Source organism: Plecotus auritus (genome assembly GCF_963455305.1).
Source record: "Plecotus auritus genome assembly, chromosome: 11".
NCBI classification, from domain to species: Eukaryota; Metazoa; Chordata; class Mammalia; order Chiroptera; family Vespertilionidae; genus Plecotus; species Plecotus auritus.
The window spans coordinates 46,380,504-46,437,770 of record NC_137777.1 but is presented as its reverse complement, the minus strand read 5'-3'; the positions used below and the strand labels follow the sequence as shown (position 1 = coordinate 46,437,770).

General features: G+C 49.5%; 3 protein-coding genes across 3 annotated transcripts in view; 1 reads left to right on the top strand and 2 right to left on the bottom strand.

The window, feature by feature from the left end:
* Window positions 1-6,319: 6,319 nt before the first annotated feature.
* LOC308236974 (uncharacterized protein C8orf76) lies at window positions 6,320-18,486 on the top strand. Its single transcript, XM_080647271.1, has 6 exons — window positions 6,320-6,489; window positions 7,640-7,735; window positions 9,100-9,243; window positions 12,947-13,383; window positions 14,715-14,847; window positions 18,074-18,486. Exons 1-6 carry the CDS (start codon window positions 6,373-6,375, stop codon window positions 18,269-18,271), a joined length of 1,125 nt encoding a protein of 374 aa, XP_080503397.1. The 5' UTR covers window positions 6,320-6,372; the 3' UTR covers window positions 18,272-18,486.
* Window positions 18,487-19,220: 734 nt separating this feature from the next.
* FAM83A (family with sequence similarity 83 member A) lies at window positions 19,221-32,141 on the bottom strand. Its single transcript, XM_080646652.1, has 4 exons — window positions 31,434-32,141; window positions 26,295-26,462; window positions 24,200-24,324; window positions 19,221-20,806 (listed from the first exon to the last, which is right to left on the bottom strand). The coding sequence occupies exons 1-4, from the start codon at window positions 31,911-31,913 to the stop codon at window positions 20,272-20,274; spliced, it is 1,308 nt and encodes a 435-aa protein (XP_080502778.1). The 5' UTR covers window positions 31,914-32,141; the 3' UTR covers window positions 19,221-20,271.
* Window positions 32,142-57,266: 25,125 nt separating this feature from the next.
* Window position 57,267, bottom strand: part of NPBWR1 (neuropeptides B and W receptor 1) — a gene marked incomplete at its 5' end in the record, with an annotated part of 993 nt that continues 992 nt past the window's right edge. The window contains one exon of the mRNA XM_080646353.1: window position 57,267. This exon is cut by the window's right edge and continues 992 nt beyond it.

The window sequence follows — 57,267 nt, the reverse complement described above, 5'->3', positions numbered from 1 at the left end:
AAACATCGATGAGAGAGAAACATTGACCAGCTGCCTCCTGCACACCTCCCACTGGGGATATGCCCGCAACCAAGGTATATGCCCTTGACCGGAATCGAACCTGGGACCTCTCAGTCCGCAGGCCGACGCTCTATCCATTGAGCCAAACCAGTCAGGGCTATATCTGTTTTTAAGTGTAAAATTCAACTGCATTAATTATATTCATAATGTTGGGCAATCATCACCACTATTTCCAAAACTTACTCATCATTCCAAACAGAAACTGTAACAGTTAAGCAATAACTCTCGATTCCCCTCCCCCCAGCCCTTGATAACTTTTACTCTACTTTCTGTTTCTATGAATTTGCCTGTTCTTGATATTTCAAATAAGTGGAATCATAACAATACTTGTCCTTTTGTGTTTGGCTTATTTCATTTAGCATAATGTTTTTAAGGTTCATTCATGTAGCATATATCAGAATCTCATTCCTTTTTATGGCTGAATAAATAATCCTCTGTGTGTGTACCACACTTTGTTTATTCATCTGTGATGGATGGACCTTGGGTTATTTCTACATTTTGGCTAGAAAAATGTTGCGTTGAACATGGCAAACAATTATCTGATTGATTCACTATTTTCATTTATTTTGTGTATATACTTAAAGTGGAATTGCTGAGTTACAGCATAATTCGATGTTTAAATTTTAAAGAACCATTAAACTCATGCATAGCCTCCTCCGTTATTAATGTTCCCCACCAGAGTGGTACATGTGTTACAATTGATGAACCTATGTTGACACATTATCACCCGAAGTCCATAGTTTAGGGTTCACTCTTGGTGTTGTACATTCTCTGAGTTTGGACAAATGTATAATGATATGTGCCTGCCATTACAATATCATACAGACACAAGCAGAGCAGCAGAAGGTATATTTCCATAGAATAGGGGAGCTGCAAAGCTGCAAAGGTACATTTCCATAGAATGAGGGAGCTGGGAACAGCAAAAGGTCTATAGTTACAAAATAAAGAGAAGGAAGCCCTTCATCCAGGAGAAGAAGAAAGCCCAAAGGGAATAGGAAAACAATAAGGAAGGAGGGGGGAGAACTTCACATGTCCCCTTTGAGCCTAGGGGTTACTATAGTAACCAGTCTAAGGGAATAGTGACCAAGCAGAGGGATTATCAAGGCACCAGGATCTGCAGCCTTTATAAGCCATAGGGAAAAGGCACTCAGTGGGACCCTTTCCCCCTCCCCATGTGGGAGTCTGTACCTGTTCTTCAATAAATCTCCACCTTTGCTATATATATATAATACAGAGGAGTTTCACTGCCTGAAAAATCCTCTGTGCTCCTATTCATCTTTCTCTTCCCCAAACCCCTGGTAACCACTAATCTTTTACTATCTTCTTAGTTTTGCCTTTTCTAGAATGTCATATAGTTGGAAGCATATAGAGTGTAGCCTTTTTAAATTGGCCTCTTTCACTTAGTAATACTCATTTAAGGTTCCTCCATGTCTCTTCATGGCTTAGTAGCTCTTTTTTTTTTCTCTCAATCCCTCCACCTCCTTCCCCAGCTCATTTCATTTTAGTGCTAAATATTCCATTGTCTGAATGTACCAGTTTATCCACTCATCTACTGTGGAAGGACATCTTGGTTGCTTCTAGGTTTGGGCAATTATGAATAAAGCTGCTATAAAAATTCATGTTTGGGTTTTTATGTAGGCATAAGTTTAAATCCTTTGGGTAAATACCAAGGAGCATGATTGCTGGATCATATGATAAAAGTATGTATAGTGTGTTATAACATTTTTCATTCCCACCAGCAGTAAATGAGAGTTCCTATTGTTCCACATTCTTGGCCAGCATTTGGTGGTTTCATTCTGGATTTGAACATTATTATTTTAATCTCAATGTTTTAATTTTCATTTCCTTGATGACGTATGATGTTGAGCATCTTTTCTTGTGCTTATTTGCCATCTGTATATCTTCTTTTGGTGAGGTGTCTGTTAAGGTATTTGGCCCATTTTTCAAATCAGGTTGTTTTTTTTTTTCTTATTGTTGAGTTTTAAGAGTTCTTTGTATATTTTAGATAATAGTCCTTTACCAAATGTGACTTGCAAATATTTTCACCTGGGCTGTGGCTTGTCTTCTCACCCTTTTGAAATTGTCTTTCACAAACAAATTTTGTGAAACAGTATTTTATTTTTAGGAAGTCCAGCTTGTCAATTATTTCTTTCATGGATCATGCCTTTGGTATTGTATCTAAAAGGTCACTGCCATACCTGAGGTCATCTAGGTTTTCTCCTATGTTATTTTCTAGAGGGTTTTATAGTTTTCCATTTACATTTAGATATATGATCTACTTTGAGTTAATTTTTGTGAATGTTGTAAGGTCATTTTTTTGCATGTGGATGGCCAGTTGTTAAGTACCACTTGTTGAAAAGACTTTCCTTAAATTCAAAGTACTTAGTTGAATTAAGCTTTCTTTTTTCTAGACTTTCTTTGTACTCTATATACCTCTTAAGGTGGTTTTACTTTCTATTTTATATTACCACTAGAGGTCCAATGCACAAAATTCGTGCATGGGTAGGATCCCTAGGCCTGGCAGGAGATCAGGGCCGATCTGCAGTGTGACTGGCAGGACGATCGGGAGGGGGGGCGGGGCCCCCGCTAGCACCCGCCTTGGCCAGCCTGGCGCCACCTGCTTGCCGGCCCCGCCCCCTGCTGCTGTCCACTCACTGGCCGGCCCTGCCCCCCACTGCCACAGCCAGTCACCTCCCTTTGCAGGGCAACTGACGGGGCTATCTGGGGGGCCCCCAGTGGCACCCACCTTGGCTGGACTGGGGCCTGCGGGCTGCGGGCAGCGCCTGTATTGAGCATCTGCCCCCTGGTGGTCAATGTGCATCACAGCAACCAGTCATTCTGCCGTTCAGTCTATTTGCATATTAGGCTTTTATTATATAGGATTTTCAAACCCTTGATCATTAACTGCTTTTTACACAGTAGGTAGACAGTTGCTTTGATTGAAGTAACAATGAATTTTATTCCTTCAGTCTGCCTTGTCCTTATTCTGATGTCACCATCACAGTAGTTGCCTCCCCTAGAGGCCTCCGGCATCTCTTCCTGATCTGGTCAGTACTAATTGCTTCCCCTATGTCTACCTAACAGGTCTTGGTTTATACTTTATTCAGTACCTGTCAAATTGGCTTTGTAAGTACATCTATTCCACTAGCTTAGAGCACTTTCAAGGCAGAAACTACATTTTTAAAATCTTTTTTTAAGCTAGCATTAACTGAACACTTACTATGTGCCAAGCACTAGGTTGAGAGGGTTACTTGATTAATCTCAATCCCAATGCACAGTCCATGAGGTGGATGCTGTTATTATCCCCATTGTATTGTTGGTGAAACTGAAGGTCACAAAGGATCAGATTCACACACACAGTGTCAAACCTGAACTGTCTCCAGAGCTCTCACCCTTAACCATTGCCTACCAGTGTCTTCACAATACTGTTACTCAATAAATGTTCATCAAACTGAACTAGAGGTTGTGAGTTTGGGAGTCAGGAGAGAAGAAAAGCAATGCCAGACTGGTTGTGCACATACCTGGTGTTGGCAGACAGTGTTTGCCTTTGGACAACAGCCTGTGATACTGGAATGAAATGAACTGAGCTATCCCTGAGAAAATTTCGTCTGGCTCAAGACTTGCCAGCCTGAATAAAAGGGCATTAAATTGAGATTTGGAGTGGGATGGGGGAGACGTAGAGAGGCTAAAACTCAGCTACATACATCATATGACAGTCAAGGGAGTGACAGGAAAATAACCTGACACCATGGGCACCATGCACAGTCAATGCAAGAAAGTACAGCCCAGATAGTAGTAAGATACACGTGGAGTTTTATATCATTAGATCATTCATTCATTCAATAAATGCGTACTGAGCACACAATATACTCTGCCTCGCTCTCCTGTCTCAGGCCATGCAGCTAGCTCTCCTTTTTGCTTGCTCAGCCTCAGCACCACAGCTTGCTTTCTGCCCCTCATTCTTGCAGCTTTTCAGAAGTTCTTGCAGCTTTTCAGAAGTTCTTGCTTCCACCTGCAAGGCTACCTCCAGATGACCTCTTGGCCAGCTCCTCTTCACTGCGGTCTCAGCTCAAAGATCACCTCTTCAGAGGTGCCTTCTCTGGCCACCCTCCCTGGCACAGTAATACTGTGCTGTGCAACATCAGGTGGTACTTTGTCAACACTCTCTGCTTCCTAGGAAGAGTGATGTGAGAAAGAGACTGCTTCAGGGAGGGTGGCCAGAGAAGGCACCTCTGAAGAGGTGATCTTTGAGCTGAGGCAGCAGCAGGTGCAGCGGGGCCGGGATAAGTGTGAGTGGCGCCGGACCTGGGCTCGGGCTCCTCCCTGGCCACCTGCTGCTTTGTGCACTACTACATCCCTTGGGGGATGTCGGACTGCCAGTTTCAGCCTGATCCCCGCAGGCTGTGGGGATTGGGCTGAAACTGGCAGTCTGACATCCCCTGAGGGGTCCTGGATTGCGAGAGGGTGCAGGCCAGGCTGAGGGACCCCACCGGTGCACAAATCCATGCACCAAGCCTCTAGTAAGTTAATAAATACCCAGGAGAATTAGTGGATGATGCATGCCAATAATTGAAGGGTATGCTTTGCTAAAATAAAAAAAAAACAAACAGAAAAATGGAAAAGGAGAAAAAAAGCAATATTTACAAATATCTGAGCAAGCAGAGAAAGGGGGCTCAGAGGAAAACAGCCTTGGTAAGAAAAGGAGGGGAAGAGATGGGATTTCATTCTGAAGGTGTTCTACTGGTTGCCAAGCCCCATTATTCTCTATCCTACCACTTTGCCACAATCTGTAATTAAGTAATTTGCTTGCTCACATGTGTGTCATATGTCTTCTCCACCTTAATTTAGGCTCCTTGAGAGGAAGGACCATGAGTGATAGGTATATCCTCATCACCTGGCACAGAGTAGGCCCTCAAGAATACATTGGGTTATGCACAGAATGCTTAATGAATACTGTGTACCAAGTGCTGCCCTAGAGGAGCATAGGGTGTAGAGGGGAGAGGATTCACATGCAAACAGTGTAACAACCCATTCAATAAGGAGTGAAGGCCTGCTGGGTGCCAGAGACTATGTTTGGTGCTAGACAGAGAGATGTCCCTGCCTAGAATGAGGTCATGGTCTCCTGGGAGTGAGGGACAAGAAAATATGGACAAGAGCTGTATGAAATGAGAAATGCCTTGTCTGAGAGAATCACATGGTGTTATGTGAACCCAGACAAGGAACATGTAACCAGACTTGGGAATCAGGAAAGGTTGATGGGAGACAGCAAGATGGAGCATACTGGGAGGGGTCCTCTTGACAAAAAAAATGGTGAGGTGGCACCTGTAAGGGCAGGGAAGGTTGCAGGATGCGGGAAAAACTCAGGGAGGTCAATTCCAGAGAGGATCAACTTGGCTGGAGAGCACTAATTCAGTTAGGGGGTGGATAGTGGATTAGGTTCCCTAGGGTGAGTGTGTGGAATAGAAAACTGTTGAAGAAAGAACCCTGGAAGACAAATGGTGGAAGAGGAACTGGCGAGATGAGGACCAATAGGAGAAAACTAGAGAAAAGCTCTAGCCTGTTACCTGCTGTGTAATATGGCACAGTAATACTGTGCTGTGCAACATCGGGTGGTGCTTTGTCAACACTCTCTGCTTCCTGGTCTCAAGGAACACCTTGAAAGTATAAAAATTCTAGTAAATATTAGTCTTAGAATTCTGGGATTTAGTATTTTCTCCAGGCAGAATGAGTGCTCCCGAATGGAGCCCCAGAGTAAATCTCTATATCCTCTGGTTTTTATTCTGGTCTTTGTTATTGGTGGTGTCTCTTCTCTGGAGACTTGGGGAATACTGACTCATTTATTTCCCAGCTCTTAGCCACTTGATAATTGATCCTGAGCAAGTTACTTAACCTCTATAAGCCCAATATCTTCATTTGCAAAATAGGAATCACTGTGTCTTTCATAAGGAAAGGATATAAAGTGCAAAAAAAAGTGCTTAACACAGTCAAGAATATCGTCAGTGGTGAAAAAATGGTACCTACCGATTTTACACAGCTACCCTGGGGCTGGTGCTTTTTGATGCAAACATATAAGGAACGCTCTTCCCATCTCCTGAAACCGAGAAGTCAAACTCTGCCCCCGAGTTCGGTCAGTTTGTGAGTCAGATAAAAATCTCAGCTCAACAGACTCCCAACCTGCAGTGGGCTTCCAGAGACTACAAATCCCAGGATGCTGCGCTCTGGGCCTTGGCGGCACCGCCCCTTCGCGTTAGCCCGCACTTGGGCGCCGCTCTAGGCACCGCCTCCTCTCGATGCCCCCACCGTGGGCGCGCGATGGAGACCGGGTGCTGGTTGCTGGGCGGCGAGTTCGAGGACTCGGTGTTCGAAGAGAGGCGGGAGCGGCGCCCGGGACCGCCCGCGTCCTACCGCGCCAAGCTCTGCGAGCCGCAGGTAAGAGGGCGGGGCCTCTTCACCACGTCCCGGCCCCCAGTCCTCGCCTGGGCCCCCGGGCCCTGGCTTCCGCGGGTCCCGGCACCAGTGCCCACCGCCTCCCCGGTTGCCCCTGTGCCCACCTGGCCTCCCGTTATCTCTAACCACCGCGAGGATCGGAGGGCGCAAGGAAACCCCCGCGCGTCGCGATGAACTGGCAGCAGGCGTTTGGCGGGTCTCGCTGTGACGTCCTGGTCTTCCCTACCCAGCTCAACTCTGCAGAACCCCGCGGGCCATGCCTTCACTGACTGCAGCCGGGCGTCAGCCCCCCCAGAAATCCAGGCGCCGCCCACTTCCCAAACCTTCGTGTTGTCCGCCCCCCAGACGGCGGCGTCCTTCACCCCACAACGAGCCTGTCCTCGTTCAGTGATTTCCCCTTCCTTGCCCGCGTTAACATCGCTCTGATGGTCTTAAATGCTGCTTCCCCCAAGAAGTGTTTTCTCATTTTTTAAAAATTATTTTAGAGAGGGAGAGAGAGAGAGAGAGAAACATCAATGATGAGAGAGAATCATTGGTCGGCTGCCTCCTGCACGCCCCACACTGGGGATCAGCCCACAACCGGGGCACGTGCCCTGACCAGGACTGGAACCCTGACCAGGACTGGAACCCTGACCTCCTGGTTCATAGGTCAACGCCCAACCACTGAGCCACGCAGGCCCGGCCAAGGAGTGTTTTCTGATTTCCCTTTCCAACCCAAAATTTTTATCTTTGACTCCTTCCACCACCACCCCGCCCCTTTTAGCTTCTGTTAAAACACAAAACACCAGCCAGTATCCCATAAAGCTCTTTTAGACCCTGAATGCTAAATGATCACCTGGCAGTGGGCGCTTCATTAATGCCTTTCAAATTTGAGAGGCATCATATTATTGGTATGTTTATTAATTATGATCATTTTCATAAAAACTGGGGCGGGGGGGGGTCTGTGGGGGAGAAAAGGAGACATCATAAAAATCGTCACTCTTCTATGCCAGGATGTCTTCCTCTGAGTCTCATCCTAAAGAAGTATGTCTTTTTTGAGACTTAATCGTTTATTTATGGAAAATTGCTTTTGAGTATGAGTTGGAAAAGCACAGCTTCGTTCTCTGTAATACGCACTTTTCACAATTTCTAGTGGTTTTATGGGGAAACGGAGAGCAGTGATGATGTGGAAGCTCTAACGGTCAAGAAATTCAGAGGGGACCTGGCCTACCGGCGGCAGGAGTATCAGGTAGAATTCCACATGTATAAGGTCGCACTACTTGAAATGGCCTCTTGTTCCATAAGTTCGGGCATAGTTCAATTACAGGCTAAATTAGGAGTGTTGTTTGTCAAGATGAATTTAATCTTTTGCTATATGTGTTTGTAATCTTAGAACCCCAAGTCTCTGTCCTTTTCTTTTTTTTTTTTTTTAAATATATATATATTTTATTGATTTTTTACAGAGAGGAAAGGAGAAGGAGAGAGAGTTAGAAACATCGATGAGAGAGAAACATCGATCAGCTGCCTCCTGCACACCCCCTACTGGGGATGTGCCCGCAACCAAGGTACATGCCCTTGACCGGAATCGAACCTGGGACCCTTCAGTCCGCAGGCCGACGCTCAATCCACTGAGCCAAACCGGTTAGGGCTGTCCTTTTCTTTTTTTAATAATTCTTTATTGTTGAAAGTATTACATATGTACCTTTCCCCCCACCCGCATTAACCACCCCCCTCAATCTGCCACTCCCCACCCCAGGCCTTCAGCACCCTATTGTCTGTGTCCATGGTCTGTCCTTTTCTTTTTTCTTTTTTTAATATATTTTTATTGATTTCACATAGAAAGGGAGAGGGAGAGAGAGAGATAGAAACATCAGTGATGAGGGAGAATCATTGATGGGCTGCCTCCTGCACACCCCCTACTGGTGGGGATCAAGCCCACAACTGGGCATGTGCCCTTGACTTGAATCGAACCCAAGACCCTTCAGTCCACAGGCCGGCACTGAGCCAAACCGGCTAGGGCTGGTCTGTCCTTTTCTATGAGGTTCTATATAATTTGTTTTGTTTCTTGTAACTCCAGTATAGTAATCTTTTGGGGATCCTTGTAATTCTGATTCCCCAGGCTCTGTATCTCCTCATTATGTGGGAGCCTCTATCACAGACACCTCTTAGTGCCCCAGAGGCAAAGCACCCCAAAGTGTGTAAGAAAAGGGAGAAACTAACAGCTAGGTACCAGCTTTACATGTAGATCTCATTTCATCTTCATAAGAGTCCTGTTGTTATTTTGCCGATGAAAAGGTTATATAGCAAGTTAGTGGCAGAACCAACATTCAAACCCTGGTCTATTTGGCTCCAGAATGTTCTTCCTACTATACTACGATGTTTTCCATGGTAGTAGTGATTTTATTCTCCAGCCATTTATTTTCTGCCTTTTAATAGAATACTACTGACTGAAATCCTCAAGTCTTCCTTAGTTCATTGTTGGGGTCAGTTATGACATTACCTTCTGCCTCGGAAAAAAATCATCCCTATAACTGAGTCCTTTCTTCTCCTGTGTTTTCCGCCTTTCTTTTCATCCCTTCTCTTCATTTCCTCAACTGAACAAATAATTGCCAGAGAGCACTGCAGGAATATTCCAGTATCTCTGAGAAGTTACCACCTACAAATGTTGCCATGAAAAGGGATGTCCAGGAAGGCCAGGCCCGGTGTCTCGCTCGCCTCGGAAAGCATGCAGAAGCACTGGCCATTGCTACGAACTTGGTGAGTGGCTTCATTGCTGATTTTCATTTGTTTTCCTAAGATGGTTGAATATTTTCTGAAACAAAACAAAAACCAGCTTCTTGCTCACAGCAAGATCTGTGGATTTGGAGGAGCAGAAAAAAATTGCCAATGATGTGAGAACTTGATGATGATGAACATTTTGGAGCTCTGGACATAATCATTTTCTTGTCATGTTTTTTCTTGATTATGATAAAAATTCTTCATTGCCTGAAAATCTCATTTGCAAAGGTTTTACTCTTGTTGGGAGTAAATACTGATGGAAGGATTATCAGTGATCTGTTTCCTTCTTTAGGTTTTATTTTTCAAAATTTCTACAATGAACATGTATTACTTTTGTAAAGGGGGGGTGGTTTACCAAAAAATGACTAAAGATCATACTACGCCAAGCTTTAATAATCCCTTTTTTTAGCTTTGTGCAGTGGCAATATTGTAGCCAATGAGGTTTATCTGAGGTGTGATTATTGCTAATTGGGAAAAAAATATCCTTTTTTTCTTAAATGGAATTTGCAGAATTTTTTTAAGGGATAAAGAAAAGCAACCGTTTGCAATTCTACATTCTGCTTGTTTTTGTTTTCAGATTAAGGCATCTATGGTTTACTTCTGGTTATTTGTGTAAATTTTATAGGGGGTTGATCTCAAGTAAACAGCCCTAGTTTATAGATGGCCAGTGTTCCTCAAAGGGAACTAATGAGGCGCATGTCACTGACCTTGACTCCTGTGGACCTAGTCGACCAAGGTCAGCCTTGGTGTGCGTGCATCTGAACTGTCCTCTTTCTGGTTAACTAAGGGGAATCCCTGAATTTGCTTGCTGAGGGGTTCATCGCATAGGATCTCCACCTCTTGCAGTGAGAGGAAACCTTGGGGTAATTGTCTTCAGAACATGGAAAATAGCTGCATTTTTTCCTTTCTTTTTCTCCCCTCTAGTGATTGTGGGTTAATTGGATGCATATTGTTGCAAGAACCTATTTCTTAAATACGTTAAACATTTCATAGTGGTGTGTGATGAACTGTGTAAAGAAATTGCTTTCTGACAGTAAAGGACTCTCTTTTTCATTTATGTTCTCCACCGACATGTCAATCCCACGTGTGCCCAGTTCTGGGGTTAGTGCTGAGGAGACAGATAAGGATGTCTATCCCCTGCGCATACATTGCTCATCGGGAGTCCAGTGGGAGAACCCTAAGCCTGCTAACGTGTCAGCTCTTCTGTGACTTTATTCTTTATTCCTAGTATGACTGCCTGGCTCTGCTACTTCCTCGCTGTGTGAGGTCATGCAGGTTATCTAACTTCTTTTTTGTGACTCATTGGCCTCATCTATAAAATGGGGATAAAAATAGAATCTGTTCTAAGGGATTGTCATGAGGATTAAGTGAGTAAAGCACTTAAATGAGCTACACCTGGCACATGGTAAGCACTCAGTAAATAATAACTGGTCATCATCGCATCACAGAGGAGGTGCAGTATTCTGGAAAAATCACACCAAGTCATCTACATGGAATTCAACATCCACAGAGTTATTTACTAGTGATGCTATCAGAACCCTCCCATCAAAATCGTAGTTTGTATGTAACAACCTCTACCCCAACACACACTTGCTTTCGCAATATGAAATGTTTTTACACAGAGTAAAGGCCCACAGAGTGGTTGTAGGATGGTAGTATTTGGTTTAGGTGGTCCAGTCACAGTACCTTCCTTATTGTACTTGAAGGGCACGAGGAAGTATGACTCAGCAGTTATTAAGCATCTGTTGTGTCCAAAGTGCTGTGCTCTGTGCTCGGGTTTCAGCCTTGAACGGAAACCTCTAGGACTTCCTGGACTGTCGGGAAGGACAGACTACTCAACAAGAGTAATAGTAACACCAGGCAGGTTCTGTTGCTTGGAAGATACAGTATGACCAGGTCGGTTGTGTGGGCTTCCTTTCCATCTTTTCACTCGGTACGTGAGTGCTGAGAGGCCTCCCAAGCTTCCGCTCACTGGAGTGCCAGGTCTGCGGGCGGCAGCCTGGGTAGTTTTACTCAGTGCAGTTTTCTGTGGCCGCTCGATTTGCATACTAGACAGCCAGGTTTTCCTGTGACTTAAAATCAACTGAAAGGCCATTTAGTCTGCTGTCTGCTCTCCAGGCTTGAACTTAGAAAAGAAGGTTTGTTTTCTGTAACCCACAGGGCTTTTGCCATATGGCAAGTTAGGCAAGAGGTAGTGGCTCTGCTAAGGAGACTGCAAAGGATTTTCTGATCAGAAGGAAACCAAGCAACCCCCTGGAGCCAGAAACACTGGCCTTGGTCAGAGCAGGGAAGGCATTTGGACTCAATTACGATGCAGCATGAGCTTCAGGGCTGTCCTGCTTAAGATCTAAGCCAAGGAACATTGGACATAGAGTTCATTCGAATTCTCAAGGAAATGACCATTTGGATTTTTAGAAAGTCTGGAATCTTACTGTTAAAATGGAACTGTTAGCCTAGGTCAGCAAAATGAGTTTGCCGACCACTGGACTAGACTAAATGTTACCGTGTAGTTGGAAGCTGTGAGGATTAGGCAATTGTGGCATATTGTGTGCAAAGAGGTAAAGGGTAGTATATGACAGTGGTCGGCAAACTCATTAGTCAACAGAGCAGCAAACCGCGGCCCGCGAGCCACACCGGTTTGCCGACCACTGGCCTAGGGTATCAAAAAGTTGGCTTGGGTCTCTCAGCTGTGTGGCTGAAGGCAATAAAGATTATAATAGCCCTAACCCAGTGGTCAGCAAACTGCAGCTCGCGAGCCACATGCGGCTCTTTGGCCCCTTGAGTGTGGCTCTTCCACAAAATACCACGGCCTGGGCGAGTCTATTTTGAAGAAGTGGCGTTAGAAGAAGTTTAAGTTTAAAAAATTTGGCTCTCAAAAGAAATTTCAATCGTTGTACTGTTGATATTTGGCTCTGTTGACTAATGAGTTTGCCCACCACTGCCCTAACCGGTTTGGCACAGTGGATAGATCATCGGCCTGTGGACTGAAGGGTCCCAGGTTCGATTTCGGTCAAAGGCATGTACCTTGGTTGCAGGCATATCCCCAGTAGGGAGTGTGCAGGAGGCAGCTGATTGATGTTTCTCCCTCATCGATGTTTCTAATTCTCTATCCTTCTCCCTTCCTCTCTGTAAAAAATCAATAAAATATATTTAAAAAAAAGATTATAATAAACTTGAAGATAAACTGGCAGTGATGTCTTTGATGCTGAACTTTGTGTTATTGTTATGACATTAGGATCTTGGGAGTGATTGGTGGTTACTTTACTGAGTAGCATATATTTTGCAGGGGTCCTCAAACTACGGCCCGCGGGCCACATGCGGCCCGCTGAGGACATTTATCCGGCCTGCCAGGTGCCGCTGCCTATCCTGCTTAGCAGCTGACTCGTCCCGGGCCTGCAGTGCGCATAGGAATTTGTTCATAGTTTTGTTTTTTTTTTTAACTATAGTCCGGCCCTCCAACGGTCTGAGGGACAGTGAACTGGCCCCCTGTTTAAAAAGTTTGAGGACCCCTGGTTTAGGGTTTCAAACAGATCTGTTGAAAAATACTTCGTTCACTCTACTTGTGTAGCTGCTGAAAGATACTTCTGGTTTATAACATATACAGCTGGGTGGTTAGGAACCTCCATTTGTCCATAGAAAACGTTCTGCAGTGTAATGTTTTTGACCTTTCTTTTCTCCTTAGGAAATGAAAGCAACGAACACAGACCAGTTAACCACTGTGCTCTGCCTCCAGCTTGCCATTTGTTCAAGCTCGCAGGACGTGCAGCACACCACCTTCTGCCTTCAGAAACTGGTCTCTCTGCATCCTTTCAGTCCTTGGAGCTGGGGCCGGCTGGCAGAGGCCTACCTGGCCGCGGGGCCAGCGCTGTCCGCATCGTCCTCGTCATCTCACAGACAGAACCATTCCACCCCCAGTGACAAAACTGTCACCTCCTCTTGTCCACACTCAGGAAAAGACTGTTGTGTGTGTTTCCCTGAGACGTTGCCTGAGAGCTCCGTGTTTTCTGTGGAAACGAGCAGCAGTAACAGCCGGAAGAAGGAGGAAGCTCTGAAGAACTTTCGGGACTCTTTGTCGCTGGAGGCTCAGATGAAAGCGTGCGCCTCCTTTATACGGACCAGGTAAACGGCCAGTGCATTAAGCAATGTGCAGGATGCTAAGCTCAGAGTAAAGGTGTCCTTTTTCTAATTTTAAGTTTCAAAAAGTTCCAGGCTAGACTTGGTATATGTTTTTGAGATATTTCCTGTGGTCTAGATGTAAGTGCTTCCAGAGGCCAGGTAGGTCATGCAGACAGGTCAGAATGAAAACAGGTGGAGGTGTGCATTGGGTCAGGTTCTGTCATGAACTCCCCAGGGACTTCCCCTCACACTTACACAAACTCCACGTTTCTTTCCACCGCCTGCAAGGGCTGACGTGAGCTACCCTCCCTCTCCTTTTCTCCTTGTTTACTACAGTCTCTCTTCCTGGCTGTGTTCTGCCTACAGGGATCTTCGCGATTTGCACACACATCAACTTACCTCGGCAACCCTCTTTCCCCAGATGGTCCTCATCCTGGGTCTTGGCTTGGGGTGTCTCAGAGGAGCCTCCTCCGCTGTCCCATCAAAGTAGACACTGCATCCACCCTCTCTTGGATTCCTTTTCATAGCACTCATCACTACCTGAGATTGTCCTGGTTGTGATCTCTCTTCTTCCATCCCATGAAGCTGGAGCCTGTCTCCCAGGGCCTACAGTAGTGTGTGGTGTCTGCACAGTCAGTATTTCATAAACAACGAAGGGGCCACATGAGGGGGACAGGAAGGAGGGGGAGCCAGGAGACCAGGCTTTATCATGATGCGGGAGTTCGTGGGGAGGCACTTGCAAAGTGGTCATCAGGGAGTCCTCAACGATTTGGGCCTGCTTCGGGAAATGGAAGTGAGCTGGGGAGTCTAATTAGTCCTTGAGGTCGGGCTGCTGTGGGCTCAGGGACCTGGAGGGTCACAGAGCACTGACCGCAGAGGAACACATCCCAGGATTCTGGGGGCGGAGCCTTTGACGGGAGGCCTGTCCTTTTCACTCCATGGCGCGTGTGCTTTTGATCACGTGCTTCTGCAGGACGCCCTCTGAGAGCTTGCTGTCTAAGAGTTTCTTTGAGAAGCTTGGCCCATGCGTTTTCTAGAAGACGACTCTCCAGTAGAGCTGGGCCCTTTGTTCAGGGTAAGAAGCTTTAGGGATTCGGATGAGGTGAGCGCCTGCGGTTGAGCCCAGCGGGACTCTCATCCAGCCGAACCCTGTGCTATGTGTGTACACCTTGGGTAAGCCCAGCGGGACTCTCATCCAGCCGAACCCTGTGCTATGTGTGTACACCTTGGGTAAGCCCAGCGGGACTCTCATCCAGCCGAACCCTGTGCTATGTGTGTACACCTCATTGCTTTCTTTCTGGGAGCCTGCATGTCCGGACGTTTGTGTTTTTCAGGCTTTTGCTTCAGCTCACCCAGTCTCAGCAGACATCGTTTGCTTTGGAGAGGAACCTCAGGACCCAGCAGGAAACTGAAGATAAAATAAAAGGCTTTGGCTTCAAAGAAGACACTCTGCAGCTGATCACCGAGGTGAGTGACCCCCTGGGATTTATGTGAAGCGAGGCACCATGGATATTTTTCCTGGCGCCCACGCCCTTTTTTCAAAAACGAGGTCATATCTCATCCTCCAAAGGACTTCCGTGTCCTGCCTTTACGTGCCTTGGGTCACTTCATCCCGAAAATGCCGCTTCCTCGTCCTCCCGCTGCAGCAGGAGGAGGGGCTCTGTTCATTCCAGGTTGCTGCTTGGGCGTGCCTGCTGCCTGGGCACCAGCATGCCCAGCAGCTGGCTGCTGAGTGCTGAGTGGGGGAGGAATGAATGTTGACATTTGTGCAGGACTCTGTGTGTTCCCTCCTTCATTCATCCTCAGAACAGCCTGGGGCAGGTGGGGCTGAGTGAGGTGCAGAGACGCTGTGACTTGCCAAGGTCAGGATTTAAGGGGCAGAGCCGCGCTGGAACCCGTCCAGTTGCAAGTCCATTGTCTGTCTGCCCCACCCGTTACTGCTTTGATGTTATGGAGACGTTCAGATGACAATCTTTTGAAACCTTTATTAGCTTTTTAAAAATAGGCTGGCCCTAGGCGGTTTGGCTCAGTGGATGGAGTGTCAGCCCATGGACTGAAGGGTCCCGAGTTCAATTCCGGTCAAGGGCACTTACTTTGGTTGCAGGCTCACAACCAATCGATGTGTCTCTCTCTGTCTCTCCCCCTCCCTTCTATTCTCTCTAAAAATCAATGGAAAAATATCCTCGGGTGAGGATTAACAAATAAACAAAATTATATGCTGTTGAAATGTCTTCAGATGGCATTTGGAGATTACCCATGTACTTATGTGACTCCTCTGTATATAATTGATACTTGACAGCCCAGGGACTTTTCCCATGAGAATAACCCTGTCCGTATACATCCTAACGTCATGCTTTCAAGAAATGTTTACTGCATGCCCTGGCTGGGTTGCTCAGTGGGTAGAGCATTGGCCTGTGGACTGAAGGGTCCTGGGTTTGATTCCCATCAAGGGCACATGCCTGGGTTGTGGGCTTGATCCTCAGTGGGGGCATGCAGGAGGCAGCCAATCAATGATTCTCTCTCATTATTGATGTTTCTATTTCTCTCTCCCTCTCTCTTCCTCTCTGAAATCAATAAAAATATATATTTTTAAAAATGCTTACTGCAAATCTATGATTGCCTGGTTCCTTCCTCCCTTCCCCAAACTAAGCTCTCACTTGACTCCTTTTCCCTGTTCTGGGATCACACCCTCCTGTCTTATGCCTGAGCCTTTTCAACCTCCCCCTTCTCTGGGCTCTTTCCCTTGAGCCCACAGATGTGCCCAGACACCCTGTCTCTCTGAGCCGACCGGAGCCGTTCCTTCGTCTGATTTCCATAGATGTGTACGTAGCAGTGGACCAGCCACTTCTTGTTTCCTCTTCCCTTTGCTCTGAGAGGCTACACTAGTCCGCTCTTCTGTATTTCTTACTGTCCCTCTGCCTCTTGAGACACCACTGGCTTCCTCCAAGGCCTAAGTAATTCATTCTCCGAGGTTCTCCGTTCCCTCTGCCTTCCTCCCCAGCAGTCATAACCTCATAACCACAGCTCAGTGGTCACCTCTGGGCTGCTGACCCTCCAGTCTGGGTCTCTGCTCCCTGCTCTGGAACGCTTGTCTCACGTCTCAGGGTAATTACCTACTGAGCGGTTAATCGGAGATGACTATTGATTATTCTGCTGTTACTTCAGCTACAGAATGTCTAAAATGGAACTGCTCACCAAAACACTTCCCACCTTTTACCAGGGCCTAGCATACGGAGTACCAGTGCCTGCCATACGGAGAGGAAGCACAGGGGAGTTGGAGAGAACCATCTCTTCCTTAGACTTAATTTTTCCATCAATCCTGTCTGTCATTCTTTGTTTATCCAGACCTGGAACCTCACAACCTCACCCTCTGTTCTCACCTTAGCCAGGCACCAAGCCCACCCTTTCTTCAGGGTCCACCTTTCATTTCTCCTCACCACTAGCCGCAGTCCTTACCAACTCACGGTTGACTCTCACCGCGTCCTCCGGGCTCATCTCTCCTTGCTTCCTTACCTTCTCCCCTCAGATCTGTCTTGAACGTTGCTGCTGAGTTCATGAGAAGTACGGAATGGTAGTTATAGAATAGTCACTGGTTTGTGGAGTACAGCACAGGAAATATAGTCAATAATATAGCAAGAACTACGTAGGGTGCCAGGTGGGTACTAGACTTATTGGGGGGACACTTCATAAATTACGTAATTGTCTAACCACTATGCTGTACACCCGGCACGAGTATAAAATAATATTGAATGTCAAGTATAATTGGAAAAAACAAATATTGCTTTGACCATATTACCTGCTTGCTTAAAACGAAAATGTATCAGGTCTAGTTTACCGCCTTGATAATGATGTCCAAGGCCTTCCAGAGAGTAACCCCAAACTTCTGACCTAATAATTCCTTACACAAGTCTTTGCCTCCACTAGACTGATCTGCCTGTATCTAATAAACCTGCCATGGGTTTCCCATCTCCACCTCCTTGCTGCTCCTGTCCTCAAAGACCCAGCCGGAATCCACATCCTAGGCACCTTTTGCAGCGTGTCCTGTTCTGTGGCAGCTTCTCCCTCATCTGAGCTCAGATGGAATGATGTCTTGGATAGCTCTTTATTCCCCCTTAACCAGTCCTGCCTCCCCATTCCACCCCCCCAAGCAAGAACATGTCTTAATCTTCCTGGTGTTTTATCAGAGAAACTAATACAGAATCTGAACCTGATTCTGACCAGTAGGGAGCAGTATTGTGCCTTCAGAGGGCCAGCCTGCTTCTTAAATCTCGGAGGTTGCTGTGGTACCATTTCTGGAAGGATTGAGTTATATCCTGCCCAAGCCCTGCTCTTCAGCCATTTTACAAGGAGGGAGGGTCCCTCGCAGTTGCATTGGTGCCAAGAGAAGATGCTCTCAGCTCTGAGGAGGTGACTCGGCTTCCTGTGTCTTGACCAGTTCCGCTGCCACATGAGCACTTCTGCGACTGTTCACTCGGGGAAGGATGAGACCGGAAACACGGGGTGATATTTTACCCATGGGTCCTCAGATCGCTACTTCTGATCAGACATCTTTTCGATATGTTGGAACGGTTGGAATCGTCCCTGCGCTGCTGAAGGAGTCCTGCTTGTATGAAATCCTTTACGCCACAGACTGGCGTGGTCCTGCATGCCACAGCGAGTGCCCCTTTTATTGTGTTTTTTTCCCCTCCTGCAGGTTATGGGAGAAGATATCGTTCCAGAAAAAATAAAAGACGAGGTTCACAGCGAGGTGAAGTGTGTGGGCCCTGCAGCCCTGGCCGCCTTGGTGATTGCATCTTCGGAAGAATTTGAAGACAAGTGGTTCGGAAAGATCAAAGACCACTTCTACTCCTTTGAAAACCAGTTCCATACACAGATGCAAATCTCTGCTTAAAAACAAAACATCTGGCCCTAGCCGGTTTGGCTCAGCGGATGGAGCGTCAGCCTGCAGACTGAAGGGTCTCGGGTTTGATTCCAGTCAGGGGCGCGTGCCTGGGTTGCAGGCTTGATCCCCAGGGTGGGGTGTGCAGGAGGCAGCTGATCAGTGATTCTCTTTCATCATTGATGTTTCTATCTCTCCCTCTCTGAAATCAATAAAAATATTTTTTAAAAAGACATCTGGCCCCTTGTTAACTGTCTTTTACTTCAGAGAGAATCCACTGCTAACCATGAAATAGAGTGAATCAAACATGGTGCGTTGTTTTATAAAAATGGCTTATCTCCCAGGTTCTTCCTATTGTGTTCCGTTTCTTGGATTTTTGCCATGCACCTTTCTTAGCCTCCTTCCCCTTTAGAAGTCATCTGTTGGGAGAGTGTGTAAAAGAGGCTTTCAGTTTTTTAAAATATATTTTTATTGATTTAGGCGATCACAGATTTCTTTCCTCAGGTTGCATGGTGCTGGTTCACGTGGGTGTCACCTGCAGCTGACTTTGGAATTCTCCAGGACACACGTGAGTCTGGGTCTCCGCCTGTTGTGAGCCTGGAACACGGTGGGCAGCCCATTGCTGTTGTTTAATTTCACTCGCAGTAGAGACTGTGTGTGTCTCAGGATGGCCCCAGCGAGCAGGCTGCCAGGGCAGGTGCAGCGGAGACTCTAGCCCGAGCGGAACTACAGGTGGGTTTGGGAGGACTGGCAGCTTGGAAAAGGACGTGCTCTGGCCTTCAGCCACCTCCTCGCCTGGTGAGTAAAGCCCTCCTGGTCTGGTGAGCAAACTGTCGGGACGAGGGCTCAAGGCTGAGGACCCTTGGGAATCCAGTCCCACCAGGGAATGCCCAGCCTCGGTGCCCAAGGCCGGATCTGTCAGGCGAAGCTGGGTCATGGTGCAGTAACAAACAACCCGTCTCAGTGCTTGAACTACAAAGGTTTATTTCTTGCTCATATTGCTTATCCACTGCGAGTGGGTGGGGAGGAGTGGGGGGCTGCTCACCACACTCTCCTAGGAACCCGGCCGGCGGAGGGGCCTCCACCTTGAGGCCAACTGCACCTGCTCTGGACGCTCTGGGAGCGTCAGCCTGGCAGCGACTCAGCACGGAACTGCCTTGGTCACCTTGATCCCCGGGACGCCCCGGCCTGCCCCATCTCTGCTGGCTACAGTCTCCTCCGGCCCCACACGGCTTGCAGTGGCAGTTGTGGGGCCTCATCCCCAAGTCCTCGGGCCAAGGGGTACCCAGTCTTCCGCCTTCCAGGGAGCAGGAGTTGTCCCCCTCCCAGAAACACCCAGAATGCTCCCAGGCCTTCTCCTGGATCTCTCTCGCGAGTCTCTGGGGAGAAGACTGTTCTGCGAACTGGGAGACGGGCATACCTTAGTCACATGCGCTCTCTGCTGCTCAGTGCCTGCGATAACCCACATACAAAACGTGGGCTGCGTCTTCCCCATCTTACATCCCAGCGGTCAAGGAGTGGTCATGTGGAAGCACTGGGCTCTTTGGAAGAAAGGGCCCTACTTTCACCATTTTGTCCTCTAGTTCCCCACCCCTGTCACCCTGGAACCTTCTGGAATGTGCTGCGTAGCCCAAACTAGAGAGGGGAACCGAGGGACTGGTGGGGTTGGCAAGTGAACGCTCTCAGGCCTGGGAACATTCGAACAGGCAACAGTGTTGTCCAGATGCCTTTAATTCTAGCGCCATGGTCGGCAAACTGCGGCTCGCGAGCCACATGCGGCTCTTTGGCCCCTTGAGTGTGGCTCTTCCACAAAATACCATGGCCTGGGCGAGTCTATTTTGAAGAAGTGGCGTTAGAAGAAGTTTAAGTTTAAAAATTTTGGCTCTCAAAAGAAATTTCAATCGTACTGTTGATATTTGGCTCTGTTGACTAATGAGTTTGCCGACCACTGTTCTAGGAGAAGCAAAGCTGCCCCAGGGGTCCTGGGAGGGCAGCTGGGGGGGGGGGACCCTTCAGAAATGAGGGGAGGCCTGTAGGAACGGCCTCCAGACATGGGCCGCCCTGGGCAGCAGGCCCAGCTGTTCCAGCTGCAGCCGCGGGGGCCTGCAGGCGCTGAGTTTGCTGTAGAGAGCGAGCGGGCTGTCCTGGGGCCTCAGGGAGAAGTGGGCCTGCGGGGCCAGGGCCCCCCAAAGGCCATGGTAGGGCTGAAACCTGGGGGGCGGAGGTGGGTTTGGGGCCGGCGGGGTGCTCGGCCCTGAGGACACGGACAGACTCCGCTTCTGGGGGTTGCTCCCCGTCGAGGGGCTGCTGAAGGGGTTGGAGGACAGGCGGCCACTGGCAGAGCAGCTGCTGCTGCTGAGGCGGCCGGGCGGGGGGCTGCGACCCGCTCTGGGCGGGAGGGGTGCAACCAGCCTGGGGGACTTCAGGCCCATCACGTGCTGGGAGGCGATGTAGAGGTGGCGGAACTCCTGGTCAAACAGCGCCACGGCCTGGCCCGTGAACTTGGAGAGGATGTTCCGGTGGACGTGTCCGCTGAGCCAGGTGAAGCTGTGGGGAGGAGAGAGGGGGAGGGTGGGAATGGGGCCACCGGGTCCTTCCTCAGGGGAATGTGGGGGCAACAGCAGGACTGGAAGGAGGGGACTCCGCCCTCCGCCCCCTGTGCTGCCTCATGTCATCCTGTGTGTCCCCTTTCACAAAAGGCAGAACTGGAGCTCCCAGTCCAGCCAATGTCGGCTGGCTAGTGAGGAAGTTGCCAGAGTGACTTTTTGGCCTCGGGTCAGGGTTCCTCCTGCTGCTCAGATTATGGCGCCTTAGCCGATCCCCGCAGAGGGCGTGTGGGGGCTGAGAAGGCAGCTCCTTGGAAGGCAGGGGCTCTATGATCATGAAAATCTAGAGGGTGTAGGTCCATTTTCAGGCATGTGGACCCAGAGGGGCGGGAGGGGAGGGAGAATCCTGGGCCCCTTGGCAGGTGGAAAGGGGAACACAGGGCGAGCTCGCAGGAACCGGGCGTCCGGGGTTTGCTGGGACACCCAGGACGGACACCCAGGACGGGACACCCAGGACGGACACCCAGGACGGGACACCCAGGACGGACATCCTCAAGCAGAGGTCTTGGCCCTCCGTCCATCACAGGTTTTAGGAGAAAACAAAATGTTCAAGGCATTTAGGTATGACTTTCCATGATTCCCTGATTTAACCAAATTCCTTTCTATTTTTTAAAATATCTTTTTTATTGATTTCAGAGAGGAAGGGAGAGGGAGAGAGAGATAGAAACATCAGTGATGAGAGGGAATCATTGATTGGCTGCCTCCTGCACACACCACACTGGGGATCAAGCCCACAACCTGGGCATGAGCCCTGACTGGGAATTGAACCGTGACCTCCTGGTTCATAGGTCAATGCTCAACCGCTGAGCCATATAGGCCAGGCGAAATTTCTTTCTATTTTTGATGAAAACTCCCCTCATCATGCCCTTCCCCCTTTAACCCCCTCCCCCCACAAAGAAAACCCAACCCTTGAAAATGTCTGGTGACAGCACAGAAGACCCACCAAGAGCATCAGGTCAGAGATCCCTGTGTCCCTAATCATGTGAACCTGGTGTGGGCGCTATGGGGGCTGGGTGGTCAGAGGGCAGGGCATCCGAGAGGCGGCACCCACCAAGGGCCTCAGCCTCCAGCCCCAGATTGAGGAGCAGCTGAGGCTGAGCCTGGGGCCAGCCAGGTGGCAGGGGAGGTGCGAGGACAGGCACAGTGGGGCTCCTGGCTACACTAAGAAGTCTAACGCCCTGTGTTTGGGATCAGGCTGGATGAGGTCAACAACTACATGCTTTGCTCAGTAAAACAAGTCCACAGGTGCCCTGGCAACTGATGAGGTCCCCACGCACCCAGAGGCCCCTGGGCTGCCACCTGAGCCTTTGTGCTGGTCCCCCACCCCTCGGCCAAAGAGGCAGCCAGCTCTTCAGTTTGGCAGAACTAGAGACAACCAGGGAGGAGGGCCAGACTACTGGAAGCCCAGGGAGAGCCAGGCTGAAAACGGGGTGAGGGCTTTTCTCTTTGTTGCTTTGTTTCCATTGGCTACAGCTCTAAGGGTCCCAGAGGAAAGGATCCTGATAGGCTAACAGATGAGCCTGAATGCTGAGGGCAAAAACATCGTCCTGCCCTCTCTCCAGGAGCTGGGTTTTCCAGTTTTCAGGGATGGCCCTGCATCTTGAAGCCCTCTGCCCCCTCCTCCTGGCACCTCCTGGGTCAGGATGGCACGCCCAGCTGGGCCTCGGTGGGCACCGGGGAGCTGGAGATGCTAGTCAAGGGCACTGGGGACTGTGGGCCAATCACCTGCCCCTCTGCTCCTTAGGGCCCCATCTGTCAATGAGAGGAGCATCACCTCCCTCGGGGGTGTGAGGAGGATTAAATCCTTTCTGAATCCTTACAGGTCTGACTGCACCTGGCCCGGGGCCTGGCACAAAGCTCGCCAGGGTTAACTCTTCCTACTGGCCCCAGGGGCAGGGGCCACCCCGTGATGAACTCTGTAAGGACAATGAAATGAGAACTAAGAGCTAATTCTCCCTGCTGCAAGTAAGGTTCCCTCTTCCTTTTCTCTCCCCGAATTCCTTCCTCTGTCCTTTGTCACTGTCTGGAAAGCTTTTTAATGGCTAAATAAGCCTCTGGCCAGTCTCATAGCTGGTTGCTAGGGGCTGAGAGGGAGGCATGGGAGGACTACCTAATGGTGAAGGGGTGTGGACACGCCATCTCTGACATAAGAAACAGCTTACGCTGAGGGAACCTGAGAAACAGAGCTGGGAACCGAACTTCAACTGTCTGACTCCCGGCTGGGCCCTGCCACTTCCAGTCCCTGGTGCCCGCCATAGGTCCCGGGGGATTTGGAGATGCTCCCGCACGGAGGGGAGAAGGGGCCGGAAGCTGGTGGTTGGGGGCCACAGAGGGTGGCGCTTGTCGTTTATTGAGGACACTGTGGCGTTCAGCAAGCCCTGGCAATTCTGAAGTGAGAGGGGGGCTGTCTTGGTGCCCCCCAGTCTTTTCCGGACCACATCCCCCCGCCAGCCAATGTGGTATCCTCCAGGGGTCTGGCAGCCCTCAGGACCAGCCTCCTCTCAGTCCCCACCCTTTCAGATCTTGCCTATTCCATGTCCCCCTCCCCCGGGGCCTTGCCAGTGTGCTGGCAGGCTAATAGCAATCATTTATTGAGCACCTACTATGTGCTAGGAGCTATGCTACATGTTTTGCAAACTTTATCTGCAAGGGAAGATACTGTTATCCCTCATTTTACAAGTGAGGAAAGCAATAACAAAAAGAATAGAATTGCATACTCTAAATGGGTGAATTATATAGCATATTAATTATATATCAAAATGTTTAATATATATATATTTATTGATTTCAGAGAGGAAGGGAGAGGGAGAGAGAGATTGAAACATCAATGATGAGAGAGAAAATCATTGATTGGCTGCCTCCTGCACGCCCCCTACTGGAGATCGGCCCACAACCGGGGCATGTGCCCTTGACGGAAATCGAACCTGAGACCTTTCAGTCTGCAGGCCAATGCTCTATCCACTGAGCAACTGGCTAGGGCCTCAATACATTGTTTATAAAATAAAAAAATTTTGAAAATAGGAACACACACATGCTAAAACAAATTGCATGGGTTTATAATCATATCTGAGACAGCTGAGGAGGAAATACAAGGATTCTATATCCTGTTGCAATATCAAGGGAAACTCAGGCACCAGAAAGTGACTCTCTACCCTGAAGTCCTCCCAGGAATAGCCCATTTCCTTTCCTCCCCCATTTGTTCAGGCCTGTCCTCCCTCCTGGGAACTGCTGATGGGGGGATGGGGCAGGGGTGTGCCTGAGCGCCTGAGGCTGGTGGGCACCACACTCAGCCTTGGCCTCCACAAAGCCACCACAGGTGAGACCCAGCGCTCACCTGTATGATCCAGAAAGGACGTATCTCCAGTCTGAGATGATGAACTTCTCCTGGACTTGGCCGGCGAACTTCCTGCCTGATTTGGCGCAGTACACCTCTGCTTCCACACTCCGGATGGAAATGTTCTGTTGGAAGGGAGGTTGAGGTGTTGCTCGCCAATCACGTATTTATAGATACACGCCTGCCCAGGACAAAGTCTGGAAGGATGCTCACCAACACGGAACAGGGTTATCTCTAGCTGGTGGGATTATAGGCCATTTTTACTTTATCCTTGGCTGAATTCTCTAAATGGCCTTCATTGTCCTGACAATACTCAAAGTAACCGAAGAAAAAAAAGGGAGGGGGGATGGTAGAAAGCAGAAAATAGAAGCCAAGGTCAGTGCCCCTGGAGCCGTCAGTCTCGGCTCCCATGGACCACGGAGGTCTGGCAGGGCCAGCCTTGCCTTGTGAGTGACCTTAGTGACACGAGTGCCTGACCCCAAGCTGGTCAGCGGGAAGGCTCAGTGCAGCCAGAGGGGTCAGCTGTGTGGAGACCTCACTGGACCCTTCATTGTTTTGTCTAAAAAAAGGCATGTGGCCCTGGCTAGTTTGGCTCAAAGGATAGAGAATCGGCCTGCGGACTGAAGGGTCCCGGGTGTGATTCCGGTCAAGGGCACAAACCCAGGTTGTGGGCTTGGTCCCTATTGGGGGCTGTGCAGGAGGCAGCCGATCAATGATTCTCTCTCTTTGTTGATGTTTCTATCTCTCTCTCCCTTCTCTGAAATCAATACAAATATATTTAAAATTTTTTTTAAATAAATAAAAGTAAGTTTAAAAAGGTGTGTCCACGTCCAAATCCTGGTCCTGTTTGCCCCCTTCCTCCCCAGCAGCGTCTGCTGCCAGCCGGCATGGAAGCCTGGGGAGGCTGGAGAGATGAAGGCGGGCAGGCAGGCGAAGCTCGGGAATCGCAGAGGAAGGCGGAGCACTGCTGAGCTCTGAGATGGCGGGAGGAGGGCCACCTCCCACTGTCCCTTGGTGGGCAGCGAGCTGTTGAGTGTGGCCTGTGTGAGCCGTGAAGACAAGGCCGGCACTGACTCTCCCGTTCTGTGGCCTCATGCTGAGCAGGTGGGATCCAGGTAAGATCAAGCAGACCCAGTAATCAGAGGCCCGGGGCCTGTGACACCAGGGGTGCCTGAACTCAGCTGCCTGCCGGTCAGCGTGGAGGGGACAGGCAGGGGGACGGGAGGAGGACAGGCCTCCAGGAGGCGGACCTGCCTGAGCTACAGGGAGTCACCAAGGGAGCACCATCAGCTGTTCAGCTGGGCCTGCTGCAAAGCCATGGGCGCGTGGACATTTGACCTTGAATTAGTTGCCCCAAAGGCGACACTGAGGGAACCCTTATCTCGGGGTTTCTTTTCTCATTGCCAGAAGAAGGAGGTGGGGAGGTTGGTTAAGTCCCAGGGGATGAGCATCCTGTTGGGGCTACAGAGGGCTGTCCTCCCTCCTGACCGGAATCACACAGGTGCGGAGGTTGCCCTGCGCCGTGAAGCTCCCTCAGCTGAACGCAGTGAAGGTGCAAGTGCCAGAGGCTGATGCTCAGCAGCTGCCCTGCCCTTCCTGCCCTGGGCAGCTTGGGGAGGTCTGGCTGGCGTGGCTCAGTGGTTGAGCATCTACCTATGAACCAGGAGGTCATGGCTCGATTCCCATTTAGGGCACATGCCTGGGTTGTGGGCTCCATCCCCAGTAGGGGGCGTGCAGGAGGCAGCTGATCAATGACTCTCAGCATTGATGTTTCTATCTCCCTCTCCATCTCCCTTCCTCTCTGAAGTCAGTAAAAATGTATTTTTTAAAGAAAGGCTATGAGTGGAAGTGAAAATCTCTTCCAAGTCCGGTGTTCATCCCGTGGGACCCCCCTCCCCCTTTCTCCGGCCACTGCAATCCTGGAGGCCACATCTTCCTATGGAGCTACAAGATGAGGGAGGGCTGTCTGACCTTCACTTTGAGCAAGAAATAAACCTTACTGTGTGAAGCCACGGGCACAGTGGGTACCTATCACCGTGCCCTGGCCTGCCTTGTTCTAATCCAACGCGCCTTTCAGACTCCCCTCGGGCCCTACCTTGAGGTGCCGGTCAGAGACCTGCACTTTGTCACACATCTCCTGGAAGAGCGGCACGCCTCCCTGGTCCAGGAGCACGCAGACCAGCACCCCGCGCTTGTTGGCCGCCTCCAGGATGTCACAGAAGATCTCCACGTCCGTGAACACGTCCATCAGGATGGCCAGGACCTGGGGCAGGGCGAGGGGGCAAATACCAGAAGGGTCAGGTCCAGTGCTAACTGGTTTCAGGGAACTTAGTCCCGTGGGCCTGGGAGCGCTGGTCCCACGGCGCTGGCAGAGGGAAGGGAGGTGCTGGCACCAAGCTCAGAAGCCCTTGGGACTTCCTGAGCAAGCTCTTCGTCCATGGGAGGACACAGCGAGATGCTGTCTAGGAACCAGGATGTGGGCTCTCACTGACACTGCCCGACCTTGGTCTTGGACTTCCAGCCTCCAGAACTTCTTGGTGTGAGTGTCTGGGCAGGGGAGGGAACAGCTGACAAATTGCTCATCCTGGGCTCGAAGTCAGGAAGGATGTTCTAGCTGGGAGACCGTGATCCTTGCTTGAGCTCCGTGCCTGTTATGGCAAAATCAAGTGCCTGTACATATTTAAGTTTACGGGCCCTCTCTGCTGAAAGAGAAATGCCTCTTCATCCAAGTTATCAACATAAGAGGCAATTATCTCTCCCAGGATGTCAGTAAATCCCTAGTTGTGTCCCAGCGAGTCCCTTGTTCTCCTGAGACAGGGCTGGTGAGCTCCTTTAGGAGATGGTGCAGTTTCTGCTCTGGTGGCTTCACTCTGACCCTGTCCTGACCCGAGACCCTCCTTTCTCCCCCCTGACCACCTCCCTCAGACCTGCTGGCAATGACCCAGTGACCTGTGGGGGGGTGGGGGGTGGGGGGTGGGGGATGAGGTGAGGGAGACAGCCCATCCCAGGCAGGGTCTCAGCCTGAAAAGACAGTGTTTGCCCCCTGGGGGTGGGCGGGGCGTGGAGGTGGGGAGCTGCTTTCTCCTGGCTCCTCTCCAAGCTCCACTCCACCCTCCCAGCCTCCCAGAGAGCTGATTACATTTCTTCTTTCTACAGTCAATCCATGTCTTGCTCAGAGACGGGGAGAGGCAGAGGGAGAGGGGGGCTGAGCAAGGAGAGGGGGCTTGTATGCTGAACTTCTCCAACTTTCTGGTCTCAGGACCCCTTTACGCTCTTAAAAATTATTGAGGCCCTAGCCGGTTTGGCTCAGTGGATAGAGCACTGGCCTGTGGCCTGAAAGGTCTGGGGTTTGATTCCGGTCAAGGGTACATACCTTGGTTGCAGGCTCGATCCCCCACCCTGGTCAGGGCTTGTGTGGGAGGCAACCAGTCGATGTGTCTCTCACATCAGTGTTTCTCTCTTTTTGTCTCCCCCTCTCCCTTCCACTCTCTAAAAATCAATGGAAAAATATCCTCAGGTGAAGATTAAAAAAAAATTATTGAGGACTCTAAAAAGCTTTAGTTTATGTGAATTATAGCTATTGATATTTATCATATTAGAAACTAAAAGTGAGGACATTTTGAAGTGTTTATTTATTAGTTATTTTAAAATAACTAATATTAGTTACTGAAAACAATATTAAACCCATTACATGTTAATATAAATAACCCTTTTAATAAAAAATAACTGTATCTTCCAAAATAACAACGGAATGTAGTGAGCGGGGTGTTGTCAATCTCTGTGGTGTCTGGCTTCACGGGAGACAGCTAGCCTGCGTGTCCGTTGTGGTGTGTTGTTTGGGTGGAAGTATGTGAAGAGAAACCGGCCTCACGCAGATCCGTGGTTAAAAAGGGAAGGACCGTACAGACCCGCTTGAAAGGGACCGTGGCTACTCTTGGAGGACGTACTGATCACGGCCTGTGGTTTTTGTATGTTATGATGCTTTGACATCCCAGAGCTGCTGATTCCTGGAGATAGCAAACACCTGGCCTGTGCGCATGTCTTTGATGTGCAAACAACGCTATCCAGAGCCAACACCCAACCACCCTCTTCTTTAACTCGCACACAACAACCCCATAAACAGCCCCTGCCCTTCATCACCCAGGCCAGGGCCTGGACCACCAGGGATCCTCTGTAGCCCGGAGCCTGCCACCCTGACCCAGACAGGCCAACCTCAAACTGTTTACTGCGCCCTCCTTGTCCCTCCTGCAAACCGTAACACAGGCTCGTGTCCCTGCTGTCCCCTTGCCGCCCTGCCTCCTGACCGCCCTGGTGCTTCCCGTGTGGCCCTGCACGGCACGGGGAGCTGTGCCACAAGCTTCTTCCTCCAGGCCTGCGTGGCTCACTGCACCTGGTTCGAGCAAACCTCACGTGGGAACCCTAACCGGAGCATGCTGGATGGTCAAGGCCAATTTGCCATACGCTTGCATGCAGGCGAGGATGTAACCTGTTCATGTTAATGTAGCACGAGCGTGTATCCCTCATTGGCACGAGCCTCTTCTGTCTGAGCGTGTATAGAAGTTGCCACTGACCAGCCAGGTGGGCTCGGCCGCTTTGTGGGGGCCGCTTTTGTGGGGCTACTTGGAAGAACTACTTTGCCTGATGGCTCCTGCAGTAGCAATGGCTACTTGGTCTACAATGAAATCTCTCCTGCATGTGCCTAAGACTTCTCACGTCTTCTCCATCTAACACCTGGCATCCTACAAAGGACTGTTGCTCACTCTTTGGCCCAAAGTGTCAGGCAGAGCTGCTGTGGCCCGCTGGCCTCTGATCCTTGTTCCCACCCTCATCACTCCCCGAGGCCCCCTGTCAACCAGCTGTCCCACCAGAGGGATGGCGTGTCTCCCCACCTCCCGGACCCTCAGCTCTCTCAGACCTGACCTTGGTGTCTGACACTCCCTAGGCCTGGAATGCCTTTCCCTCCCCTCTCTGCCTGGCAAACTCTTACTCAGCCTTTGAGACTCAACTCAGTGAAGCCTGCCTTAGTCACCTTCCTGTCTACTTCCAGGCACAGAGGTTGCTCAAGCTCAGGCTGACCCCCACCAGTGGATTCCTCACCCCCCACCCCCACCCCGTCCTCTCCTCTTCTCCCCTCTCTTCCCCTCCCCTCCCCCCATCCCCTCCCCTCCCCTCCCCTCCCCTCCCTTCTCCTCTCCTTCCTCCCTGGGCAGCTGAGCTCCCCAAAGGGAAGGAGGCCCCTGTGTGCTCTGCCATCCTGGCTTGGCTGACAGAATTGCAGGCACCCTGCTGGCACGTGGCCAGTTCTGTGTCCTAGATCAGGGCCACAGTGGCGGCCACTGTCAGCTGTAGCTCCTCCTGCCCCAGGTGCACAAGATGACTCTCCAGCACAGCCCATAGATGCCCACTCCGCGCCCCCAAAGCCCAGAGGGGCGAGAATGGACCAAGGGAAGAAATGTGTCACCTGCAAACATTCTCCCTCTGTCTCTGATCACTTACAAGTTAAAATTTGGTTACACTGAAAAGAACTCAAAAAAGAATGAGCTGATATTTAAGCTCACGTTTTTGTTGAGGTTCCAAGTTTAATGCTGTGTGAAATCCAAAGGCTCCAGAAAAAGCCCCCAGGGGTAGGCAGGCTGTGTGGGGGGTGGGGAGGCTGTGTGGGGGGTGGGGAGGCTGTGTAGAGGTTGGGGAGGCTGTGTGGGGATGGGGATGGGGATGGGGGGGGAGGGAGGGAGCGAAGTTCTGGGGAATTTAAATTCAAGGGAACAACGGGTGGAGCAGCAGCTTTTCATGTCGCTGGCAGCTGCCGAGCAGTATCTCATGTTCGGTGACAGGCGGCAATGGGGTTTGGCAGATGGTCCAGGCAGGCAGCTAGGAGCATGGGCCCATCGTGGGACTGGCTGCATGACCTGGGCAACTCCCTCAGCCTCCCCAGGCCTCGGATTCCACGCTGGACTAGGGTCCCTTCCAGCACCCAGGGCCTGTCTCCGTGTGCTGGCTCTGGTCTCCCTGTGCATGAAGTTCAGCGCTCTCCCAGGGATGGGTACGGCTGGTGGGGGAATTCTCACAGGGTGAGCGACACCCCCGGAAAGAAGCCAGGTTAGGGCTTGTGAAGCATAATCCCCACAGAGTCCTTCTCCTTCCCCATTCCCCTCCTGCCTCTGTGGCCCGAGGCCTGCTAATGTCCTTTCTTTCACCAGCACAGCCAGTTAGGAATTTAAAACAACACAAATCAGAAGATTTCACCTAAAAGTAAGACTTTTCAGCTCCTCTTAGCAGGTAGGAAGACTGGCTCCGTTGGTGCTGAGTTGATGCCACCTTCTTTGCCACAAACCCCACCACTCCCTCTTGTCCCAGGCCCCCACGAACTTCACCCATTTAGTTGCCTGTCAGGCCTTTGCAGGCAGAGTTTGTGATACACACACACACACACACACACACACACACACACACACACGCACGAGGGCTTCAGGATGGGCTGCTCCCACAGAGATGCGAGAGGGGCTGGACCCCCAGCTACAGGCTGTCACTGAAGTGGGCTGTGATCCCCGCTCAGAGCCTTCAATGGCTCCCACTGCCCACAGTGGGAAGAGCAAACTCCTTAGCACGGCTCACGATCTCCCCCGGTCCTGTCCCACCTCCTGCCACTCAACATTGAGTGACGTACAGACTCACAAGCCCACCAAGCTCTGTGTCCCCCTCACCTTCCCTGCTTTGTGCCTGATTAGCGCCTACACCTCCTCAGGACCAGCCCCGAAGCCTCTCTTTCCGGAAGCCTCTCCTGAATTCCCAGGCTGGGCAGGCGCCGCGCCTCCATGCTTCCAGAGGAAGGGGCCACTCCACGGGGCACATGCTGGTCCCTCGTCCTCTCTGACTCGCCTAGCCCTGTCTGCACACAAGTGCGCTGCAGCGCCTGCCTCCATTGGTGGTGGGGCAGACAGGGGGCCAGGTTAGAGCTGACGTGCAGAAAAGTCTACAGCAGCATGGAGCCTGGGTGGCGGGGATGGGGAAGGAAGACAAGGCCCAGGCAGGACTATTGCAGGAGCTCAGTGATGGGGTGGCGCCTGGGACCCAGGCTGTGACAGAGGGGTTCAGGAAGTCAGGGATCCCGGGTAAGGCAGAGGGTGGCATCCCTGACTCCATCCCTTAGGGCGGGACGCACCCCTCTGCCTCCTCCACCAGCCCGGTTCCTCCCCGCCCGCCCCGGCCAAGGAGCCAGCTCGGCCATGGCTACCTGGCTGGTCCGGGTGATGCAGCGGCGGATGAGGTCCCTGATGTTGCTGTGCTTGTCCGTCTGGAAGTACACGGTGGCGCTGGACCTCTCCTTCAGGTAGGGCTTCTCGGCCGAGGCCCAGGTGTGCAGCAGGGCGGGCTCGCTGTCCTCCGAGGCCACAGGGTAGTAGGTACCTGACTGCAGGGAGCACGAGTCCAGTCCCTTGGTTCCGGCCGCGGCCCCTCCCGGGGTGTCCGGAGTACAGGGGGGCTCCTTGGCCTGGGCCTGGATATACTGGGTCTCCGCGGAGGACAAGAAGTCCACCTCCCCTTCCTGGCTGAGCACCTGCCAGTAGGCCTCGGGCCCGCCATCCAGGAGGGCATCTGTGGCCAGCCGGGCGCTCTCGTGGTCGCTGAAGTCGGCCCTGGCCAGCCGGACCCACTGGCTCTTGACATCCTCCAGGCGTCTCCGGATCTTGCCCACCTGCCTTGCCCGGCTCATGCTGCCCTGTCCCTGGTGGTGGCGGGGAGGCGGCACTCCAGCTGTTCCTGATGTCAGGGGCTGGCAGCCCCCACCGCGGGGGAGTGGAGCTCCTAGAAGCACCCCGCTCCAGGGACTGCTGTGTGCCAGCGTCCGGGGCTACCTGCCACCTCACTCGCGCTCCCAGGAGTCATTTCCCGCTGTTCTGTTGGGAGCAATGCTCACCTGGAAGAGATCCCCAGCTGCGCCGGGCGGGGCTATCTCCCAGCGACACCTGCCCTGCCCGCCGGCCAGGGGGCTGCTCAATCACGCCCTGGCACTCAGCCTGGGAGACTCCCTCCTCCCGGCGGCAGCGGGCGGCCAAGGTGAGCCGGTTTCCTGGTTTCCCGCTCGCTTGTTGCACAATCTCCCCGAGTCCTTGTTACAAAGCAGGGAGCCTCTCCCAGCCCATACCTCTGTGGGCCCCTACTGTGCTCCTCAGTTCAACACCCAGCATTCAAAGACCAGGGTTTCCTGGCAGGGCACATGCTGCCCCCCTCCCCCGCACCCGCCTTCCCACCCTGGTGAGCAGGGAAGCTGGGTGCACGCCAGTGCTCCTCCTCTCTCCTGGTGACACCCCAGCTCTCAGTCCTCCCTTTGCTCTGCAAAAGCTCTACTCCCCATCTCTCTCCCCATTGTGACTGTCATGGTCACAGAACACATCTCAGATTATTCCTACCCAAAGGGTGAGGAAGCTGCAGAATTTCCTTCCAACCTCCATTTGTCATGGGTCAAGGGCTGCTCCCAGAGCAGTTAGTTCCCCACACGGCTGGCTGCCCTGTGCGCCAGCACAGCTGTGATGCCAGAGAAGGCCTTTGGGCAGGCACAAGGGCGCACAGTAGGAGACTGGGAGCAGTGAGCACCAGTGGGATGCCAGCAGGGCACGGCCAATATCTGCTCAGAGAACTATGCCAGAAGCCTAGCATTGCGTGGCCTTCAATCAGCTAGTACAGCAGGAGCCAGAGGTCCCTCGGTGGCATGGCTACTCTTTGGAGGAAACTTGCTAGACGCATCTGTAACCTCCCCAGAACTGTGGTCCAAGTGGCTCAGTCCAGTAATAGAGTAGCATTTTCAAAATCACGGCCCAAAGAAGAGAAAACGAATTTTAAAAGAAATTTTTCTCCTCTTTTGAGGGTATTTGAAGGAATTCAGCTCACAACCCTGAGTAATCCTTCCTTTCCCATTGATTTTTAGAGAGCGTGGAAGAGAGAGGGAAAGACAGGAATACTGATGTGAGAGAAACACATCTACTAGTATTGGCTGCCTCCTGCATGTGCCTTGACCAGGGCCTGAGCCAGGGGAGGAGCCTGCAACCCAACCCAGGTACGTGCCCTTGACCAGAATCGAACCCTGGCCCCTTCGGTCCGCAGGCTGACGCTCTATCCATATCCATTAAGCCAAACCAGCTAGGGCTTGGATGTATGTATTTCAAGTGCTCCAGCTTACTGATGGGTAAACTGCAGCCCAGAAAGGGAAAGTGCCTGTCCTCAAAGTCACACAGCTGGCCAGTGATTGTCATCGTTGTCCCCATCTCCTCCCCTCTGCAGCCCCAGCCCTGTGAAGTGTCGTCATCCTTGCTGGGTCCGCAGGCTGGAATAAATCCCCCACCTGGGGTTGCATTTCTGGACCAGGAAGGCTGGCCAGCTGTGGAGCCACATCCTTATCAAAGAGCCATCTGTTACCGCATCTGAGGATTGCGAAGGGCCTACTTCTCTGTTCCATGGCCTGACGTGTAGTCTTTTCTGCTCATGAGGACATCTGACAACGAGGGAAAGAGTGAGAAGCCAATGAGAAGCCGGGCTCCTATTAGCAAATGAGTGGTGTCCGGGCTTCCTTTATTAGGACAATGGTTCTCAATGGGGGGGATTTGGCTCCTCCCACCCAGGGGGCATCTGGCCACGTCTGGAGACATCTTTGGTTGTCACAACTTGGGGGTGGGGGGATGCTACTGACAGCTGACAATAAAGAACTCTCTGGCCCCAACGTCCATAGTGTTGAGGCAGAGGAACCCTGGCGTAGGGGATAACTGACCCTCACCCATGTGGGAGGTCCATCCAGTCCCTGCCTTTATCAGCCCCACCCCTCACCAGGAAATCCTCGCCTCCACCTGGACAACTTACTCAAGTCTTTCTCAGCGTTCACGGTCTCTCTTGATTCCCACCTGTGCAAGGGAGCCTTTCGTGACGATCCCCAAGCAGCTGGACTTGCTCCTCCTTGGCGCCTAAAGGGGCTAGTGACACTCATCTCAGTCAGTCTCGCACTAGTTATGGGTGCACGGCCTCCTCTCCCTGCACCTCATTCCCCGGATGTACAGCAGCAAAACGCGTCCATGCCTTTGGAACAGGCACAACCAGGTTCCTTGTGCCTATGCTACTACTAGAATGTGACCTTGGGTAGCTAACCTCACGGAGCTTCACTCTCCTCTGTCCATATGGCCACAGCTAACATTTATGGAACACGTCCAGTGTACCAGGTGCTCTTCTAAGCGCCTTGCGTGTGTTAACTCACTCGATCCTCATAGCAGCCCTAGGAGTCAGTGCTGTTCCCATCTCTCATGGATGAAGGAAACTGAAACACAGAGGTTACCTACCGAACTTGCCCAAGGTCACCTGGCCTGGAAGTGGCAGTGCCAGGGCCACAGGTGGGTGGTCTGGTCCCAGAGTCCACCTGCTAACCACCGGACCTTCTGCCTCTTTCACGGGATGAACCCCAAAGGGTGTGAGACCTACGGGAGAAGGCCTTGCTCCATTTCTGCTCCACTCTTTTTATTTTTAATATATTTTTATTGATTTCAGAGAAAGGAAAGGAGAGGAAAGAGAGATAGAAACATCAATGATGAGAGAGGATCATTGATCGGCTGCCAGTTGCATGCCCCCTACTGGGGATTGAGCCCACAACCCAGGCATATGCCCTTGACTGAATCGAACCTGGGACCCTTCAGTCTTCAGGTCTATCCACTGCTCCACTCTTTAGCCTAAGATGGCACAATGTTTTTTCTGAGCCTTTTACATAGTTGATATAGTTGAAACTTGACAACTGAGAAGCCTGTCAGACCTCACCCTAATCAAGCGATCAAAGGGGCCCTTCTCAATAATGCGCCACCTGACAGGATGTGGTGAGAAGAGCACGCCCTCACTCCTGGGGTGTTCCTGCCAAAGGTGCACAACCTGGATGTTTACTGTTTCATTTTTTAAAAATATCTTTTTAAATTGATTTCAGAGAGGAAGGGAGAAGGACAGAGAGATAGAAACATCAATGATGAGAGAGAATTATTGCCTGGCTGCCTTGCACGCTCCACACTGTGGGTCAAGCCTGCAAGCTGAGTATGTGCCCTGACCGGGAATCGAACCAGCGGTCTCCTGGTTTATAGGCTGATGCTCAACCACTGAGCCACGCCAGCCAGGCATTGGCTGTGTCTTTATAATGTGATCCCAGAAGGAGGAGCCAATCAGGCAAAGCCAGACTATGAGACGTTCCAGGGGAGAGGACAGCATGGGGACCGGGGAGGGAGTGGGTGGTCTCCTTACATACACACTGCACCCTATCAGCTCTGCCACGTGTTTATAGGTGAGGAAACTGAGGCAGAGGGAGGTGAAGTACGTTCCTCTGGGACCCGGCGGCAGAGCCTGGATTGGGTTTGCCTCCAAAGCCTTCACTCCCATCCGCAACCAGATTCCGTAATTGCTGGTTTAAGCGAGAATCTCCTCCTTTGGACTGTGAGCAATTTGGCGTACAGGGTAGGGGGTCAGGCAAGTCATGACTTAGCTTTTTGGCACCACCACCCCAGTGCCTATCCCAATTTGGAGCTGGCAGACAGTGGGCAGCCAGTCAATGCTTGTTGGGTGAATAGATGGGGCAGAGGCCAGCTAAGCCAGGCAGAATGTACACACATGGGATTCCAGAGCTTGTCTGGGGGCAGCCACACTGAGAGCCTGGGCTGTGGGCCCAGGAGCCTGGAGGAGCAGGGTGCCTGTCTGGCCTTATGGGGCAGCTACCACCCTCTCCCTGCCACTACCCCATCAAGGCCTGCAGCGGCATGAAAATGGTATAGACTCATTACCCAGTGACCTGAGACATGCGATTAGGTTGGAAATTAGTTGGCATAATTCACTAGACGGGTAAATAGCTCGCTGTCAACACTGATCAGTCCATTCTGCATATAATCAGCTCAGCACAGGCAGGCCAGGAGCCCCGGCAGCGTTCCCGCGACGGTCTTCAGCGGGTTCATCCTTGGCACCCAGCAAAACCACAGCTAACGTCACAGGGCCCACAGCTGCAAAGCCCCTTTGCTCTCTCAAGCTCCCTACTTTCTTATTTTTAGTTTTTATTGTTGACGAGAGAGAGAGAGAGAGAGAGAGAGAGAGAGAGAGAATGGAAGGGAGAAAAAAACATTGATTTGTTGTTCTAGTTATTTATTCAGTCATCACCTCTTGTATGTGCCCTGAGCAGAGATCAAGCCTGCAACCTTGGCATATTGGGATGATGCTCTAACCCAGTGGTCGGCAAACTCATTAGTCAACAGAGCCAAATATCAACAGGACAACGATTGAAATTTCTCTTGAGAGCCAAATTTTTTAAACTTAAACTTCTTCTAACGCCACTTCTTCAAAATAGACTCACCCAGGCCGTGGTATTTTGTGGAAGAGCCACACTCAAGGGGCCAAAGAGCCGCATGTGGCTCACGAGCCGCAGTTTGCCGACCACTGCTCTAACCAACTGAGCTACTAGGCCAGGGCAGCAAGTTATCTACTTTTGAGTTCCTGGTCCATTGTTCTGGATTTCCGATGCATGGAAACCCTGGCAGCTCCATTTTTGGCCAGCAAATTTTCCAAAGCTTTTAAAAATTACAATGAAAATTAAGGTACAACTTAGGTGCAGTAAAGTTTACCCGTGTTAGTGGACAGCTCTATAAGTTTTGGTGAAATGAATACAGTAATGATCAAGATACAGAGTATTTCCAGAATTACAAAAATTTCTGGCCCCTTCTGGAGCTTCCCCTACACTCCACCCCCTGGCAACCACTGATCTGTTATTTCTCCCTAAAGTTTGCCATTCCTGAATGTCCTAGAATAGAATCACACAGTGTGAGCCTTTCGAGCCTGGCTTCCCTCACTCAGCGTATGTGCCTGGGGCTCATCCATGTGGTGGTTGTGTGCCAATGGGCAGCTGCTTTTCATTGCCGAGTAGTATTTTATTGCAGGGATGTACCACAGTTTGTTTATCCATTTCTCAGCGGAAGGACATTGAGTTGTTTCTAGTTTGGGATATCTAAAATAATAGAAGTGTAATATGCTAATTAGACCGGATGTCCTTCCAGATGACCTTCCAGATGAAGCTGAGGCTGGAAGGGAAGCTTGGGCCCCGGGTGCCAGAGGGAAGCCGGTGCTGGCAGCCGGGGGAAGGAAGGCCTACTCTTGTACGAATTTCGTGCATTGGGCCTCTAGTTTATGAATAAAGCCACTGTAGATATTAATGTATAGGTTTTTGTATGAATGTAAGTTTTCATTTCATTTAGATAAATACCTAGGAGTGACATTGCTGGGTTTTATGGTAGATGTATAGACAACTTTTTTAAAAAAATATTTTTTTTCAATTGATTTCAGAGAGGAAGGAAGGGGGAGAGAGAGAAACTGACCAGCTGCCTCCTGCACGCCCCCTACTGGGGACCATGTGTCCCTGACCAGAATCGAACCTGGGACCCTTCAGAGTGGAGGCGGACACTCTATCCACTGAGCCAAACAGGCTAGGGCTAGGTGTATAGATAACTTTACAAGAAATTGCCAAACTGATTGCTGAAGTCCTGTACCATCTTGCGTCCCACCAGCTGTGTACAAGACTCCCAGCAGCTCCACATCCTTGTCAGTGCATATATTAAAAAATTGCTGGTGACAGCAGGGCCGGCTTGCATAATCTGTGGGGCCCAGTGCAACATGAAAACGTGGGGCCCCTTGTTCAAAACAAAAGGAAAGAAAGTGGCAATAATGGTATTAAGATACAAAGCTTTTTCTTTTCTGCTGCAGTCTTTCTGTTGATTTCTCGTAGTGCTTTTTAAATTTGCTATTTAATGTTTTAAGTTAAAAAAAAGTAAAGCTCAAAATTATAAGCATGAATTTCACCAATCATCTTTATATTGTGCAATGCCATTTTAAATGCAGATATGAGAGTGTTGAACTTGCAGGCAGAATCGCCGAAATGACACAATGTGTTCTACTTTGTTTATTCACGCATTCGTGCTGCGTTCTTACCAGAAAGTGGAAATGCCCCACAAAACTAACTCAATGGTTTTATTCCACCTCTTGACATGTGCATGTTCTACCAACACTGTCTACCTGTGGCTTACTGACGAGCACCCCTAGGGACTGAAAGATTGTGAGGGTGAATCAGTTCAATGTGGCTAACTGCCCGCTTCCCTTCATGTAGCAAGGACCTGCTCTGACCTAGGCCAGAATGGCTCAGTTGGTTGGAGCATCATCCTTTACACCAAAAATTTGCAGGTTCGATTCTTGTTCAGGGCACATACCTAGGTTGTGGGTTTAATCCCCAGTTAAGGCGCCTGTGGGAGGCAACCGATGATGTTTCTCTCTTACCTCCCTTCTCTCTCTCTCTCTCTCTCACCTTCCCCCCCCCCCCGCCTCCTTCCCTTCCTCTCTCTAATCAGGACCAAATTTCTGAGTAGAAAAAGATCCATGGACTCAAGATAGCAAACTTTATAGCATTCATTTATTCCACAAACACTTACAGAGTGCCTCCTGCGTCTGTATGCACGAGGTGCTGGAGGGGCCCTGACCTCCCAGTAAATGTCACTTTGTAACCAGACTTTTCCCTTTAGCCACCAGACTGTCACCTAAACTAGCTGAAGCCTCGAAACCTTAATTATGAGCCAGATGATGCAACTTTGCCACGATGTGGTTGTGCAGTTTCAGGCACAAACGCTATGTTTGAAGGACAGGTGCGGGAGTAGATTTTAGTGATAAAATTCAAAAGGATGCATGTTTCAGCAGCCCAGCCCCCGATGCCTGACTTCCACAGGTAAGAACCATGATGCCCATTAGCCCGGTGAAGAAGGGGGCCTCATGGCTGTGTCTCACACAGACTGGGGTGCCAGGACACACACTGATTCTACCTGCCGCTGACATGACCCCTGTTGGGACTGCAGGCAAAACCACTGTCCTGTTCCAGGGCTGAGCCTGGAAGGGGCAGGTCCAGCTCCTGGGGCCCCAGGGCTGCTGGGACCATGCCCTCCACCACCTGTGTCAGGTGACGGAGTGGGAAGGCCTGCGAGGTGAGGGCTGTAACTCATCTCCTCTGGTTAGGGGACCTCACTGCCCTCCCACCTGTCTGTGGAGAGTGGGTGTGGACCTTGAAGTCCATTTCTGCCCAGTTCATGGAAAGGCCCACTTGGTTCCTGAAATCAGAGCCTGTATATCTTTGGAACTGGGACATGGGACTTGAATCAGACTAAAAGTTGGGGATATAGAGATGAGCCAACTGCAGTCCCCGCCCTCCAAGAAAGACAAGCAATTACGGTAGAGCTGAGAGCATTTCCTCCATCATCAAATCCTCAGGGCCCACCGCAGGCCATGCACGGCCAACAGCATGGCCTGTGCTGTGGTGGTGCCTACAGTCCAGTGGGAAAGGCAGCAATGAGAAGTCATGACATTGAACTTGGGTGAGCGTTAAGGTCAGGGGAGCAAGAGCCGTGAGAACACAGAGCAGGGATGCTGACCTAGCCCAGGGGTCAGGAGGCCTCTCGAAGGTCATGACAGGCAGGCGCAGCAGGAATTCGCTGGGGGAGGCCGGAGGGAATGGGTGCCCCAGGAGTGCAGAGGTTGTGTGGGGGGTGGTGAGGGGAGGGAAGAGATGACCTCAAGAGGTCAGATGTCAGGGGGCACAGGAGGACTTTGGCCTTTATCTCAGCGATGGTGGGAACTTCTGAAGCTGTTACATAGACCGGCCAGATGAGCGTCTGATGGCTCCCTCTGGCCGCAGTGTGGGGAAGAGCAGAGCCATCGAGGAGCATCCCAGCTGTCAGGGAGCCCTTCCTTCTCAGAGCTCGGCCAGCACGATTCTGAGCAATGACCCTCAGAAGCTTCCAGCAACAACAGGCAGACTCACACGTCCACGCGTCCAGTCCAAATGGAGCGGGCGGCTGGCCTTCCGCTGCCCTGGATGGGTGACAGGGAACCACTGGCTGCTTCCCACGGGGCGTGTCTGAGGGAAGTCTCCTCCCTACAGTCGGCCTCTCTGAGCCTCCCTGGACTTGCCCAGCTGGCTGCGCCCTGGCTTCTGGCTTGTCACAGCCGGAATAATGAGATGAGACATGGGGGCCCGCAGCCAAGTCCTTCCACATCACCAAGTCGGGGTGGGAAAGGGGCCAGGTCTGGGCAGGTGACTTTCCTCCCCACACAGGGCCTTGCTGCCTGGCCTGCTTCCTTCCCTAGGAACTGTGTCACTCACCCAGCCTCTTGACCCACTCTACACTTCTTATTTATCATTTTTATTTTATTTTTTAATATATTTTTTCTTGATTTCAGAGAGGAAGGGAGAGGGAGAGGGAGAGAGAGAGATAGAAACATCAATGATGAGAGGGAGTCATTGATTAGCTGCCTCCTGCACACCCTGCACTGGGGATCGAGCCTGCAACCCGGGCATGTGCCCTGACCGGGAATTGAACCGTGACCTCCTGGTTCATAGGTTGACTCTCAACCACTGAGCCACGCCAGCCAGACTCCATGGGCTATTTAGATTTCATTGGAGGCATGTTAAAAATCATATATGCAGTTTTATTTATTTTTTAAATCAGCATATATGTATTGAAATTCCATCCTTTGTAACTGTTTGCATTTATGAGAAAGTTGAGATATCCACTGAACATCATGCAAGGACGTGCTTAGATATGTCTCAAAGCTATGTGAAGGTGGCAGAAGTGGGGAAACACTGTGAGGAGCTGCTGGGGGGGGGGGGGGGGAGATGCCAGCGCAGTCGTCTGACTCCGGATGGAATCCTGCCTCCCCTGCTACCAGAGCTTTGAACTTGGGCAGGTACTGCATGTCTTTGCGTTTGCATGTCTGTCAATGAAGGGCAATTGTAATACTGACCCCTTCTGGTTGTTCTGGGAGTAACTGAGCTGGAGGAAGAGGCAGTAGCAATGGAGAAGGAATTAAGTAGGAAGTAGTGATCAGGGTTGGCACAGAAGGGGACCTTCCATTTTGCTGAAGAAAGGCAGGGGGGAACCGGTCACGAAGACAGAGCCTGGCTCTCACAACCACATCAAAACTACAACTAAACTACAGAACGGCCACCACCCAGAACTGCCTGGAATCCAGCTGAAGAGAAGTCCTACAACTGGAGATTTAAAGAGGAAGCCACACTGAGCCTGGTGTGTGGGGCCCAGACATGGAATGGGCTGGTACCACACAAACGTGTGGCGGATGAAACTTGGGAGGGCTATCTCGGCGTCCCAGCCTCACAGCAGGCCTCCAAGCCCAGGGTTCCAGGGCTGGAAGGGAAATCCCCATAACTTCCGGCTGTAGAAACGAGCAGGGATTTGAGGCCAAAGGGAGGGAGGGCTCCTGGAGTCCCAGGCAGGGCCCTGGCACTTACTCAGATTCACTGCCTCTGAGTCCATTGCTGAGGCAGCCGCTTGAAAGGAACCGGAAATGGAATTATTTGTTTTTGTTGGTTTGTTAATCATCTCCTGAGGATATTTTTTCCACTGCTTTTCAGAGAGAATGGAAAAGAGGGGGAGAGAGAGAGAGAGACAGACAGACATCAATGTGAGAGAGACACATCAACTGGTTGCCTCCCACATGCGCCCCAACCAGGGTCAGGAAGCGAAACCCTTCAGTGCGTGGGCCAAAGCTCTTACCCTGAGCAACATGGGCAAGGGCGAGGCCATTGTTTGTTCGTTTTTTTGGGTTTTTTAATGAGCCCTTCTCCAAAGAGCCTACATGCAAGGGCCATGTCTGAGTCCCTGTCACATCCAACTGGCTTTTAATATGAACGGCCTGTCCTGGCTCATGCTTCACACTTTCCTAAAATCATTCAGACAAGCAGCATGTGGCCTCAGCGTGCCAGTCCCTCTCGCACAGTGGCCCCAGGCCCAGCACTAGCGGCATCTGGCCTTGGTTCACAGCTTGGCGTCTCCCGGGCATCTCCAAGCCCAGCACAGGCAGCAACCTTTGCAGATTGCTTTGTAGCTCCAGCCCAGCAGCCCTGGGCAGGACACAGGTAGTGGATGACCTGGGCCAGCCCCTCCTAGGAGGCCCCAGAGCCAGCACACCCGGTGGACAGCTTCAGACTGCGTCGAAGCACCACGAACTTCCTCCACAGGGGATAACCTCAAGGGGGGACTCAGCAGGCACCACTGCCCACTGAGGTAAGTCCCGCTCTGTGGGGTACGCCCCCGCACAGTTCATCGTCCACAGTGGTTGGTACTTGCAGCTGATCAACCTGGGGGTAAATACCTCCCATTGAGGTGCCTACAGCAATCGAGGCTCAACTACAGTAGGAGGCTGTACAGAGCACATGTTGGTGTAGGTTGGGGGCACAACTGGAGTGCCCAGCTTGGGTGATCAGGGAGGCTGTGCCACTGGACCCTAGAGGACACCTACTGTATTAGGCCACTCTACCAAGCCCAGGACACACAGCAGCTCTACCTAGTACACAGAAGCAGACACAAGGAAGATGCCAAAGGGGGGCGGGGAGACAAATAAACATGTTCCAAAGGAAAGAACAGAACAAAAGTCCAGAAAAAGAATTAAACAAAATGGAGACAAGCAATCTAATAGATGCATAGTTCCAAACACTGGTTTATAATGATGGTACTCAGTGAACTTAGGGGAACAGTAGCTGAACTTAGAGAGAACTTTAACAGCATAAAAAAGGACTTGGAGCCCTGGCCGAAGTGGCTCAGTTGTTTGGAGCATTGTCCCATCTCCGAAGGGTCACTGGTTCGATTCCCAGTTAGGGCACATACCCAGGTTGTTGGATGGAACCCTGGTTGGGAGCGTATGGGAGGGAACAAATGTTTCTTTCTCACATTGATGTTTCTATCTCTATCTCTATCTCTATCTCTATCTCTATCTCTATCTCTATCTCTATCTCTATCTCTATCTCTATCTCTATCTCTATCTCTCTCTGCCTCTCCCTTCCTTTTAGCCTAGAATCAGTAAAAAATATATCCTCGGGCGAGGATTAAAATAAGATATGGAAACCATAAAAAAGTACTTGGAAACCAAAAAAGGGGACATGGAAACCATGAAAAAGAACCAGTCCTCAGTGGGCCCTGGTCAGGGCCTGCCCCCCATTGCACAGCCTGGGTCACCATCCCTGGTGAAAACGGTATCCCAAGGTGAGGAGAGTGGCCCTTCACCAGCCCAGCGAGGGGTCTCGGCCCTCAGTGAGCAGCAGCCAATCTCCAAAAACTCCTGGCCTGGAGCGGGGTCCTCGAGTGGAAGGAGAGGCTCAAACCAGGCACCAGCACCCTGCCGCTGTGGTCACTGCTTTGCCAGGTCTCCGTGGATCAAGGTGAGAACCTGAAAGCAGACCTGTGGCTTCAGAAGCTGATCATGCAGTGATTCCCCTCGTGGCTGCTGATCAAAATGGGCCACTTTATCCGGAAATCAAGAATAGTCCAGTTCTCCTTCACCAACCTGGACCTGGAGTCCCACAAAAGCCTCTAGGGCATTATAGGCAACGCTTTGGGGGCTTCGTACACTTGCCCTGCGTGGCCCACAGCGAATTGCTCACTTGTGCTCCTGTTCTCCACAAGAGGAAGATCTTCATGGGCCTCATTCCCTATGACCAGAAGGGCTTTGTCAACAGAACAAAGGAGATTCTGCAGCAGGAGATCAAGAAGGGTGAGTGGGGGGCATAGCAGGCACTGCCCGGGCTGAGTCCCCTTCTGGAGGACCAGGCGAGTTCCTCACGGAATCTGCTTTAGCTCCGCCAACCACAGTCCGAGCCTCAGGGCGCTGTGGAGGCCGCTGCAGCCTCAGGGCAGCCTCAGCCCAAGCGTGTTGCCCAGGTTCCCCCCAGGTACTGCCCAAGGCCCTCCAAGGACAGCTCCCAGCCTGCACCTTCCTGCACCTATCCTTTCCCCAGAACCCTGGGCCAACTGTGGAGTCTCCTCCTCAACCCACTCCTGACCCAGACAAGGGTATGTTCCCCCCACACCCCCCAAGCAAGCTTCCCTCCATTGCCTCCAGCCACCAGGGGTCCCTGCATTGTTGATGCCACTACACCAGGCCTGGGGCTGCCCTAGCTGGGGCCCCCACTCTTAAAACTGCCACAGCCCAGCCCTGGCCAGCATAGCTTCCCCCGGGGCTCCACTGCCAAGTCGCATGCTCCTGAGCTCTGGGTCTGGAACCCACTCATCCTGACTTCCTCCAAATGGAGCAGTGATTGCTGGGAACCTTTGAGGAAAGACAGGCTGTGGGCTGTGGTTGGGGCCCAGGCTGTCCACCATCTGGCTGTGATCCCTGCCAAGCAGATGGAGACAATGACCTGTGGGTGGGATGGGAGTGAAGGGAGAGGTCAGGGGAGAAAAGGAAAGTTGGCTCCGGCAACTGTGAATGCCCCAGCACAGACAAATCCCGCAGCTTTTGGTCTCCACATAGGCACGTGGAAAGTTCCCTATGTACTCCCTTTGGGGGTGCAACGGCAAATCTGCTAGAATCTAGGACACAACATGTTTTCTGGTTTCCCACAGGTCCTCAGACTTCCACCGTCAAACACATGCCCAAGAATGTTCACTACAGTATTTATTCCTAATTGGGGAGAAGGATGTTCTAGAGAAAGAAGACCTGGGGCAGCTTGGGTAGCAATAACAAAGGACTGTACCAAGGACTTCGATAACAGAAATGCTGCATCTTATAAATTTATTATAATAAACATATTAATACTGTAAAGAGGGAAACAAGCAATGTTTATTTTATGAAAACTAAGTCACATCTTTACTTTTAACCCCATCCTTCCTGATTGAGGCTAGAGGACTATGCTTGGTTTTTCTATTATTGCAGATATAGCATATCCTAATTTTTTAATTTTCTCTTCCAGCCTTGTGAGCTTTTTGTAAATGAGGCTGTGTCTTTTATCTCCACATTTCTAATAAAAATCCTCAATAAAAAAAATAACAGAAATGCATTCTCTCACCATTCTGGAGGCTGGATGTCCAAGATGCAGGTGTTGGAAGGGCTGGGTTCTTCCGAGGCCTCTCTCCTTGGCGTGTAGACGGCCATCTTCTTCCCGTGTTCCTCTGTGTGTCAGTGCCCAGTCTCTGCTGTGGTTATAAAGAACGAGGAACACGGGTGGGATGAGGGGGACTTTATTTACTGGTGTATGTGTGGCAGATTGGATTAGTCTCACTTCTTCACTCTGCCTTGCCCTGGCTTTGCAGCCTCTCCCAGTGTGGGCCAAGTCTATTTCCCTGCCCCACGGATGTTGAACTTGGCCAGGTGACTTGGAATTTAGACCAATGGAATTTAGATGGAGGTAACAGAGTAGAAGCCTTAAATGTGCTTCCTTGGCATAGCTTGGCCTCTTAGGCTGTTGTGACCTTCAGTGAGAAGAATATACCCTGGGAAGTGGCTGGTCGCAGGGAAATGTGAAGCCATGATGAGCAGAGCTGAACCCAACCTCAGCCTAGAGCTAGCTCAGTGACCCACATACCCCTGAGCAAGAAACATGCTTGCTTACCTTGAAAACATTATGCTGAGTGATGTGAGCCAGACACAAAAGGACAAATGATGCGTGCTTCCATTTCTGTGAACTATCTAGGATAAGCAATTTCATACACAGTCTATTAGAGGCCACCAGAGACTTGGGGGGTTATTCCATGGTTCAGAGTTTCTGCTTGGGGGATGAAAAGGTTTGGGAATAGTTACAATAGTTGCACAACACCACAGATGTACTTAATACCACTCAATAGGGGACTTAAAATGGTAAATTTTGTTATATATATTTTACCACAATTAAAAAATAATAATACCATAATATACCAAAACCATTGAATTTATACTTCATTTATTATTTTTTTAACCAAAATTATCATTTTAATTAGTCTTAAAAGTCTCTCACCCAAATTCTGGCTAAGAAAAATGTTTATTTTTTTTAATATATACATATATATTTTTTATTGTTGACAGTATTACAGATGTCTCCCATTTTCCCTTTACCTGCCTCCGCATAACCTCCACCACCCAGGTTTTCACCACCCTATTGTCCGTGTCCATGGGCTACGCATATCCTATATAATAAAGAGCTAATATGCAAATGGTCGACATGCCCTCGCACTCTCATGCTGGAGCCAGGAGACCTGAGGCCAGGCCAGGGGACCTGAAGCCGCATGCCCCACCTGGTGGGGCTTGATGGGGGACCTGAGGCTATGCCCCCCACACTGGCACCAGGGCCAGGGGACCTAAGGCTGTGCCCCCCACCCAATGGGGCTAGACAGGGGACCTGAGGCCGCACCCCCCTGCCCCGGTGCCGGGCTGGGGGACCAGAGGCTGTGCCAGGGGACCTGAGGCTGTGCCCTCCACCCTGTGGGGCATGACAGGGGTGGGGCCGGCCGGGTCTGAGTCTCTCACGATTTTGAGGCGTGCGCAGGTGGGCAGGAACTTGATGCTGGGTCCCACGGTGCGCCCCAGACTCTGACAGGAGGGAGATTTTTATATAAATTTCACTAATTTTTTTTTTTCATCTCTGACACTTCTATTATCGAGAAAGGGCAAATAGCAATATTAAAATATTTCCTCTAATTCCTTTTTTTATTTTATTTTATTTTATTTTATTTTATTTTATTTTATTTTATTTTATTTTTTCAAATTTTTATTAAGGTATTATATGTGTACATATCTTACCATTGCCCCCCCCACCCCACTCCCATACCTGCCCTCACCCCCCAATGTTTTGCATCCGTTGGTTACTCTTATATGCATGCATACAAGTCCTTCAGTTGATCTCTTATTTCCCCCACCTCTCCCTAACCTTACCGCTGTAATTAGACACTCTGTTTGATGCTTTACTGCCTCTGTAACTATCTTTTGGTTCATCAGTTTATAATGTTTTTCATTATCCCTAAATGAGTGAGATCATGTGGTATTTTTCTTTCATTGACTGGCTTATTTCACTTAGCATAATGTTCTCTAATTCCATCCAGGTGTCTACAAATGGTAGTAATTCCTTCTTTTTTATGGCAGCATAGTATTCCATTGTGTAGATGTACCATAGTTTTCTGATCCAGTCATCTGCTGACGGGCACCTAGGCTGTTTCCAAATCTTAGCTATTGTAAATTGTGCTGCTATGAACATAGGGGTGCATATATCCTTTCTGATTGGTGTTTCTGGTTTCTTAGGATATATTCCTAGGAGTGGGATTACTGGGTCAAATGGGAGTTCCATTTTCAGTTTTTTGAGGAAACTCCATACTGTTCTCCACAGTGGCTGCACCAGTCTGCATTCCCACCAGCAGTGCACGAGGGTTCCTTTTTCTCCGCATCCTCGCCAGCACTTGTCATTTGTTGATTTGTTGATGATAGCCATTCTGACAGGTGTGAGATGGTATCGCATTGTCGTTTTGATTTGCATCTCTCGGATAATAAGTGACTTTGAGCATGTTTTCATGTGTCTCTTGGCCTTCCTTCTGTCTTCTTTCGAAAAGATTCTATTTAGGTCCGTTGCCCATTTTTTTATTGGATCATTTATCTTCCTTTTATTAAGTTGTATAAGCTGCCTGTAGATGTTGGAAATTAAACCTTTATCAGTGATACCATTTGCAAATTCCTCTAATTCCTTTTTAATGTGCACAAATTTCGTGCACTGGGCCACTAGTAAGTATATAAGCTCTTCGGTTTATCTCTCCTCGTCCCTCCACCCCCACAGCAAGGTATGTCAATATGTTCCATGCCTCTGTGCTTTGGGCCATATTTTGTTGGTCAATTCATTCCATTTATTAGATTCCAAAACTAAGTGAGATAATGTGGTATTTGATAACAATTCTAGAAAAATTCAATTGAAAGTGAAGCAAGTGCATTCCTGCTTTCAACTGGTAGTATAAAAAAAAATCTCATTATTTAACATACTTTGTACATTTAAATACATTTCATTTTAAATAAATATGTTTAGCCCTAGCTGGTTTGGCTCAGTTGATAGAGCATCGGCCTACGGACTGAAGGGTCCCGGGTTTGATTCCGGTCAAGGGCACATGCCAGGTTGTGGCTTGATCCCCACTGGGGGGTGGGAGGGTGGAGGAAGCAGCCGATCAATGGTTCTCTCTCATCATTGATGTTTCTTTCTCTCCTTCTCCCTTCCTCTCTGAAATCAATAAAAATATACACTGAGTGGCCAGATTATTATGCGTTCAGAGATCATGATAATCTGGCCACTCAGTGTATATCCATCCATATATAATAAAAGGCTATTATGCAAATTGTCCCCTTGACCAGGAGTTCGACCAGCAGGCAGGCCGGCCAACTGCCCATGTCCCCTCCCCCTGGCCAGGCTGGCCGGACCCCCATGCATGAATTCATGCACCGAGCCTCTAATACACACACATACACACACACACACACACACACACACTGAGTGGCCAGATTATTATGCATTCAGAGATCATAATAATCTGGCCACTCAGTGTATAGAAATAAATAAATAAATAAGTTTAAAGGTGTACTATAAATTTTAACTATAATAACAAATGGTAATAATAAAGCTTAGATCCAATTTCTTTCAGAAGTACGTAAGAAATTCCCTTTAAAATAGAGTCCCTGGGCCCTGGTTGGTTTGGCTCAATGGATAGAGCGTCGGCCTGCGGACTGAAGGGTCCCAGGTTTGATTCCAGCCAAGGGCACATGCCTGGGTTGCAGGCCCGATCCCCAGTAGGGGGCGTGCAGGAGGCAGCCGATCAATGATTCTCTCTCATCATTGATGTTTCTATCTCTCTCTCCCTCTCCCTTCCTCTCTAAAGTCAATAAAATATATTAAAAAAAATAAAAATAAAATAAAATAGGGTCCCTGGGATTCTCCAGTAAAGAGAACAAATAAAAATGTAGCAATAAGAATGTCAGTTGCCAATGAGGTACCACCTCACACCTGTCAGAATGGCTATCATCAACAAATCAACAAATGACAAGTGCTGGCGAGGATGCAGAGAAAAAGGAACCCTCGTGCACTGCTGGTGGGAATGCAGACTGGTGCAGCTACTGTGTAGAACAGTATGGAGTTTCCTCAAAAAACTAAAAATAGAGCTCTCATTTGACCCAGTGATCCCACTTCTAGGAATATATCCCAAGAAACTAGAAACACCAATTAGAAAGGATATAAGCACCTCTATGTTCATAATAGCACAATTCACCATAGCTAAGATTTGGAAACAGCCTAAGTGCCCATCAGTAGATGAGTGGATTAGAAAACTGTGGTACATCTACACAATGGAATACATGCTGAGGTAAAAAAGAAGGAGTTCTCACCGTTTGCAACAGCATGGATGGAACTGGAGAGCATTATGCTAAGTTAAATAAGCCAGGCAGAGAAAGATAAATATCACATGATCTCACTCATTTATGGAATATAATGAATAGCATAAACTGATGAACAAAAACAGATCCAGAGACAGAGAAGCATTGATCAGACCATCAAACCTCAGAGGGAAGGTAGGGGAGGGTGGGGATAAGGGGGAGAAATCAAACAAAGGACTTACATGCATGCATATAGGCCTAACCAATGGACACAGACAACAGGGGGTTGAGAGCATGAATGGGGGGATGGGGGAGTAATGTGGGGATAAGGACACATATGCAATAACTTAATCAATAAAGAAATTTTTAAACAAAGAATGTCAGTTGCGCCCAGCTGGTGTTGCTCAGTGGTTGAGTGTTGACTAGGAACCAGGAGGTCACAGTTTGATTCCTAGTCTGGGCATGTGCCCAGGTTGTGGGCTTGATCCCCAGTAGGGAATGTGCAGGAGGCAGCTGATCAATGATTCTCTCTCATCATTGATGTTTCTAACTCTCCCTTTCCCTTCCTCTCTCTGAAATCAACAATATATATATATAAAAATATATAAAAATATATATAAAAATATATATATATATAAATATATATATATGTATATGTATATATATATATATATATATATATACACATATATATATATATATATATATTTTTTTTTTCCTTTTCTTTTCTTTTAAAGAACACCAGTTGTATGAGAGGCAGGAGTTACAGGTTTAAAAACAACATCCTATAGGAGAATCTATATATATAAAAGACTAAGTTGACTCGTGCATGCATGATACATATAAAGCTTTCGGCTGGCGCCAATTGCACACATGTGTTTTGATCTGTCATTGTCAATCATGAATTTGGTTGACACTTCTATTAAAGAGAAAGGGCGAGCCAAAACCGGTTTGGCTCAGTGGATAGAGCGTCAGCCTGCGGACTGAGGGGTCCCGGGTTCGATTCCGGTCAAGGGCATGTACCTTGGTTGCGGGCACATCCCCAGTGGGAGGTGTGCAGGAGGCAGCTGATCGATGTTTCTCCCTCATCGATGTTTCTAGCTCTCTATCCCTCTCCCTTCCTCTCTGTAAAATATCAATAAAATATATTAAAAAAAAAGAGAGAAAGGGCGAATAGTGATCTTAAAATATTTCTTCTAATTAATTTCCTTTCAATGTGCACAAATCTGTGCACTGGGCCACTAGTATGGATAATACACTTGGTACTTTTACAGGTGTAATTGTTTATATCTTTTCTAATGTGATTGCTTCATTCATATCACCTATATTCAATAGTCTCTATAATTCACTGCTGTTTAAAGCAAAATAACTTGTCAAATGGATGAGCCACTTACAACATCTATTTGTTGTTACTATTTGGGAAGTCCCTGTTTTGGGGAACACACCATCTCTCCCACATTGCTGACCATATGCAATTTAACGGTGAAGTCCTACCCACTCTTTCCGTGGTGTGCAGCGGCCTGGTTAGCGCAGTCATCCAGTCACCCTCAGGCACCACTTGCGGTCGCGCAGTCTTCTTCAGATGATCCAGGTTTCACAGAAAGGTGCAAAGCTGCCTCCCTGGGCATCTGTGTGTGCAGGACTCACCAGCCTTTGTGGGGAATGCAATGTACTCTCACTGCCAGTAGGTGTTTGAAGAAATCCCTTAATCCAGCTCTGGCTTGTGGGGAACAGGCAGTTCATCCATTTAAGAGCTTCTCAGAGATGTCATTTTAACTTCTCTTCCCTTTTTTAATTTTTATTGATATGATATGTCTTCATGTAACTTTATGATTTATGGTATAAATAAATAAATGTATCTTGCCCTAAACTCAAGGATAATGTTACCCAAGACAAAACTGTTCTATGGAAACAGAGAGGCCCTTAACACTGTTCTTACATAAATAATGCTCTCTGGAGCACAACCCCATGTGCAAAGAACATGCAGTGATAATGAATGTGGAACTTTTGTAGTTCAGCTCTGAGTGCAGCCAGCCCTGGCCAAGGAATTTTTATTCTTAAGAGATCTTTAACAACGCCATACACTTTCTCTGAGTTAGGACTGAAGTTTTACTATCAAATCTTTTCCTCCCTTTGTACCACATGGTGTAATATTAAGTATATATTGCCTGATCCATTAAATATTTCAAAGACATCAATGTTTTCTATGACCTAGTAATTTCAAATCATACCTGGCAACCAATTTCCTCTCCGCTGGAATAGGTTGAAACAATTTCTAGGAGAGGAAACAGGTGGCTCTGGTTGGTCCTGATTGGTCTTTGTGGGTCTGGTCAAGTCGATCCACTTCCTTGTATCTCACTTTCTCTCTCTCTCTCTCTCTCTCTCTCTCTCTCTCTCTCTCTCTATATATATATATATATATATATATATATATATATATATACACACACACACACACACACACACACACACACACACACACACAGTGGGGACCCAAGTGCCAGACCCAAATCTGCTCAATCTAAGACAATTATGTGAAGCAGTCTCTGATCTCCTTAACGTAGATAAGCATAGATGATTGCCATGTGTGCAGGATATTGTTTGCTGTTTTATTCCCCAGCGTGTTGCTGAGGAAAGGAGAGTTTTCAGTAACTGGGAGGGTTTTTCTGGTTATGTTATTGGTGAAAGTGAGGTATCCCTCTCCCCACTGGGTGCTGGGGGTCAGATCTGTACGATATCGAGGGAAGATGAGTGATTTCTATTTGCATGGAGTTACATCTCTGGGTTTTCAAAGTCCCATTTCCCGTAATCCAGTCCTGGGAGATGTGCAGCTGGGGAGTGAGTAGAGCTAGCAGCAAAGCCAGCCCCAAGTTCCCATTCCATGGGGGACTGAGTCGGGTTCAGCATTAGGCTGGTTGTAGTCCATTAGCCCGTTAATGTAGGCGCATGAAAGCTCTGCAAACCAGGACTCAAGAGAGCAAACTCCTTCCTTCAGGAGCATAAGCATCTCAGATCTTCCCGTGCTTGCAGGGGCCACATCAACCCTGGCCAATGACTGTTCCCAGGGTGACTGACAGGCAAGTACCTCCCCCACGTCAGCCAGACTTTACTGGGCATGGGTCTGCTCTTCCCCCTGTCCAGTCCCTTTCCCCAGCGCGGACAGATGGGTGGCAGTGCTGCACCAATGACTGTGATGTTTGGTCTTCCCCCTGCCCCTTTCCAGTTATTCCTCACTATGTCAGATTGCTGCGGTGTCAGTCAGAGCCTCTGCCTTGCAGCATCTGAGCCGTGTCTGCGCTCACTGTTAGCTAAAACGGTTATGGGTGTGCTAATAAGCTATCACTCACCACACAGGCTGCTCAAATATTCAAGAAATGGGTTTTGTGATTATATGATAACAACATAGCATCCTTTTACTGCCCCAGCATATGTTCTAGAATTGTTGTTAGTCAGCAGTTATATATCATTTTCATAATCAACCAAAATCAAGACGGAGTATTTAATTCGTAATCTTGTCCTGTCAAATCACTCCTTTTTATTTACTGCTTATCCATTGAATAACTTTTTTAAAAAATATATTTTTATTGATTTCAGGAAGGAAGAGAGAGAAAGAGATGGAGACATCAATGATGAGAGGGAATCACTGATTGGCTGCCTCCTGCAGGACCCTTATTGGAGATTAAGCCTGTAACCCGGGCATGTGCCCTTGACTGGAATCGAACCTGGGACCCTTCAGTCTGCAGGCCAATGCTCTATCTACTGAGCCAAACCAGCTAGGGCCATTGAATAACTTGTTCATGAAGGCAGTATTTTATTTTATTTTTGTTTTGTTAATCCTCATCCAAGCATATTTTTCCATTGATTTTTAGAGAGAGTGGAAGGAAGGGCGAGAGACAGAGAGAGAGAGAGAAACATCAATGTGAGAGAGACACATCGATTGGTTGCCTCCTGCATGTACCCCGACCAGGGTCGGGGATTGAGCCTGCAACCAAGGTATGTGCCCTTGACTGGAATTGAACCTGGAATCCTTCAGTCCGCAGGTCGATCCTCTATCCACTGAGCCAAACTGGTTAGGCCGCAGTGGTTGGCAAACTCATTAGTCAACAGAGCCAAATATCAACAGTACGATTGAAATTTCTTTTGAGAGCCAAATTTTTTAAACTTAAACTTCTTCTAATGCCACTTCTTCAAAATAGACTCGCCCAGGCCGTGGTATTTTGTGGAAGAGCCACACTCAAGAGGCCAAAGAGCCGCATATGGCTCCCGAGCCGCAGTTTGCCGACCACTGAGCTAGGGCATGAAGGCAGTATTTTAAAAATTAAGAATGCATATACACTAAAGTGATTGGATTATTGATTTCGATGTTCTCAGGCAATAGAATATTCACTTATGACACAGAATGTTTCAGCTTTTATTTTAAACTGAGCTTCTCTCAGGGTGGGCTAACAGAGTCTGCATTGCTCAAGAGAGAGCCTAAACACGTGCCTTACACAACTTGACCAACTTAACTAAGACCAAATAGACATTTTTAAATACCAGAAGTGGTATGACCAAATAACAGTTTACAAGAAGATTGCAAGAATTCAACACACAGTTAAAACCTCTGTAATACAATGAGGTAAATAAACTCTACTTTTAGTGTGGCTACTTGCATATTTATTCCACTGAAGACACAGCATAAAAAGGAAGTTTGAGACATACATTCTGGACTTCTACATGTTAAGATGAAGGCTACAACCTAGAAATAATAGTACAACAGTTTAGCCACTGATTTAGAAAGCCAGGGTGAAACTGAACCACTGAGTCCTGTTTAATCAGTCACGGGCTATAATCGGATGCAACACAACTCAGTGATGTGGACAACGGAACGGCGCCAGTTTGTGTATTTGTCCAGCAGTCCTATCCAGAGATTCCAGGCAGCTCCAGATCGGCCTGTGTGGGGCTGACACGGTGGGCAGATGTATCACTCAGCTCTCCCCATCTGTGTCTAGAGGATGTCACAGTATAGTCACTGAGTTTATGAAGGCAGATGAGGTTTCAAATCCAGGTGATTGTACCTGGTTCTGTTTGTGACCACTTTACTCTGTGTTCATCACCTTAGATGGTCTAGCAACTATTCTAAGCTTAAAACTTCAATTTTTAAAAATTACTGAGAGCCCTAGCCGGTTTGGCTCAGTGGATAGAGCATAGGCCTGTGGACTAAAGGGTTCCAGGTTTGATTCCGGCCAAGGGCACATGCCCAGGTTGTGGGCTCCATCCCCAGTAGGGGGCGTGCAGGAGGCAGCTGAGCAATGATTTTCTCTCATCATTGATGTTTCTATCTCTCTCTCCCTCTCCCTTCCTCACTGAAATCAATAAAAATATATTTTAAAAAAATTACTGAGAATTCCTAAAAGAATTTTCGAGTCATAAAAAAAATCAATAAAATGTTTCCAAGAAACCTGAGAAATACTACGATGAACTCCAAGAGGCCCTCTGAGGCCCACTGGCAGAGGACTGTTCAAATGCCACAATGTCCATCATTTGACATGTACTGGAGATGAAAAACTGTATTTTGAACAATGTATTATTATTGGTCACCCAAGGTAGGTTTCTAAATTTACATTTTCTAAACTTATAGCTATGTATTATCCCATTTTCCCTAATAACTTTGAGAGCTAAGGAAGCAATCCTCATTCACCAAAATCAGAGAGGGAGTTTGCATAGCCCCACCCAAGAGAGAGTTTTCCCCTCCACATATTTTCAAAAATGTATTTTGATCCAAAGTAATTGAGAAATTGATTAATGCCCATTAAATTAAGTAAACAAGACCTGATGGTGACACTAATACTTTTTCTCACACTTAACACCAAGCCATAGGAAACAAATATTTGTAGAAATTTTCATTCCTGTTTTGAATTCATCCCAAATAAAAAAAATACCTTTTTTTAAAAAACTGCAGTCAATGACCATGGTCTGGTGAAGGCTCTGCCCTCATGTTTGAGATGCAAACTGCAGATGGTTGGACAAAGTGTCAATCCTCTCTCTTACTCCACTTTCATCTCTCTTTAGTGGACATAAAATAAAGGTTGCCGCCCTAGCTGGTTTGGTTGAATGGATAGAGCGTTGGCCTGGGGACTGAAGGGTCCCAGGTTCCATTCCGGCCAAGGGCACATGCCTGGGTTGTGGGCTCGATCCCCAGTAGGGGGCGTGCAGGAGGCAGCCGATCAATGATTCTCTCTCATCATTGATGTTTCTATCTCTCTCTCCCTTCCTCTCTTAAAATATATTTAAAAATAAATAAATAAAGGTTGCTGGCCGACTCCCTTGTGATTCCAGAACCAGGTATTGACCAGGTTCACCTAACTACCAGGTGCTGAGACTCAGGAATAAAGCCCATGGCATCCAGAGCTCCCAGTGGAAAGAAATCCAGTAGAGAGAAATATAAGGGCAGATTCATTTCAGCTTCCTGGCCGTCCCTAAGCGAAAGGGATGAAGAATACGAGAAAAAGAGAACGAAAGAATAATTTTGCATTTCTTTTTACCTCATTTGCTCCTCACAGACATTTATGAGGTTGGGACATTATAATAATAAAAAGGTAATATGCTAATTAGACCAGAAGTCCTTCCTGAGAAGCCAGCCCTGTCTGGGTGCCTGCGGGTGGCAGCCGGGGGAAGAAAGGCCTCCTGCATCGGGCCGCTAGTATGTTTATAAAGTTCTCAATCCTGAAAAGCAATTGCAATGAACTGGTCCGAGTTTTAGGAGAGGTCCACGGGGAGAAAGCAGCGTGAGGGTAATGCAGCCCTCTGTAGAAAGAAGCGATTATTACTAATCAGATGGTCTAATAGCAGGTTAGCAGGCTTGCGATCCATTTTAGATCCCTTTCAGGACGCCGCGCGCTGGGCAGCTGGTTCCGCCAGGGAGCGCCACAGCCTCGCGCCAGGGCAACTCGGGCTCCTGGCCTGTCCTGAGCCGAGCCGCGGAGTCCCCCAGAGCTCGAGTCCTGGAGCATTTTCAGGTGAGAGCAGGGGGAGAGCGGGGAGGGGACTGGTAACGAAGGAAGGGGCTGGATCAGGAAGAGGGATTATTACTAGTCTCAGCACTGTTGTAAAGAGTCCCAGCCAAGCCCCAGCCTCCTTCCCCACACGCCTCCTCTTTCTCTCTCTTCTCTCTTCTGTTTCCCTCTCTCTGTCCCCAGGCTACCCCGAAAAGGACACAGGGGCCTCGTCCGCCATCACCGCGCACCTGGGAGAGGTGGGCGCGGAGCGCACGCGCCTTGACCCTTTTCTCCAGCTGTTAGAACGCTCGGGGGAGGGTTAGGGGGGATGGGCAGGCGGTTCGCAGCTCGAGCAAAAGCACAGTCAGTCGCTGCTGGAAACCAAAGCAGCGAAGTGCAGAGGCAAGTGCGGAGCCCACGAGCCGCTGCGTCCTCGGACCTCGCCCGCCGGAGGTAGCGCCGCGGGCTCCACCTAGAGCCAGGCTGCGCACGCCTTGGGGGCCCGGAAAGCGAGCTGCGGAACGAGAAAGAAGTTCCCAGCACTTCTTCCTTCCTCCTATTCTCCTCCCCTAACAAGTTCAGCCCCCTATTCTCCTCCCCTAACAAGTTCAGCCCCCTATTCTCCTCCCCTAACAAGTTCAGCCCCCTATTCTCCTCCCCTAACAAGTTCAGCGGGGTGCCCTTCGGCATTAGGAGCCATCGTGCGCGTTCTCAGCCGCCACTGTCCTCACTCTGGGTGTGCTTGCTCCAGCATCACCCAAAGGACCAGGCAAGTTCAGCTTACGGGCACGCCTAGGTCTGGGCCCGAGAACCTGCATCTCTAGCAGGTTTGAAGAGGCGGAGGTTGGAAGATTGCAGGCCAGGGCTGGCGGTGCTGAGGTGGAGCGCGGGCCGCGGGGGGGC

Coding starts and splice junctions, on each gene's coding strand:
- LOC308236974 (XM_080647271.1), top strand. CDS start 6,373: ATGGAGACCGGGTGCTGGTTGCTGGGCGGCGAGTTCGAGGACTCGGTG. Junction 13,384..14,714: donor GCCTCCTTTATACGGACCAG/GTAAACGGCCAG, acceptor TGTGTTTTTCAG/GCTTTTGCTTCAGCTCACCC. Junction 14,848..18,073: donor CTCTGCAGCTGATCACCGAG/GTGAGTGACCCC, acceptor CCCCTCCTGCAG/GTTATGGGAGAAGATATCGT.
- FAM83A (XM_080646652.1), bottom strand. CDS start 31,913: ATGAGCCGGGCAAGGCAGGTGGGCAAGATCCGGAGACGCCTGGAGGAT. Junction 26,463..31,433: donor GCATCACCCGGACCAGCCAG/GTAGCCATGGCC, acceptor GCCCTGCCCCAG/GTCCTGGCCATCCTGATGGA. Junction 24,325..26,294: donor TCTCTGACCGGCACCTCAAG/GTAGGGCCCGAG, acceptor CCCTTCCAACAG/AACATTTCCATCCGGAGTGT.